The 72,089-nt window shown below is 39.8% G+C and overlaps 1 protein-coding gene across 1 annotated transcript; it reads left to right on the forward strand.

Annotated features, from left to right (window-relative positions):
• The first annotated feature begins 12,934 nt into the window (after nt 1-12,934).
• LOC147891839 (homeobox protein knotted-1-like 7) lies at nt 12,935-37,010 on the forward strand. The gene is made up of 5 exons (XM_087388454.1): nt 12,935-13,782; nt 14,529-14,649; nt 14,864-15,057; nt 15,217-15,348; nt 35,908-37,010. Exons 1-5 carry the CDS (start codon nt 12,982-12,984, stop codon nt 36,046-36,048), a joined length of 1,389 nt encoding a protein of 462 aa, XP_087244580.1. The 5' UTR covers nt 12,935-12,981; the 3' UTR covers nt 36,049-37,010.
• The last annotated feature ends 35,079 nt before the right edge of the window (nt 37,011-72,089 follow it).

Raw genomic sequence — 72,089 nt, forward strand, 5'->3', positions numbered from 1 at the left:
CTGGGGGAAGGGGCATAAGACGACATGGCAGAAGGGGCATAAGACGGCATGGGGGAAGGGGCATAAGATGGCATGGGAGATGGGCCCGCGCTGTGTAGTCGACTAGGCTGTGCTGGCTCCGCTGGGGTGATCTCAACTGGTGTGGGGTGGTTTGGAGTCTGTAGCACCGACTCCTGGGGGGTGTTTAGAGTACTCGTCATATACTCGTATAACTCCGCAGGACTAGGAGGGTGCCCTAAAAGGTTATATAAGTCCCTAAAAGTAGACTGCCGGAGATCAGGTGAGCCCGAAGCGCTTCCTGGCCACATGATGAATTGGAAAAAAGAAAAAAAAACGATTACTAATGAGCTGAGAAGAAAGGGGAAGGGAAGAGAGGATTATTGTCGGAGCGCGTCTATAGACGCATCTGACTAGCGCGTCTATTTTGGCGTATAACAGCGCGTCTATAGACGTGGCTATCTGTGTCTGCAAATAGGCTAGACGCGTGTCTAAACGCACCTGTAGATGCAGTTTTAGACGCGCTCTGAGATGCGCCTATAGACGCGCTCCAACAGACGAACTTTTCTAAAAAGTAGAAAAGGACATGCGCCTGACACAAAAACGTAACACTGATACCCAAATCATGCATTTTTTGGATACGAGAAAGTACAAATCCAAAGAGAGCAAACTTCCCAAAAAGATCAACTGCAAAAAGACTTACCTTGGATAGAGGTATGGAAGGTTCTTCTCCTTTTTCAAAGTTGCTTCTTTTCCTTGTTCGCCCTCTTCTCCTTTAAGCTTGGAAGTAAGTGTGGGTGCCTTCCTCTTAAGTGTAAGCTTGAAAGTAAGTGTGGGTGCCTTCCTCTTAAGCGTCGAAACTGTGGATCTGCTAATAGCGAAGCAAGCAAGCCACGCGAAGTATAAGTAATGTGAAGAAAAGCAAAGTGAGCGTGCTAAAAGCAGATTTAAAAGCCGCATCGATAGATGCATCTAATAGCGCATCTATATACGCGTCTAAATACATAGATTAGACGCAGTTTTAGATGCGCTGGTAGACGCGCACCATAGAACAGACAGACGCGGTTTTAGATGCACTTATAGACACGCACCACAAAACAGATAGATGTGGTTTTAGATGCGCCTTTAGACGTGCCACACAAAGTTAAAAATTAAATATTGCAAATTTTTTTGGGTTGCTTGTTTGTAGGATGTCTTCATTTTCAACAAGTAGCTCCAGTGAGGATGAATCCCTCCGTATCCACCATCGTGAAATGTGGTTGGAGCAAAAAATCAAATGTATGTGTGATTGATGTCGAGGAAACATGTATCGTGCACGCAGGATTACACTCAATCACATCTCAAAGTATGGAGAATGGGATGCGACCGTAAACATGGTAAGGGTTTGTAAGTTAAGGTTGATTGAGATACCTATGGGTGTTCATATGTTTGAGTTATGATCCCGTTTTAATTTGATACAAGATGCAGTGCCACACCTGCATATGTTGCCCTATGCTCGCCGTGAGGAGGCGAAGTGTCAGCGATATGAGGTGGGATCTTCAGGAGGGACCGTTACGGATGCATGGAGTGATGGTGATAGTAGCCCTCCGCCAATATTACCTCATGAAGCCATGGAGGAGGAGGTGTTTGATGATATGGTGCGGGATTTATATGTCCATCAAGGGAGGGATGATAGCATGGAGCAGGATGATCTTTTTACTGTAGCATCGACTCCACTGTTTGAGGGGTGCACATTCTCTGTTTTATGTGCCTCCCTTGAGTTACTAAACTTGCAAACCATCTATGGATGGAGCAATGCAAGTTTGAATGCATTACTCAAGTAAGCTTTAAAGTCTATTTTGCAAACATGGTGAATTATGCTAGTGGGTCAATTACTCGAATGCTTTTCCTCATTTATGGTCTTCACGTGCAGGCTATTGTGTAAAATGCTTCCAAGGGAGAATAAATTACCGACCTCAAGAGATATGGCAAGGCAACATGTGACCTCTCTTGGAGGATTAGATTACAAGCACATCCATGCATGTCAATGATTGTGTTTTGTTTCGTGGACTACATAAGGATGCAAGAGAGTGTCCTACTTGTGGAGAGGCAAGATATAGAGCAGATCTCAAAACTTTGGACGTGCCTCGTAAGGTTCTGCGACATTTTTCCATAATCCCTCGCATCCAACATATGTTCAAGTGCAAATCTATTGTAGAGCTCATGTCATGGCATTCCTCCCATCGATCAACCAATGGTAAGTGGAGAACTCCCCTGGACTCTCCTGCGTGGAAGCATATTAAAGACACATGGCCAAGCTTCAAGGAAGAACCTAGGAGCTTGAGACTTGGATTGGGTATGGACGGTGTGAACCCATTTGGTCTCAAAAGCACCTCTTACAGTGTATGGCCAGTGATATTGGTGAATTATAATCTTCCACCCTCTCCCTTGGAATGAAGTCCTCCCACAATCACTCACTGCGGGAGATTGGATGAGAATTTGGGACGTTCCACGACTCCTCCACCACTTGGCATGAGCCGGTATGGGTTTGTAACTATTGTGTGCTATATTGGCTGGAAATAAAGATTGCCCGCTAACACTTTATTTTGTTTAGATACTCCATCTTTTATCATTTACCATATTGCTCCCACCTCAAGATCAATCACCTGCTTGATCCCATGCATATCTTCAAGAATGTGGCATCTACCATTTGGGAGCATTTGAATGGGACACGAGATTCCGTAGGCATAAGGGAGGATCTACGTACCACAGGGAGGATGCGTGAAGCTTGGCCACAAGAGAGACCAAATGGGTGTGTTTTTTTACCTCGTACACCATGGAGGTTATCAAAGCTAGAGATGGCAACGGTGAAGCGCGCTATTACTACAATTCGTACTCCCACTGGAAGCATGAGGTGTTTGAAGGGAGCCTTTACAAAGAGCAAGAAAAGAGGTGTAGAGCAATTATATGGCTTGAAATCTCATGATTGGCACAAGATGCTCCAAGTAAGTATTTTATGTGCATAATATCTTTTTCCTTTCAAATTTGTGAGTGAATAATTATAAGCAACTAATCAACCACCTCCTCATGGGTTCAGTTCATACTACCTACTAGCATTTCACGTAGTGCATCGACGAAGGACATGAAAGATTGTATTTACAAGATGGGCGAGCTTGTGAGGTACTTTACATGATACAAAATATGATGCATATCAATGCTCCATGCAAGTTTGAATGCATATTGCTAATATGCTATACTTTTTCATTTCTAGGTATGTGAGCTCAAAGGAAATAGATCCCACCACGCTTGAGAATGCTCGAGTTATGTTAGTGGAGGTGGTTTGTTTAGTGGAGGAGACATTTCCACATTCTATTCTCACAAGCCAACTACATCTTATAGTGCATTTGGTGGATGAGATTGCTATATGCGGTACTATACATGCACGATGGTTGTTCTTCCTCGAGTGCTTCATGAAGACCTTGAAGGGCTTCGTGAGACAAAATGCAAGACCCAAAGGTAGCATGGCCAAGGGTTGGTTGGTACAAGAGTCACTTGTATATATTTCTGAGTTTCTTGTTGATGTGGATAGCTCTCTCCCATGACTGTTCCTCACTCACTTAATTCTTGTATATGCAGGCTTGCAAAAAAGCATTGATGTTTCTGTTAAAATTATGTGCTTTGGTAATCATGGGCAATGTTTGGAAAGCAATGATGTACACCAAAATCTCACTTTCTATATTCTCTAGTTTGCGTCTAAATACGCGTCTAATTTCCAGTGTAAACACGTAAATAAACGCCCTAATACACGCGCAAATAGATGCGCTAATAAATCCAATGTTAGATGGGCATGTATTTTCTCAGTTTAGATGCACAAATAGATGTGTTAATACATGCGCAAATAGACGCGCTGATAAACGCAATGTTAGACGGGCTCGTATTTTCTCAGTTTAAACACGTAAATAGACGTGTTAATACATGCACAAATAGACGAGCTGTTAGACGCGCTATTAGACGCGCCCGTAATTCCTCTACTCAAGCAATGCCTATAGACACGCCCGCTATTTTGCGCGTCTACCAAGCGCATCTATACTTGCTTTGTGTTGTTGTGTAGTGATTGCATATAAGCTTGCACATATTCGTGACATAAATTTTAATGTTCTTTTTTGAATAAATTTAATTGCCTATACAATCCATGATAAATAGCATTTGCAATGGTTTAATGATCTCATTAAGAAGACAATTTTAGAATGTTTTTGTCTCATATTCAAGTATGGGATGTGTAGATTACTTTAGACTCCAATACCATTGAGAGATGTATAAGTTAAGGATAGAAAAAACGACCCATAAGCTCCCCCCAATGCAATGCATTCCTCACAATTCACAAGAAATGGATGGATCAAATCATGCTTTGTCCCTTTACTAGGAGTGAGTTTGAATATAAGCATGATGCCATTATGTGTCCTAAAATTAGTATATTAACAAGTGGGTATCTTTATTGACTTTGATCTTGCTCTATGATAATAGGAAAAAAGGGAGGTCCAAGTTAAGGTAATAGGATGGATTTGGGTGTTGATCAAGAGGCAAGTTTGAAGTGGTACTAGGTAAAGAGAATCCAAGAATCATTAATTATGGTAGTATTGACAATATATTATAGCCAATGATGGCATAAACTTTTGAAAAAATGTACTTAAAGATCTCATACAATAAATTTTAACACTATGATCAAAATTATAGTAGCCATATTTATTAACAACTTATTGATTTTAATAAATAATTAGTGGGACATATGCCATTACTTTCTAGGATTTATTCCCAAAATGGGGCTAGCTAGGCTAATCATTAATTACATAGTGGCCACGTGACTGCTATGGCTTTTCCTCTTACAAAGATAATGCAACTTTTTCTATGACTATTCCTTTCTATCTTATATGAAATAAAAGTAGTATTTCAAAAAACATTTTATCACAAAGATAGTATGGCAAATCTTGGAATTGAACATCGCCTTTAATAACTATGTTGTGGATTGTGATTATGCCAAAACACAACATTGATGGCCTTTATACAAAAAGAGAGGAATCAATCAGTAGAGAAAGTAGTGCAACGTCACATGAGGAAATTTTATATGGAAACGCAAATTACATGATCAAGATACTAAATATTGTACTAACTATTCAATATGTTTCTATTCTTATTTTTGAATGTTCAAAGAGATCTGAGAACTTAGAAGATAAGAAGTGCTACGATGTCATAACACAATGGCTAGACTCTAGTGTGATCTTTAGTCATCCACACAATATGTGAGGAAGATGACCAAATAATATAACAATTGTATAAAATCAGTCCTCCTTGGTCAAGTGTCATGGAACTTTTACAAGTAGATGTACAATTACGTAAAGGAAAAAACCTTGCAACTACTATTTTCATTTAGTAATCAACTTTTAAGAATACAATTACCACAAAAGAAATGTAATTTTGGGTTAGTCACAAGATCCACATTCAATATTTCATGAGAATCATTCATTGGGAAACAACATATGTGAGTAATGCAAAGGTGCACATAATATTCATATGTAAATTAACTCATTGGAAGAAATATAAAATAACTCTTATAGGAGGAAATTACAGGAGATCAATCAAAAGCCATAAAGATATTTGAGTAAATCCAATTGTGGGAACATGTACATGTGGTCATTATTTTTTGAGTTGTCATGAGACCCAAGTCAAAATGCATGTATAACTTTCCAAAATATATAATGTTTGATACATCAAACACAAGTACGTGATTTGCCATATCAAACACCCATAAAAAGTCATTATGCCATGGTATTGTCAATTATGTCTACCTAGATCACTTGACATGTGGCATTTGATGGCACATGCCATGTGGGATTTTCTCAAGATGTGTACAATATTGGTACAATCATAGTACTCTCATTTTATGCATCATCATAGTTTTAATTTTAACCCCAAGAGAGCAGAAAGATGTCATTCAGTTTCTAATAAAAAGGACATTTTCCTATTGATCGCATCTATTTCCTTTCTTTTATGGTGAATTTTGCACTCCTTTAGTAAATTCTCATAGATGGACACCCATGGGAAGAAGCTTTGAGTGTGAGTATTTTCAATGAGCACTTTTACATGTACCATTATTGCAACTTTTAATTGTGGCCTTTCCTAGACCATGAAAGACAATATCTAGACAATAATGAGATTGGAAAAGTCATATATTGATTAACACTATTGTTTTAAGGTATAATTTTGTTCTTATTATGAAAGCTAGAGTCTCACTGCTTTTTTAAAAATCAAAATCAAAATTGCCGAATGTATTAAGGGGCGAGTCAAGCCCTAAAAAGATCAAGTACAAAAACTGGCAAACAAAATGAGCCACACACTCTCTGCCTTCACTGCACGCAGCAAGAGATATCACGGTTTAATGTGCACACCAATCAAAGGAAGGTTTCTGCCCACAACTGGGACCTTGTGAGATAAGATCCATCGAAATCTCTAAGGAACCCCTTGGTCTGAATCTCACGGCTTTTGTATGGACATTAAAAATTTGAGTTCTAATTCCACAAGTATTGATTTGTAAGGTGGACCATTAATGAAATGAGCTCATATGGATAGTTGAAATTAGAAATGTGAATGGATAAGTAAACATAATCACTATGTAAAAAGCTAAGTTGAGAAAGTAACTATACTAAGGGGGTACTAAGAAAGGGATGGTATGGTGGAGCTTTGTTACTTTTTTAGTCAATTACTTTTTATATCATCAATTAAGGTATGGTGAACCACATTTAACTACTTATACTTTTTGAATTTATAGCACAACATAAGTCAACATAAATAGGGCCTAGAATTCAAAAATGCGTGTATTTCTCCCTCACAAAGAGCACAACATTACTTGTCACCCTTTTTAAAATTTAATGCTTTGCTAATTATCACATTTTACATGTACAAAATTAAAATGCTTTGTTGGGTAGCAACGTAAAGTAAAATATTTATTATATATAAACCCTCAATTATTAATATCCTTTTTTTACATGAGAATTTGGACTCACATTGGATTAGTTGAATCAGCGTTTGAAAGTTCTAGTACTTATTATTGGTAAAAGTGTTTATGTAGATCATACGCAAAGAAGCATCCAACCATTTAACCTCTCTCTCTCTCTCTCTCTCTCTCTCTCAAGGAGGAGAAATTTAGGAGAAACTTGCACTTAATGTACATATTGGGGGGTAGCCAAAGCATTCACAAAGTGAGTATTTAAAAGTTCCTTTAATACCATTTGAGTAATCCCTTGACAGAATAGTACAAACCATGCCCATGATCGATAGGTATATTGTAATAGTGAAGGCATTCGAATGCACAACACAAAAGCATGTAATCATCACATTCAAGACATGAGAGGAAAGGTTGGCAACCAAACCAAAGCCTTGAAAGGCACCAAGATATGGATACAATAAGATCTCACCCTCAAGAGCTTAAGATGAAGGCTATTCATCTTGAGAAACTATGAGAAGCTCCAGAAAATGGCAAGTCGGCAATATAGCAGGAAGGCATTACTGCCATTAAAAATTTCAAGCCAGCTAAGACACCAACATAGATGTGGAGAGAATTAGACCATCCCTGATGTAATACATAACGCTAGGGTGGACTCTCAGTCCTTAATAGAATTTTTGTGGTTTGATGGACTCTCAGTCCTTAACTGATTTTGATTTTTTTAGTTCCATAGACCTTTTGCTATTCTATAGAGTATATTAGTAATACTCTCTCTCTCTCTCTCTCTCTCTCTCTCTCTCCACTATCTATTAATTAAGAAAACCACTATCTCGTGTGAAACCACTATCTATTAATTAAGAAAACATTAATGTGCATGGAGGATGGACTCCATTAAGAAGCCTTTCACAAAGAAATGTCAGAATCAACCATGCCACCCTCATGACAACTCTCAAATATAGAATGTCGTATCGAGGCAATGAAAAAAACATAGGGTTGAAAAGATCGATGACCCAAGAAAGCATGGTTCTATTGTGTCCAAAGTGTCCACAATGCCCAAAGTCTAAGAGAGTTTTTCTCTCACACACACATACACATGCGTAACATACACACATGTGTGTGTGTTCGTGTCCGCACACACACACATATGCAAACACACACCCATGAACGCAAGCACAAACAAGTGCATGCACACACACACGTGTGCACAAACACTCTCTCACATGCATGCACACATAAAGGTTCACATGCACATCCTTGTGAATATGCGTGCACATGCGCACACACACATGTGCATATTACACACCTACAAGTGCCCACATGTGTGCATGCACATACATGGATGCACTTGTGAGTGCAAGCATGCGTGAGTGTGCACACACACATAGATGTTTATGTGTACTGGTAAATTCTTGCATGCATGCATGCATGCGTACACACACAAAGGCTTTTTGTAAGCATGTACATACATGCAATGCACACGCATGCACACAAGCACGTGTGCATGCACACACACACACACACACACACACACACGCACATGCCTACATATGTGCATGTATATACATCAATGTAGGCATGCATGCGCACGTGGCCATGCACGCACGTGCACACACACAAAGCCTCACTTGTGCACATGTACGTATAGTAATATATGGGTGTGCACACGTGTGTGCACACACACCACACACACATGCTTGGATGTGCATATGCACTTACATTCATGCATGCATTTGCACATACATAGATGAAGTCATGTGGACATGCACATATATGCATATGAATGTACATGCCTGGTAACAGTCACATGGGCATTTAAATATGTGCACATGCACTTACATGTATGCAAGGATGTGCACATACATTCATGCATGGGTGTGAGAAGGCATGTGCACATGCATGCACGTACGTGGAAATGCATGCACATACATGCACGAAGACATGTGTACATGCACATACATGCATGGAGTCATGTGGGCATGCCCATACATGCATGAAGAAATTGGACATACACATGCATGCATGCATGCATGTGTACATGCATGTACATGTATGCAAGCATGTGCACATTCAAATGCATGCATGTAGGCATGAGGACTTGTAATTACATATGCATGGCACATGAACATGTAGTTACATACATGTAGGCATGTGGACATGAATATACATGCACATAAATGCATGTGAGCATGCGAAGATACAGGAACATGTGTAAGTGACATGCATGCGAGAGAGAGAGAGAGAGAGAGATAGAGAGAGACAACAAGACCTTCAAATCTCGTAAGCTGTAAGAAGAGTTCCTTAACATCCCACATAATATGTTGGGTGGCTATAGGTTGAATATAAACCCAAGATAATTGGCAATCCACACCAAAACCAAGCACTTGGATTGTGCTACATGTAAGTGTGCATTCTCTATAGTTTAGGTAATTAATCACCCAACAAGCCCCTTTTAATAAGATGAATGTTCTTGAAAGATTAAAATAGATCTCACTATACTTGAAGTCTCAACCATCTTTGCTCTACTTGTTATTTTCAACTCTATTTCGTGATGAGACATTGCATGGAGTTTGTAGTCTTCAATAAGATCCTCTCTTTCTCTCAATAAAATATATAATATTCAATGAGATATCTATTATCCAACTTACATTCTATCATCAATGAGAGAAAGGTAGCTAAGATCCTAGGTACGATGTCTCGTCTCCTAGGAATGAGTAAAAAAGATTCACAATATCTATAAAATGAGTACATTCTATTTTATAATAGATTATACAAAGTTCCAATTCAGCCTAACAACCTTCATCACTGTATTTTGTTCTATTATTGCATTGGTTGAAAATTAGTGTTATCCTAGTATCCGTTTGCCACTCAAATTCAAAATGTGTGAACATGGGCTTTGTTACAACTATGAAGCTATTCTTGTTTATGTTAAAAGTAGCTATGCATAGTCACTTGAAGTTATTCCTCAACTTAATAACTAAACAAAGAGTTAGTAGAAATTAGCAAAGTTGTAATATTTTATAATTTTATTACTATGTATGGTTGTTTAGTGTCCACCTCTCACTCATTCAATAGCACTTCTAATTAGCTAGTACTTGGAATGAGCATTGATGGTTTCACTCAAGGATTCTCATAATTACAATTGATAATGCAAACACTAATTTAAGAATCTCTTAAATCAACACAAACGTTTGCCAATGCCACATGATACACGTGTGTGTGTGTGTGTGCGTGCGCATCATCTTTTGACATTTTTGAGTATTGGACACATGATAAAAGAAAGAGCGCCCAATGCATCACAAGAAGTTCTGTTGTATAATGAAATTTGTCTATTCTATCGCTCACCACGATGTTAATAAAGTTTTCTAAGCATTACTCAAATCACAGTAGACACTTTGTTTCTATCAATCATTTCAAGAAAAAAAACCTTTTGAAAACGAAGAGTTAAATACATATCTATGCATTTAAAATGTGGGAAAGTGAGGTGGAGTAGACAATGATAAGTTAGAGTACTTGGGTCAATTGAAATCAAAACCATAATGTGTTGCTTTATGGGCATACTAAAATATAAAAAATAAATCGCCAAATTGGAAAGGGGTTTATTTATTGTGATTTGGGTTGAAACATGACAGACTACCAAATTCATCAATGTGCAAGTGGAAGGAATCACATGCACACTTGCAAAAAAGTGCCATGTTGTGTCCTATAACATTAGAAATGAGAAGTCATGCTTCCTTCCACTTGCACATTAAATTTTGCTCCTATTAAAAGTGGGACAACTATCCCACATGGGCTAGAATGTAAAAAATTCAAGTAGCAATATAGTAAGCTATCGATTTGTCATCGCTCATGGGAGGGTGGAGTTGGTCAATGTGATCGGAGTGATTAACCAAAAAACATGTTTTTGTAAGAAGGGAGTTGGAGCATCTCAGAAAGCTCATGCTTGTTTGTGAATCATTTAAATACTTACGATAAATTAAAAGATATCCCTTTTCAATATGTCATGTATTACATTATATTTAATACCGAGAAGGGAATTTCATGGTGAAGCACTCTTTGTATGATGTGGACAAAAGCAAATTACTATGGCATATAGATTGAAGGGAATTGTTTTGTGGCCAAATGACTTATTCTGTCCATGACTAACTCAAATGATTTTGTTCCAATCATGTTTAACTATTTGATCAAGACCTTTTGTTTTATGAAAGCAAGTAGACATAGTCGAGAAAAGTTAATAATCTTGGAAAGCATTGAGAATTTTATGCACACATGGGTGAGACTACATGCCCGCACATGCACACACGCACACATGCATGCACACACACACACACGCACACGCACACACACACACACGAACAAAAAGAAAGAGACAAAGAGGTGCGGGGGAGGGGGGATGCATAGCATCAAGAAGGTGTCTCACAACAAGAGTGGACTTTCATTGCCAAGTCATTGTTACAAATTTTTTGGTTGAGGATCACATCTAGAGAAACTTCTATATCATTAGTCATGTACATCTACTATAGCTATTTAAAAAAAGCTAGGTGTTGGTATAACCACTTGATAATGCACCTCGAGCGGCTTCATGTTAGGTAGTGATTAATTCTAGGTATATTGTCTTATGGTCCAAAATAGGAGAGGAAAACTTTATTGAGGTGGTTGTGCATTTTATTATTTGTAGCATACCAATTGTTTGTCATAGACACTATACATTTGCATCACGTTTGTATATCAAATGTTAAGGATGATAAACAATAAGGGGATTTGGGGACTTGTAAAGCACAAAACACAATGACTAAGGTCTAAAATGTATTCTTAAGATATGATAATAGTGATAAAACTTCTATAGTTTTATGCTCCTACTTTGTAGTAGTGATTGCAAAGGCACCTTTACTAAGCTTCTACTTTTGCACTTGGGCCCACCTTACTTTGACATGTGTGAACGTTGTCCCTTCATGATATGTACCATTGTGTGATTAGCTGAGTCGATACGTCAAAGGAGGGTGAGGTTGAGCTCGGTGTAGGGGCTAGCTGTGATGGATGCAAGACAAGGACAAGAGGTGAGTCGTGAGGAAGGTGGGCATGGGGGGGAAAAGTAGGCATTGGGGGTTGTCAAGGGAGGAGGAAAAGGGGGTGGGGGGGCAAGTGTGGACAGAGGGAGATAGAGGCAGAGGGAGCAAGCGAGTAGGGAAGGGAGAGAGAGGGAAGGGGGGGTGTTAGGAAGGTGGGCGGCAATGCACAAGGAGGGGGGGAGTTGTTAGGAGGGAGGGGGAAGAGGGCGGGGCGGTGTTGTCAAGAAGGCGGCAATGCACAAGCAACGGAGGAGGGGGGGGAGGAACAAACAACGAAGGAGATGAGAATGGGGGGTGGGGGGAGCTAGATCTGGTTTGGATGGGATGCCGATGTGAAAAGGGAGGAATGGATGGTTGATTCGGCGCTTGAATTGAGAGGAGGGGGGGTAAGGATGAGAAGGCGTGGAGAGAGGACTGATGTGAAAGTACTTAGGAGTAAGTTATTGGCTACGGGAGTCTGGGGGGGCGGGGGGGGGACCGCAGAGGTGTCCTGGGGAAAGAGGAAACGGGGTTGGTTGAGACCGCGCAGGGGGTCGGGAGGGTGGCGAAAGCGACCGCCCGCTGCCAACGATTTATTCAAGGGCGGGATCTTTTCGTGTGAAAGCGAACCCTGCCACGTGGCGCCTCGGCGCCGGCTCGGGTGTGGGCGCACAGGCTCGGAAAAACGGGGAAGCACCGGATAGCCGCCACGTGGAAAGAGCCGCCCGGCGTGGTCCCCCGGAAGGGTAAGGGATGGAGCGACAGGTGGCGGGGGTAAGTTTGAGATTTTACTTGCAACACAAAAGGGCGGGGCGAGCTTAGGACAGGCTGGGGGGCGAAGGACATATGTAAATGAGACCCACATACTAAGGTATTTGTGTAAATGGGCCTTTTAGCTCATTGTCTCTCACGTCAAGCAAAAGCTCTACGCCACCTCTTTTCTTTTCTTTCGTCGTCGGCTTCATGATCTTCTTCTTCTTCTTCTTCTTCATTTTTTTTTGGGTTCATCTTCTTCGTTTTTGGCTTCCTGTCCTGCAGAAAAAAGCTTCGAGCTCCCTGGCTATGGAGGACAAAGCTTACGACTCCAGCTCCATCAAGCTCTCCGCCCCTACTTGGCTCACCAATTCCTCCTCCCTCCGCCCCCCTCCCCCTCCCTCCTCCTCCCCCTCCTTCCTCCCCGACGACAGAAAATGGTGTGGCTGCGAGCCTGGCTCCCAGTGCGTCCAGTGTAGCTTCCTCCATCTCCAATCTTCTGCTCCTCCGTCTTCTGCTCCCCTTCCGTCTTCCTCCTCAGTAGCAGCAGGAAATCAAGGTGCGAATCCCTCTTCCCATTCCCAACAGTGGCTCTCCTCCTCCTCCCTCCCCTTGGCCCCCAAACTCCCCCCTCCCGACGACGCCCCCATTTCGCAGCCCTCCCATGGATCCGCCGACATCACCCACTCCCCCGTCCATGGCCGTGGCCTCCTCGATCTGCATTCCGACACCGCCAACAGTAGCGATTTGCTCGACGGCGATGCGGCCGAGCAGGATACCCATACCATCTACCAGAATGCCAGGCTCAAGGCCGACATATCGATGCACCCCCTCTACGACCAGCTGCTCGCAGCGCACGTGGCATGCCTTCGTATAGCCACTCCTGTCGATCAACTTCCCCGGATCGATGCACAGGTTGCCCAGGCCTCGCAAGTCCTTACCAAATATTCTGTCCTTGGCCACAACCATCTACTTGTTGGTGAAGAGAAGGACGAGCTGGACCAATTCATGGTAAGACCCGTGCTGCAAGTCTGCTTCTTGGTTGAGCTTCATGGAGAATTTGGCAGGCCGACAGCTCAGAGTTTGATTAAACGCCGCATGTAATAGTGTAAAATCCTACACAGATTTTGCCTCTCACGCATAACACACTTGTTTTTTCTCCTCTTGTCTCTAAGGGAAGCGCTTCTCATTTTGCTACTCAACCTTCCAGATCAGGTTGCCTTGTAGGCTCTTGATGTAGCGCGCCAGAAAATGATCCTCCTACATGATTCTTGGCCTCCTTGCTACCAAAGATTATTTTGCAGAATTTCCACAGAACCTCGAGACAGTTTTCACGTTTGATTAAGAAAAAAGACTTATTTTCGAACGTAACGCTAACGCTGCGCTCATACTGCTTCCCGATGCTATTATTTGCACATTGGTTCTAAGAACTACGTCTGAGAGAAATAAAATAAGCTCTTTTGCGCTCCGGAGATCGGACGCAAAATAACTAGTAAGGCCGTAAATCGGCTGATTAAACCGCGGACCTGTAGACAAACCTAAAACGCATGAGTTTACTAAACCTGTAGTTTAAAAGGTCTCGATAAAAGTGTTAGCTACAATCAAGGCAACTGTTGATAATACTTATGGGAATGCGCAAATGTCACCTCAGTCCTTTCATATTAATGGGGAGCTCAACGGAAATTTTTAATCAAAGTTTCCATATTCGCTGCAACTTTTGCAATTTGAGAATGCTTAACCTGCGTGTTTGCATGCAGACGCATTATGTGCTTCTCTTATGTACATTCAAAGAGCAACTGCAGCAGCATGTGCGAGTTCATGCTATGGAGGCCGTGATGGCTTGCTGGGAGCTAGAACAATCGCTTCTAAGCCTCACAGGTATGTGTATATCCGAAGTTAAGCAGTATTTGCTATCTCCAGAAAGTCGTATTCGTTGCATATAATATATTGATTTCTGCTCGAGTGTCAAGTCAGTCGTATGCCTCCTTTAGAGAATATGAACGGATACATAAACTCTCCTGTTTGTTCACGGGACCATCAAGACTTTTGAGCTTAACTCTCAATGAAAAATCTTTTGCCTACGGTGGAACAGGTGTGTCGCCCGGAGAAGGAACGGGTGCAACGATGTCGGACGATGAGGATGACCTGGGCGATAGCGACCCTGGTATATATGACACAGGCTTGGACGGGCACGATAATGGCGCGTTCGGTCCTCTAATACCCTCAGAGACAGAACGTTCTCTTATGGAGCGCGTCAGGCAAGAGCTGAAGAGTGAGCTGAAAACGGTACATATATATTAAACCAAGTGACTAGCTAACGAGAAGCACGTTGGCTCGGCAAGGGAATTCGTTCTAATTTCTGAATGTTTCAACCGGATCGTGCATTGCTAGAAGTTCTCCATGGGCTGCGTCACCTCATAACATTAAGTTTTCCATGTTCCGCAGGGATATAGAGATAAGATAGTTGACGTGAGGGAAGAGATCCTTCGAAAGCGCAGAGCCGGTAAGCTTCCCGGTGATACTACGTCCGTGTTGAAGGCTTGGTGGCATAATCACGCAAAATGGCCCTATCCAACTGTGAGTTATTGTTTTTGGGCAAACTTTGACGATTCATCAATCTGTGTGGGACAAGCGTATCTCAAATTTTGGAGTCTAGCTGTCTTTGGATTGTAGCTGTCTGACCCTTAGTAAATATACCGTCCACGCTATCTTGTGATGAGGTCAGCTGTCCAGTTCTTTGGATTCTGGAATCTAGATTGTAGACTGTCCCTGGAGTCTGGAGTCTGGAGCTTTGAAGTTTGGTGACTGGTCCGCAATTCTGGTCCGCAATCCACAGACTCCAGGCTCCAGGGATAGTCTACAGTTACTGTTGGATTGGATTCTTGGAAGTCCACAGACTTCCTGGATCTTCCTGTGTATACCATTGTGCCATGTGGCAAGTAGCGTGGTAGCTCAGTTGGCACACTACAATCTTGCGTATCATACATCGACCGTAAAGGGTTCCCTAACTTGTATCATACATAGACCGTCAAGATTTCCAAATTCCGTCACGTGTATCTTCAAGTTTAACTCCATTCGGCTGGATTAGCCTAAGGTAAGTGTCTCCTTAAATTAAAGGATCCAATGTTCCAAAATAACATATCCTCATTTTAAAGCTTATAGACATAGGTGTTTCCATGCTAGTTCACTAAGGTCCAACCACTAAAACCAAGTGATCATGTACATACTTACATCATCCATGATACCCTTAGAGTGATGCTGTCTTAAGTAAATTGCATATGCATGCTTTAATCTAGATTGAAGATTTTAGTTGTATTGTATCCCCTATTGGTGAATCTTAGGATGACACCTTCTTTGCTTGCATATCTTCTCTCTGCTAATACGAGGTCAGTTTTTCTTCCAATGCAATGGTTCATGAGGGAACAAGAGTGAGAGAGCTGGCATCTACATGATACAAATATTTGCCAATTAAACAAGCTACATATTAGAACTCTCGAACAATGGCTCACACACTACTTGCCAACATCTCTTCTCTCTCTTAAGGAGAGGTTTGGGGGAGGACGATTGGAGAATTCTCCATCGTTAGATTAGAATGGATAATTTTGACCATTGGATGAATTTAGGACACGTGGATTCAAGCTTTTGTAGTTATATGAGTCTCCTTCTCGTTGAAGCTTTGGTAGTTACGTGAGTCTCCTTCATGCCTTTCGCTTTCGTATGCTCAAGGAGAACGGAGAACTCGTGAATCTGTGACAGAGCTATGTACGTGTAATCAAGGAGGACTAGGCTTTTGTATGATCAAGGAGAACCCGTCAATCTGTGACAGACCAGGAGGAATACCAAGGAGAAGTCGTGAATCTAGCACAAACCAGGAGGAATACCAAGGAGAAGCCGTGAATTTGTGATGGAATAGGAGTTAAGTAAGTTAGAAAATTTATTGAATCATGTGGATGATTGGAAAGAGATTCTTCATATTATGAAATTTATTGCGAAATGATGATTGGAGGCATATTTCTTCCGTCTTGCGCAGGCTAAATTTCTGTGGAGGCTAGATTGTGTAAGAGAGAGGGGAGTAGGGGAAGCGATGAGGAGAGATTGTAGATTAGGGAAGGGCAACAATAGCTCATGTTGTGAAATGATGATAGGAGGCAATTTAGCCCACAAACTATATGTAGTCCACGACCATAGAATGTACCAACAACTCCTGTATGTAGCAGGAGGTCGCGCTGCTTCATGCGGAGCACGAGTTTCCCACTAGTGTTAGTTATGGACCAATTGGTCATAGTTTTATTGTCAAAGTAGAATTCCCTTGGTGCCTTAACGGCTATGGTTGAAAGCCACATGGACCGTGGAAGTCATTTGGAAATTGTTGAAACTTAGGTAAGACGAAGCATCATGCAATTGCTGATGAAAATCCACGGATCCAAGACCTACCAAAGAAAGGCAAGGATTTTTAACACTTAGGCTACAAGCTTGAGGACAGTTGCTTGTGTCACTTATGAAAACTAGTCCTAAAAGTATGTCGGAGTGACAATTGAAGTATTAATTCATGAAGTACATTCGAGTAGGGCAGAAGAAAACTTATGATTACCACTTTAGATAATGTATTCCATAGAATATTTAAGCATTATACAATTATTAAAGGTTGAAAATCAATTCATAGTGGTGTAAATCTTTCAAAATTTTTATAAATCTTGCTTAGGCCGGTAGTAAGCTTCAATGCTTCAAAAGAAAAACAGTCTGCTTCAAGGTCGGCCTTAAAAAGCTCCTAAAATTGAAGACTTAAGGATGAGAGGATAGCCCTTTCAATTACAAGGAAAGCTTGGTGACAAAGGTTTTGAGAAAGCTTTAAATTTGTTAATGTAGTCTAGCTTCAAATGACTCGTGGAGCACTGGAGCTAATTAGTATGTAGATAAGTTAACAAAGTAGCAAAGCTGATTGGAATTAAGTCCCAAACTTACTTTTTTGGAAAAAGATTCATACTATTATGAAAGATTGAGGTTTTCAGTTGGATATCCAATACATGTGTTCTTAGCTAACATGCCATAGATCTTGTCTTTAAGATAGTTAACGGAAGTTTAGTTATGAATAAAGAAAAGTTGAGACAAAATTAAACAAATTAATTTCTTATCATGAATCATATTTGAATGGAAGAGTAAGTAAACATATTATAGCTTTACATAGAAATCAACAATGATGGACAAAGGTTGATGTTTATCTCATCAAGAAATATCTTGGAGTTGATTGCATAAATAAATATCATCTACTTCTACAGAGGAATTAATACACAAGCATATAACATAGATAGAGGCCTAATTACACATTATTTAGTTATATAGATTTTGTGTTATCGATAGCTCATGGTGAGTTCTCCTCACAGATACTCTTATACATTCACACACCGCTCAAATCCCCTATTTAATACTCATAGACAATTTCAACCAATCATGAAGGTGTGCAACTCAAGAATTTTCTTTCAACTTGACAAAATGAATTGAGCACTTAGTCCAAGATCACTCGTAGAAGGATTCGTAAAGTGTATTCAAGGGCTAATCATTACTTGGTCACTCTTACTTTGAATGGATAGCTATGGTACTTATTGGTTGATATGATGTCTCTCTATGAGATATATGTTACCACTACTAGTTGAGTTCTTTCAAGATCATATGAGTACTTGGTTGTCTTTACATAGCCACAAGTAAGATAGGATCTGCTTTACCCAAACTGCCACCACATCAAGGACACAAGATTGCATTAGTATCAACTTAAAAAAAAGGTAGCAAAAGTACGAGTAGACCATTTAGTCAAAAGTCAATGAGTTGAATTTGATTGACCTAATCAACTATTGGCTTTGACCAAAATAAATTGGCTGACTTGTGCATGGCTATAGCCTAGATAAGGCCCTCAAAGTCACCTCATTCAAGCATTGACTCTCCAAGCAGTAGCAAGCCAAAAGCCTTCCTGATTATAGCTTCTATTAGGATTGGGGAGGAAAAGCAGCTTGCCTCTCCACTCCACTCTCATAAGCAAGCCCTGCCTTTACCTCAAAGCAAGTGGCATGCCTTTGTCTATGCCATTATGATCATCATCATTTCAAAAATAGTTTTCTTGCACCCGCACTCACATGTATGTATTCGTGTGCACTCGGGGGGGTCACTATGTATAAACCCTCTATATCACGTGCGTTCAAGGTATATTTAAAAACTCCCTTATCTATAAAATTTTCATTAATAAAATGTACCCTTTTTCTATTTAAATCTGTAATTTTTTAATGAAATTATTTTAAATACTCCCTTATGTAAATTAATTTTTATAAATTTTAGAAATGAAAAATATCCTTCTGTTGAACTCACGTGATAGGGTTACATATGATGAGTGACCCCCCCTGAGCATGTGCATGTGTGTCCTCTCTCTATTTTAAGGTGATTTAGTATGCTTTTTTGCATTCAGTTAAAAGCATAAATATGAGGAAAGTCCATTTTAAGTGCATAGGTGGTTTCAATCATTTTTCAATTTCTCAATGTGTTTTTTGCTTTACATAATGGGAGAAAGGAAGCTATTTTCCTCTCCACTCCACTCTCATAAGAAAGCCTTGCCTTTACCCCTAAAATGACTAGCATGCCTTCTATCTATTTCATTATGCCACATCATCATTTCAAAAGTTATCATATAGAGGGGCACCTAGTTTGCTTGTAACATTAGTCATATGCATTCATGTATATGTATGTCCTCTCTATTTTATTTACCACAAAACAGTAGTGTCTCCATTCCAAAACCTTAAACAAGTGATTGCAACAAAGGTGGGAGAGTAATCTTCATCCCACAGTCTCCACATAAAATCCCAAAAACCTGAGGAGAGACACTCCACCCTCACTGGTAAAAAATATCTTTAAGAAGCCCTGCCTTAAGTTGAGACAATAACTCAACCCTAGCCCTCATGATAAAATATTGAAAGACAAAGCATTTAAAATAATAAAATCCGCTCTTGGAAGTTATTTGTCAAAGATTTAGATAAGGAGTTGCAGCTTGCCTTGCTAGATTCCATTGGAAGCCATCAATGATGGCACCTGCTCTCTCCAATCTAAGAGCCAAGAAAACCACATTTTGAGGGAGCCCAATCGACTCTGTAACATGCACTAAAATAGTTGAGGGAGCAAGCTTCAATACCCCACACCGTTCTTAAACCACGAAATGTGACACAAACCAGAGATGGTGGAAGAAGAGAACTTCGAGAGGCCTGCCCAACTTGCAAAAGAAATGGTACTATCAAAAGAAGATTAATGAGGTAAAGTTACTGGTGGTAAGCAGTGACTAGGTTTGACAATGTCTCAAGGATGGATCCCAAGCTCCCCAAATCTCCACTACCATAGTCAATGTGAGATAAGAGGAGCTCCATTTTCTATAGGTGAACCTAGGTTGGAAAGAAAGAGGGAACTAAGGGATATCCTTCCTCGCCGTGGCATTAGGTCGATCTAGTGTTATTTTTACGTCTCATTTTGTCCTCATATTAGAAAAATAGTGATTATTTACAAAAACAAAACCAAAAACTCTCTTAAGTTCTCTATTACTACTTCCTAGCTCCTATGCTTAGAGATAACCTACACCTAGATAACCCAAGAATCACCTATACTTCCACACTAGCCTAGATTATTCTTAGTAGTACTAATGGCACCTAACTATTGGTGCTTATATGTGTGACAATACAGCACATACAGACATATACAAGATTGCTTTTAGAACTCCATAAAAGCATCATTATTTCTTAGTTATTCCTTTGCGAATAACTAATTTCCAAGATACTTTGAGCAAAATGATAAATTGAATACTTCTTAAACGTCAAGATTGTATACTAGTGTTTTTTGACATTATAATATTCTTTAGTAAAGACAGAAAAACACAACATTTAATTCTTCTCTATACTCTTAAGGGGCCAGCAACTATATCTCTTCTATACTCTTTTAAGATCACATTGAATACTTGAGCCATATTGCATGATCTTAAAGATTAAAATATTGCCTATATCCCTAGCTTAAGTTAGGGATTCCATGCATGATCTTAAAGATTAAAATATTGCATGGACTATTTTAACTTACCAAATTGTATGTCACTCCCTTGGTTCTAAAGTGTGCTCTTAAAAATGGTTGCACTCATACTGGTTATAGTCAATTATGCCTCAGCTCATCAAGGGGATCCATACTTTGTTTGTATGTGGAGTTTAGAAATAAATAATAATTGGAATCACACGTAAAGATATTTGTATAACCATTGTTATCTTTTTTATGAACAAAGAATATGCATCACTCAATCCTTTAGACAACAAGTAATGGAACATAGGGGAGTGACTGCTGCTTTGCAAGTAGCTTGCAAAATAATTCTATTAGCCAATTGTAAAGAAACATGTCACAAAAGTTATTGCAGAACGCATCACTTATCAAAAAGCCAAAAGTTGTAAGGGTAGGAGGACTCCTGCATCATTCACTTATTCCTAATCAACATGAGGAGAAAATGTACATGGACTTCATTATAAGAATTCCTACTATTACATGTCAAAATGATATGATATGGGGGATCATTTCAGTAAGTAGGCATACTCAATTGCTTGTAAGAGAACTCTATTACCTCAACATGCTACATATATGCTCATCAAGCAGATTTTTGGCACGACTTGTTAAAAATAGTAGTATTTGATTGAGATTTTAAGTTTTGTACTAGCCTTTAGACATCATTCCTTGAGATTCTTGGGAATAAAATAGACTCTTCCTCAACTTTTCATCCATTATCTATAGATAAGCTGAACTAACGAATAATACTATTTTGGAATACACTTAAAGATTATGAGAAGATGTCTAAATAGGATCTCTTTAGTTTCATAATTTAAGATAGAACTAAGACCAATTACAAAGTAAACGGAGAATGTTACAAAATTATATTTCTTGCATTACTTTCTTAGCATATTATAGTCTTAGACATTATGGCAAAGTTTTCCATGAAATGTGGCGAAGTTCTGAAGGATACTTTATGTGATTTGGTTGGGGAAGCCTAAGTATATGTTTTGGATGGTCAATATTATGGATAATATTGATGTGTTCTGTTGGTGCTATGTTGGCTTATTGCATGTTAAGTTGGGGTTTATTGATTTAATGATTCATTGAATTGTCTTGAGTATATGTGAGACATCATATATTGAGGATTAGAGATAATGCAAGATAGCTCCATAGTTATAATTGGTGCATATGGTTGATTACTCACTTGCCTTATTAATCCATAACATCCTAATATGCCTGGCAAATGCTCATGAACATTCTTACTCCCTATGCATTGATTGGCTCTTTGCGCTGTATAATGACCTTGAACAGAACAAGGTCCATACCAAAGGCATTGATTATGACATACTCAAAGTATTAAGCATGATATTTTCAGGCTTGCTTTGTTAATCTTATCCTGTGCTTTGGCTACACCTAGCAAAAGTCTTAATGTGGGGATTGGTGGCTAAGAGGAGACAAATGCTTAAATGAATTCATCCCATTTATAAGAGACAAGAATTAATATTCAAGATTTCCACATTTAGAAATTTGGTCATTCTTAGAGACAATGAGTAAATATTAATAATTAATCTAGCATGTAGCGAAGCTTTTCTTTATATCTGTTATATGTAGAAACAAGTAACTAGCCTTACAGATGGTTCAAATGAAAACTTACATGGGTATATCATCGTAAGTAAAAGCTGAGACAAGCACAAGCTGTATATTGGAAAAGCATGAAAGCTATACACATAAAATAGACATTTTATGATGAGAAGTATCAACTTGCTTGCATTTGTGATCCCTTGGAAGGAGACTAATCAAAGCAGAGAAAAATCGTCAAACGCCTAGGAGCAGCTTATTTCTTGAGTTTTTTGCATCTATAAAAGCCACTTTTTTCTTGAGAACAAAGAGACAACTCTTTTACTTGAAAGGATAAACGTTTTAGGGGACTTAAGGTGGATCCATGTTCGTGTTCTTTCTGTTATAAATATCAAGCTCCATATTAAGTTTCCAAGGAATTCCTTGGGTGCAAATGCTATCCTTGGTGGTGACTTATTAAGCACAGCAACATAGCAAGGTTGTTAGTAGCTATTCTAGATTTATTGGTACGTTGATCACTATCTTCATCATATTACTGATGCTGCTGTGGGAGAGGGGTAGCAGGGAAAAGCAATCTGATTTTAAATCATAAAAGGCCTAACAAATAAGTGGAAATGAGGAGCAGTTATTTGTGCTACATTCAGAGGAAACAGATATTTTTTTTTGATAATATGTAGATGATAGTCACATGCCATACGGCTCACTAGTAGTACATATCAAATGCACCCTGTACAGAAAATAAAGCGGAGGGGAAACCAACGGCTGTTGAAAGTGTTTGGTGTATGCTTGAGTGCAGTAATTTTTAATCTGTACGGGATTGACAACAAGAACAAATGCTAGAGAAGTGGGGAAGAATGAAATCTAAAGGAGTGGTGAGGTTCTTGTTAGAGGAGTGGTGAAATCTACAGGGATACAACACAGCCGCTGAAGATACAATCGTTTGGCATGAGAGAGATCGGCATTTGGTTTACACTTCTTTTCTGGATGCGGATTAAGGATCGCTGGATGGATGCCATTCATCTAGGAGAGCAGAAACTTATACGTGCTTGGCAGTAGCCTAGGAACTCACTTTCCCTCGCGTGAATTAATGTATTCTATCAAACCGAGTTCAAACAATTCAAGCCTAATTCAAAGAATAAGAGTCTTGGGAAAAAGTACGCCTACGAGCCCATAAGAAAATAGTCTTCCAAGTGCTGGGACCAAGTAATACACGAAGACGGTCCACAAGAATGAAACTTTGTAAGTTAATTTAAAACTATGGCATTTCATGTCATAAGGAACAAAAAATTGGAGAGCAAATTGATGGCTAGAACTTGTTCAAATGCATTAAGAATTCCATCTCTATTTGGATTAGCATATTGTTTTCCATACATAATTTGAATACCCTTAAAAGCGGTTTAAGGGTAACAAATGGAAACTTGATCTGGGCAGCTAGCTGTATTGATAAAAGAATATGTTTTATTTGAATTTTGTAACTTCAGCATATATTGTTCCACAAGAATGAATTTAGCACTTTGGCACATAGCACTTCACATTCAGCACATAACACTTTGCATTCTGCACATAGTACTTTGCATTAACCACATAACCACACATTTGTGTGGGGGGAGTGTGCCAGCACACTCTCTCTCCAAAGATATAAGACCAAGGAACATGCCCTTCCTTGGGTTCACTTCAATTTTCACTTAGCATAAAGCAATTTGAATTTAGTACATAGCAATTTGAATTTGACACATAATACTTTGAATTGCACACATAGCACTTGGCATTTAGCACATACCTAGACGTTTCTGTGGGAGGAGAGTTGGCACACTTCATCTCCAAAAATTATAAGGCAAGGAATGTGCCCTTCCATGGGTTCATATCACTTTTCATTAAGCACATAGTAATTTGAAATTGGCATAGAACTTTGCATTTGGCACATAGCACTTCGCATGTAGCACATAGCGATTTAAATTTATCATATAACAAATTTGAATTTGGCACATAGCACTTTGCATTCTGCACATTGCATGTAGCACATAACAATAAGTTTGTAGAGGGGAGAGTTGGCATGCTTCCTCTCTAAAAATTATAAGACCAAGGAACGTGTCCTTCATTGGATTCATATCATTTTACATTAAGCACATAGCAATTTGAAATTTGCATAGAACTTTGCATTTAGCACATAACTACATGTTCGCTCGAGCCAACAATCGGTTGGCAGCGAGCTGCACACCCATCCACCAACCATTGCCTTGCTATTTTCAAGGAGTTCTAAAAATCTGATTTGCAAATAGTGCAACAATAGGGATAGAGTACGAAGTTGTTGGTCGATTATGTTTAGCACTTCGATCCAATAGAACGTACTATAATTGAGCAATTGATCCAGTAGTACACACCACAACAAAGCACTGAGGCTTCCAAGGAAATATTGGTCTTGCCTGACTCTTTCACCATACAAACCAACAACTAGCATTATCTCTAGAAACCTCATTATTTTGTTAGCTTGGTCTACAACAAAACAAAAGCCCATCTCAGGCAAAGTCTTTGAACATTCTAGGGATCTTTTGATGAATAGCGAGGACGACATCGTTGCTGAGGCATGAGAGGTCTTTCGCTTCGGTTAGGAGAGAAGCGACAAAAGCAGCGTGGCATGAAGAACTACTTGCAAATCACATTATCCGAAATGCTCTTCTGTGCCGTCTCCAAGATAACCCCCACTTTGATCCATTGCAAATCTCTAAGGATTCAATACCAGATTCCCATTGGATGATCTCGATTGAGATTTGTCAAGCACATGTAACACGTCAAAGAAGTTGGCTCATGGAAGCTAAAGGGAAGAGGCACAGAATGCAAGGCAGACATACATGCAAAGAAGTTGCATAGGACGATATTGCAAGGAAGGCAAAATACGAGAGACAAAATAGGTGACAAAATAGCTGAATAGCCTCTCCTTTGAATTTTGTTTCGACCCATCGCTCTTTGGTTTATCTCTCTACTTTCCTCTAGTTTGGGTTCCTCGGATGTGATGCGGGGAGCTTGAATCAACACCTCGGGGGGGTCACTATATATAAACCCTCTATATCACGTCTGTTCAAAACATATTTGTAAAATCCCATATCTGTAAATTTTTCCTTAATAAAATATATCCTTATTCTATACAACTCTGTAATTGTTTTTTCAAATTATTTTAAATAGACCCTTATGTAAATTAATTTTTGTTAATTTTACAATTTAAAAATATCCTTCTATTGAACTCACGTGATAGGGTTACATATGATGAGTGACCCCCTCCCGAGATCAACACAAGATGGAGAATCTGTGGAGTGAGGATGTCGCTATTGTGAAAAAAATCTCTTCGAGAGGTAGGTAGGGTAATGCAAGGAGCATGAATCAACACCTATAGAGTGAGGATGTCGCTATTGTCAAAAAAATCTCTTTAGGAGGGAGGCAGAAAAACTCAAGTAGTGGGCGATGTAGGAAGGAAGAGGGGTAGAAAAAAGTAGGGCAGGAGGGAGCAGCTTTCAATCCGCAACAACGAAGAGAACGCTTGTCTTTTTTATTTCCAAGCGATGCTTGCTGAATGACACGGTAAGTTTTGAATGAGCGATGGAGGAGAAAGAGAGCGTGAGGAGGCCATGAAAGCTTCAGAAGTGGTATAGATGGAGATCATTGGAAGCTTGAAAGCTTTGAAAGTTGGAAGGATATGAAGATCGACAAAACGACAGAAGAAGAAGAAGAACTTGTATCTTTGTTTCTTCTTTTTTTCTCCCCTTGGTGATTGGACACGGGATCATAGTCCCCTGTAAAGCGCAATAGATTTTACTTTTGATTGGTGGGCAAAAGGTTGGTCTTTTAAACCTTTATGCACCCAATTATAGAGGGTATCATTTCATTCTATGGAAGGAACTGTTCTCTTGGTCACATATTATAGAGGCTTAGATTATAGGGGACGATTTCAACATGGTTGAGATGCCCTCAGACAAAAGGAGTGGTAGGGAAGGTGGTATCCACTTTTTAGAGAGAGCAGCTTGGGATGCCTTTCTTTTTCAGTATAGTGGTAGGGATGCTTGGCACAATGATGCTTTTCACACTCAGCCACATTCTCTCTTGTTTTCTTGATCGAACAAGAGAAAAAGAAAGACATGTGCATGGTGTGTTTCATACGGTTTGAAGATCTTCATTTCAAAAAAATTAGAATATTTAGGATTAAAACATGATGACAAGTGGCTTAAGGAGGGCTCACCTTTTCATTTGACTCCACAATGCTACTTGCCTAATAAGAGAAGAAGTCTCATTACTGAGATCTGAGAGGCATCACAATAATAGAGTTTATGTCATTCATATATATAGCCCATGCTGCTCTTGATTATAATCACAAAAAAGGAGGGCAAGAATATGTCAATTCGTAGATAGACAAGAATTTGCCCTTGGCAGCAAAAGTAATATCTTATTTTGTTGATAATGGCTCTACAAATCTAGCTAAAGACATGGATCCATTAGTTGAAGACTTGAGTGTTCTTTGTTTTGCATGATATATTATATGAACATGGAATTAAATGAACATGAAAGACACTAGAGATCTACCTAACTACAATTCATTGCCTTATTTGCACTGATGGCATAAATGCCCTGACTACTTTTGTACATTCTACTTTAGCCGTCTCCTCATCATTCACATATACTACCACTGGCCAGTAATCTCCATGAACCAGGGAAAGCATAATCTCAACATGAAAACCCTCAAAGAAGATGCCAAGTTCTAAAGATAAAATCATCATTCACTTTAACTGCTCTTGTAGAAACAAATTGAAGCCAGGATTCCAGTGGGATCAGCAAGGTGTGGGCAGCTCGTATAGATAGAGCATAAGCACTAGTACGAAGACTTTGTATAAATGGATGCTCAAGTATGTGTGGATGTGGATTTGTTTGTGTGGAGCATATTTTTATACTATGGTCTACACCCAGTGTTGGGCACTGATGATGTCAGTGGGGATGTCATAGTAACTAGTCCTTGCTATGCATGATGGAGTTTATGGTTTTCAACCTTATGAGTGACTATTATGAAATTGAAACTGCACTATGTTGTGTTTTTAGAGGATGAGTTTGGGAATGTTCCTAGATTCATCTAGGTATATGCTTCTGCCGTATTAGCAGACATGCAAATTTCACCTTGTGAAGTTTTCATCCAAGTTACGGCCTACTGGTATTGTGATAATTCTTTTTATCTTAAATGGTGCGTTGCCCTATTAGCTAGATTTAGATTTAGATGCTCGTTGGGGAGAGACTAAAATGAAAATGTTGAGACTTCACAAGTAGTTGTAGCTTGAATGAAGAGATTTTGGACTACCTTTTGATTAGCCTTCTCCTTTAGTGCTAGCCTTCATCATGGCCGAGTCTGCCCTTCACCTCCGGAGTGTCGACAGACACTCAGTATGAAGACTTTGTATAAATGGATGCTCAAGTATGTGTGGGTGTGTGGATTTATATGTGTGAGAGCATATTTTTATACTATGGTCTACACCCACTATTGGGCGCTGATGATGTCAGTGGGGATGTCATAGTAGCTAGTCCCTGCTATGCATGATGGAGTTTATGGTTTCCAACCTTGTGAGTGACTATCATGAGATTGAAACTGCACTATGTTGCATTTTTAGAGGATGAGTTTGGGAATGTTCCTGGATTCATCTAGGTATATGCTTCTGCTGTATTAGCAGGCATGCAAATTTCACCTTGTGAAGTTTTCGTCCAAGTTGCGGCTTACTGGTATTGTGATAATTCTTTCTATCTTAAATGGTGCGTTGCCTTATCAACTAGATTTAGATTTAGATGCTCGTTGGAGAGAGACTAAAATGAAAATGTTTAGACTTCACAAGCAGTTGTAGCTCGAATGAAGAGATTTTGGACTACCTTTTGATCATTAGCCTTCTCCTTTAGTATTAGCCTTCATCATGGCTTTGTCTACCTTTCACCTCCGGAGTGTTAACAGAAACTCAGTACGAAGACTTTGTATAAAAGGATGCTCAAGTATGTGTGGGTGTGTGGATTTATATGTGAGAGCATATTTTTATACTATGATCTACACCCACTGTAGGGCACTGATGATGTCAGTGGGGATATCATAGTAGCTAGTCCTTGCTATGCATGATGGAGTTTATGGTTTTCAACCTTGTGACTATTATGAGATTGAAACTGCACTATGTTGTGTTTTTAGAGGATAAGTTTGGGAATGTTCCTGGATTCATCTAGGTATATGCTTCTGTCGTATTAGCGGACATGCAAATTTCACCTTGTGAAGTTTTCGTCCAACTTGCGGCCTGCTGGTATTGTGATAATTCTTTCTATCTTAAATGGTGCGTTGCCCTATCAGCTAGATTTAGATTTAGATGCTCGTTGGGGAGAGACTAAAATGAAAATGTTTAGACTTCACAAGCAGTTGTAGCTTGAATGAAGAGATTTTGGACTACCTTTTGATTAGCCTTCTCCTTTAGTGCTAGCCTTTATCATGGCTGAGTCTACCCTTCACCTCTGGAGTGCAGACAGAAACTCAATACGAAGACTTTGTATAAATAGATGCTCAAGTATGTGTGGGTGTATGGATTTGTATATGTGAGAGCATATTTTTATACTATGGTCTACACCCATTGTTGGGCATTGATGACGTTAGTGGGGATGTCATAGTAGCTAGTCCCTGCTATGCATGATGGAGTTTATGGTTTTCAACCTTGTGAGTGACTATCATGAGATTGAAACTGCACTATGTTGTGTTTTTAGAGGATGAGTTTGGGAATGTTCTTGGATTCATCTAGGTATATGCTTCTGGCGTATTAGCGGACATACAAATTTCACCTTGTGAAGTTTTCGTCCAAGTTGTGGCCTATTGGTATTGTGATAATTCTTTCTATCTTAAATGGTGCATTGCCTTATTAGCTAGATTTAGATTTAGATGCTCGTTGGGGAGAGACTAAAATGAAAATGTTTAGACTTCACAAGCAGTTGTAGCTTGAATGAAGAGATTTTGGACTACCTTTTGATTAGCCTTCTCTTTTAGTGCTAGCTTTCATCATGGCTGAGTTTGCTCTTCACCTCCGGAGTGTTGACAGAAACTTAGTACGAAGACTTTGTATAAATGGATGCTCAAGTATGTGTGGGTGTGTGGATTTGTATGTGTAAGAGCATATTTTTATACTATGGTCTACACTCACTGTTGGGCACTGATGGCGTCAGTGGGGATGTCATAGTAGCTAGTCCCTGCCATGCATGATGGAGTTTATGGTTTTCAACCTTGTGAGTGACTATCATGAGATTGAATGGATATTTCCTGTGGTTGTCACACCAAAGAAAGGAAATAAGTGGCGGGTTTGTGTGGACTTGCATCCTTTGAATGCATGCACTAAGAGGGATCATTTTCCTTTACCATTCCAAGGTGAAATATTAACGTGATTTTAATGAATACAAAGAAATCTACATATGTATATATATGTACACACACACACACACACACACACATCGGAGAGGGTATAGTTAGCACCCAAAATTAAGGTGCTTTCTTCCCCTAGAGGACATTGTTGGGATGAGATTTGGTCACGTAAAGCAATAGAAAATTTGCCATGGATCCTACAATGTGATGTTTGAGATATATATACCATAAGAAGCTAATTGATTACTTTCAAAAACTTGGTTTATAAAAAAAGAAAGAACCTTTAATAGGAAATCATGAGAATCAACATTATAAAAGAAGGCATTAGTCATCATTCCCTAGAAAATAAACTGTAATAGTTTAGAAAAGGAAGCAACTGCACTATGTTGTGTTTTTAGAGGATGAGTTTGGGAATATTCCTGGATTCATCTAGGTATAAGAGCATAAGCACCAGTGTCTAGAGCATGTATCCACGACACAACTACTCCAAAAAAACTTTCACAAACTAATTGAGAGAAGACACTGAAATTCGTAAGAACTACAACTCAAAAAGCACAACACATTGATGTTTCAAATCTGCATAACTGACATTGACTCTATGAATCCCATGCTTATATCTCCCATGACAAGATCAAACATGAACAACCCCTGATCTCTTAGTCATCAAGTAACCAACTACCTTGTATGCTCAAGACCTGCCACCTTATGGATTGTCATCCATCAAACATCCTCGAATCAAACGGCCTGTCTACTCACAGCCCTCATGGCTCTTGTGTACATGCATGCACTATCCTTCTTCAAAAAGCTTTTGCCAGGAGCTTGGCCTTGAAGCTCAACACAAACCTTCGAGACCACACGATCGCTACTAAGCTTTCTCAAGCCACTAAGGTACCCTAAGATCACATGCAAAGATCTCTGTGGAATCATCAACAGTGGCGCTCTTCCTTTTGCCGAATAACGTAGAGCTTCCACGCTCTCTTTAGATCAGCTTAGTATAATCACCACGATTCTCCTTGAATCCACTTTGGAGCAAGCAAACAAGCTTAACCAAAACCCGTACTTCAGATCTCCCACTCACTTCATCGGATTGAAGAGCCTCCACAACTCCTAGGAACCAGATCGCTCTTGCTCTTTAGAGCTGCTGTGGTTATTCTATATATGGCAAGTCAGTCTTCATCTTTTGTTTATCATCTCATCGATCTCCATCCTGGCCCGTTATCTCTCTTGAAGCGAGTTCACTTATCACCTTGCCTCTTCCTTATTTTGTTCTGTGAAAGCTGGAGTCCACTCCGTCCAGCCACCCTCCAAAGCAACAATCCCTCCTTAAGCTGTACATCTTGTCCGAAGGACCTAGAGCCAGCGACGTATTGCATGCACACATTTTTCTAGAGAATCCAGCCACCTCATGCATGTTCTTTTAGATTCTAGCCACATCATCAATTGCCTTTTTATCACTCTTCCATCCTTCCTTCAAACTTTATACCAAGGCAATTAAATGCTCACATTCCAACCTTAGGCTCACAACTTCAAGCAATCATTTAGTGCTTATTTACCCAGAAACTATCACACATGATGAACCCAATCCCGACTCACGGAAGATGTACAAGACACCCAAAATAAAAAATACTCATGCCATCATACACAAAGAACTTGGGACAACCATGAAAGCACATGTCATCCCTCAACAAAAAACCGTGACACTGGATACCAAATTCTATGGAGTGTCTGGTGCACCACACCTTGGGCTCATCATTTGCCATTGAAACCCTGCAAAAAAAAAACACTCATAAACTCAAAGGGTTTTTTTACATCAGAGCAGATCCTACTGATAAAAGGGTGCTCACAAATCCCAAGATTAAAACTATTTGACTATGTGCAAGGCTAAGTGCCTAGCCGCAAGCATGCAACAAGTGGAAAAACTATTTACATTTTTATCCACACAATGGCATACAAAACTGCACTAAGTCCACTCCCCTAACTGCAACTTGTGGGAGATGAAGCTAAGCCGTGGAAATAGGACACCCTACCTCTACCATACACTAGATGATGCACTGTTGGAGGTTGGGAGCTGAGTGCTGGAATGAGGGACAAAGCCCTCCTTATTTAGGGTCCAAAAGGGACTTTTTTGGCTGACCCTAATTGGCTGACCAGCTAGTGAGCTGGTTGGCTGGGCTATTTACTTTGCCCCTGTCCTAGGGCCCGACCTGGAGGGGGTTGAGGCTGCCTATGAAAGCTGCCTCCCCCAGCCCTCTTTTGATGCTTGTTGCTGCGCTTTGAGGTCCCAACACCTGCCATATATGCTGCGCAGGGAGCTGTAATTGGCTGACAAGGGAGCCAATTATTAGTGCAACATGGGTTTGACCTTAGTGCATGTGACAATAGAAGTTTCCTCTCTACCAAACATAATAGTTGTTGGTAGATGATTTAAAAAATCATCCTACTTTCAAGGTGTTAATGCCTACTAAGTAGGCTTGGGGAGTCAAATGTCTAATGGCCCTAGTAGACATTCTTTATAAGCCTTCTCAAAACTCTTGCAAATAACATGTTTTGAAATAGACTGCTCTATAGGCAAAATAAAACATAGGGAAGGAAAGTGAATGAAATAGAAAGGAGAAGGCCAAGGATAAAAAATGAAAGACAAAGGCTTGTTAGTAAGAAACAGTTCCATAGGGTTAAACAAGCTCTTGAAAACATTTTATTACCTTATGTCCTAAGGAATGCTTTGGCCATTTGAGAATTGCTACAAATATGCATTTTACTACATTTTGCCCAAGGAAATATGAAATGTCCATTATAGAATGGTTACAAAACGTTTCTTGTTTCAAGGCTGATTTGTGTGAATATATGGACACTCACTTCCATGTGTGGGTTCATATATTCATGGATATGTGCATGGCCCTATTAGCTAGACATCAGATGCTCGTTTGGGAGATACTAAAATGAAATTCTAGTCTTTGCAAGCAGTCATGGCTTGAATGAAGAGAATGTGGACTTCTTTTTTATAAGCCTTCTCCTTTAGTGCTAGCCTTTGTCACGGCTGACTATGGTCAAAGGCTTACTCTATGGTGCATGTGTGCATCTAGGGGAGTCACGTGTGTGTGTGTGTGTGTGTGTGTGTTGTAGAGGCACATCTAGTGATATGATGTGTCTAGTGTGTGACCAACGTAAGTCAAAGGCCCTCACATGGGAGGTTCCTTTGATTTAGGCCAGTCCCATTGATGTAGGGGCTGATTGCCATTGATGTAGGGAAGGTGCCTTTGATCTAGGCTACCCTCTCCCCATTTCTATATGAGAGTCACTTCTCTCACAATCAATAGAGAACAACATTTTTTGGTTACATCTTGTGCTCTCACTCCTCTTCCAAGATGCATCTATTCTATCCCACATGTTTCTACATTTGATATCGGAGCATTAGGTTCTAGATCTAGCCTAGCCTAGCATTAGATGCTCTCTCTAGCATGAACTACTAGTCTTTTCAAGTTTTTTCATCATCTCCATTTCCTCCCCTTTTCTTCCCTAAATTTATGAGAGCTTGTTCTCTGTACTCAGCGCGCCATTTGCAAAACCCTTTGAACTGGAGCTTCTAACCCATGAGGTGCACCTCTAGCTGATAGCATTCTCCAAGATTATATGCAAGTCGCCCGTGCTGATCCAAATAGTGTGCGTTGACTGATCATCCAATTCTTCGCTTGCAAAGCAAATGGCAACTTGCCCCCTGAGCATGAGTTGAGCAATACTACAAGCAAGCTGCCGATGAAGCTTGAGCCAGTTTGGTCAAGTATTGGAGGAGAAACAGATGAAAAACCAGTCAAACTTACTAAGCTTGGCTATGGTGACCTATCGCAACATTGCGTGTTTTCTTGGTTGAGGATCTTCTCTGGTATAAAGTCTTTATTTCTGCATAAAAATCCCCTTGAATAGAGCTATGAGCTGTGCGAATTGTGGCCTCCAACTTCCATGTTTACTGTTTGAAGATTTTTGACAGTTTTGGTTGAAGAATCCATTGCATTGACTTTGAGCAAGTGGAGTAAGTTCAAGACTTTTATTCATCTACATGACTAGTTTGAATTGATAGTTGAAGGGAATATGCCCAATTCTTGTTATTATTGAATGAAACACTAACTACTTCAAGAAGTAGAAAACAGTTTTTGAGAGGCTTCTTGCTTGAAAATAAGTACAAATGTGTGTTGAGGTTGATGCATTAATAGAAGATTTCAATTCTAAAAGCATTGAAGCATAACATGGTAGAGCCATGTCAACATGGAGATAAGCAATTATGATATGCATATGGTGAGACAAACTCTATTGAATTCTTCTCTACAATCATGAAGTCTATGATCACTCATAGTGGTGAACAAATGGATGCAAATATTGATGACTATGTTTCAAACTATGTTTCCTTTTAAAAATACTTTGTACTGCTCAAGTAGAACATTCTTGATTAAGAGATATTCTTGGTGCTATCATTGAAAAAGGGAGATCTACTCTCTTCACATTTGAATTTCATGCCAATCCCTTTTGTAAATGACAAAATATATATGGATGTCAAGATCAACATAGAAGGCTTCCTCAAAGTTTTCAAGATGAAGGATGATACTCATATTACTTGTGAGTCTTTTAAACAAAAGGCATCACTTTTGGACACTGGAAAGCTTGAAGATGATCAAGCATTCACAAAGAATGCCAAGGCAAATCTGATTGAGAAAACTCCATCAACAAATGACTTTGTGACAGAAGATAAGGACTTTGCCTTTTAAGCAACTTGTCTTTGAATTTTTGTTTATCATCACTTGGTCAAATTTTGAGGTTCTCTGTCTGGAGTAGTACTCCAAAAAGAATGTCATGTGTTTTGTCTTTTGTAAATCACCTCTAGTCACCATATGATGTAGGCCATGTGACATGTGTTTGGTCTATCCAAGTTTTGTAAACCTTGAAACTTGGGCACCTTTGTTAGCATGAGATCCTAGACATAGATTTATCCTTGATCACCATGAGATGGCTATCTGTGACCACCATGAGATGGCATGAGAAACTATGAGTCTAGATGTATCCTTGACATTGCAAGAGGCAAACCCTTGAGGGGGGGTATGTTGGGATAACTATGGTCAAGGGCTTACTCTATGGTGCATGTGTGTATCTAAGGGAGTCACGTGTGTGTGTGTGTGTTGTAGAGGCACATCTTGTGCTATGATGTGTCTAGTGTGTGACCTAAGTGATGATGTAAGCCAAAGGTCCCAACATGGGAGGTTTCTTTGATTTAGGCTAGTCCCATTGATGTAGGGACTGATTGTCACTGGTGTAAGGAAGGTGCCTTTGATCTAGGCTACCCTCTACTCATTTCTATAAGAGAGAGTCACCTCGCTCACAATCAATAGAGAACAACATTTTTTGGTTACATCTTTTGCTCTCACTCCTCTTTCAAGATGCATCTATTCTATCCCACATGTTTCTATAGAGTCTATCCTTCATCTCCGTAGTGCCTATAGAAAGCTAGTACGAAGACCTTTGCATAAATGGATGTTGTGTGTTTATGTATGTGAGAGCATATGTTTATACTATTGTCTACACCCACTCTTGGGATGTCATCTAGCTAGTCCGTGATATGAGTGATGGAGTTTCTGGTTTTAACCTTATGAATGGCACACTGTGTGTGATTTTGAAAGATGAGTTTGGGCATGGTCCTCGATTCATCTAGATATATACACATGGACATATATTTATGTGGGTATATATGTTCATATCGTGACCGACACGGCCGTAATCAAGGTCGTGAGCAACACGGCCGTAATCAAGTGAAGCACTGCACGTTTGTTGATGAAGGCCCATGTATAGAAATGTCGACCTACAAGTGTTTTGTAGTACACATGAGGTGTCCTCAAGAATTGACTCCACGTTGTTGCGAAGAGATGCAAGGGTATCCTGTTTTGCCATGAAAATAAGAGCGACTTATATTTATTATTGATTCCATTGTCTGTTTCATCAGTTAATATAACTCTGTTGCGAAAACTCTGTTGTGTGCAGGCTGTTAAGGCAACCATTCGTACATTTCATGCAACGCGAAGCAATTACTAGGAAACTTATAAGTGTTCTTCATTTCTTGTTCTGATCAGGAGGATGAGAAGGCCAGACTCGTCCAGGAAACGGGACTGCAATTGAAGCAAATAAACAATTGGTTCATCAACCAGAGAAAAAGGAACTGGCACAGCAACCCATCGTCCTCAGCGGCCTTGAAGACTAAGCGCAAAAGATAAGCATTAGTGGACATGCTACCACCAGCCGTTAAAAGCTTGCTTATTCAGCACGGGTATGAATGTAACGAGGCTTGTCTTTCTTTATCCTAAGTTTCTCTGTCCTCCTCGTCTGGAGTTTCGCTGGGCTCCTGGTATCTGACACCCTTTGCGAAAGCGAACGGAATATAAAAAAGCACGAGGAGATTCTTCTTGAAGTCAGAGGAATGTTAAGGTGAAATATTTAATATTAAGTAGAAAGAGGTATCCAAACGGAGACAACGGGAAGTCAGAAAAAGTAGTATAGTCTGGTAACCTAATATCCTGAGAAGGTTTTAAGAATGGCATTCTTTGTATAAAGTGGAGGAAGACCATAAAAATGATCGAATGAAGCGGCTGCTGCATGGGATAGGCTCGCAAGAATTCTCTATATCCCACGACGATTGAGCCGGCGGAAAGTCAAAGAGGCATTGTATACCAATCATTCCTTGCAGGATTTGGGCAGTTCATACCCTACTGCCAGTGCCGCCAGCTATGTCGGCAGTTCTGGCTCCTAAATATCTTCAAAAACAGGTCTTCGGCTCGCAGCATTCCTGTATCATTGTCATTTCTGCATTTCCTTTTCGCTTTCACTTTACTTTGGGTGTGCGTGCACACCTTTACAACGTAGAATTTGCGTCCCTGTACCTTTCTTTGGTGTGAGGGTGACGTGCTCTAAAAGAAGAACGAGAGCTTACTCTCCATATCTAACTGTGGTGCCTGGATCTATGGTAAATGCCTAGATAATTGAATAATCCTGAGGGGGCTGTTTAGGTGTCATGGATGAGAAGAATTTCTTCTGATCTGCTGTACAGCTAGCCATTCGTCTTGAATAGGCTCCCCTCATCTAAGTGTACTCTTATGCCAGTTGCTGTCTCCCTAGCTCCTTTCCGTAATTCGTTAGCTCGTTTCCTCTCTTTCACTTCATAATTCGTTAGCTCATTAGCAGACTATTTTCTAAGCTGGTTAGTTTATTATATAAACAGGGTTGTTTTGACTATTTTCTACGCTGGTTAGATTATGTCAACCATTTCGATATAATGGACTGATTAATCAAGAAAAATCAATTAAGCAATAGAGACTCGAGCATGAGTGCATGTCATGGATGTTAAGGATGTTTGGATATGTTCAAAAATATTGAAGAATTGCCATAATTAAGATTTAGCAAAAACATTTTGATTATTTTATTGTTTATGACAACATACCCATTGTAATACTATGGAATGAACATGTAAAGAGTGAATATAGATGTATCTTAAAAAGGCTTCTCTTAATGGATACCTAGATGAAGAAATATACTCCACTTATTATTTCTTTACATCATAATACGAAGCATGTGTAAGTGGCCACGTTAGAAAAAGAAGTATGTATGTGCACATGCGCACCTCCCTTCCCCTTTTAAAGTCATATATGGTAAGAATTAGGGAGAGGAGATCAATGATCATTGGAACATTATATTATAATTTTCATACTCTTCAATAATTTGAAAGTGTGTATCTTAATCATATTCTAGATTTAGTAAAAGCTATAACATGAACGAATAGTTTCACTTCCTTGAGTACTAGACATTATATTGCTAAGAGCTATATTCAAGAGGAAAAGTAATAAGTACATTCACTCATTCAAAAAATTTGTCGACTTTATTAGGGAGGGTGGTCAAAGGTAGACATTATATTGCTAAGAGCTATATTCAAGAGGAAAAGTAATAAGTACATTCACTCATTCAAAAAATTTATCGACTTTATTAGGGAAGGTGGTCAAAAGGGGAACTTCGTTGGTGACCTATGTTGCAAAATAGCTAGAGGTTAACTTTTCAAAGATTGGAGTTTAGATACCATAAACAAGAGCCTATAAGAATGCATTTTTTCTTAAGTATTGCACTCAACCTTAGTAGAAATGCTGAGGTTATTGAGAATGGCATGATCAAGGTGCCCATATTCTCAAACACTACATGTTACTAACTTCCTAAATAACTAGTATAATAGTTACCCATCACCCCTAGAGGGCAGCTAGCATTGAAGTGGGCCCCTTTGTGTCCTCCATTTTGGACTGTTTGGAAAGCTTCCCATAATATTGACTTATCCACACAATAGCCTCTAGTGATCAATCATGTCCACATTAGGTGGTGGACGTCTTCGCCAATAGAACCATATAGTGGGAACAATGGACTAATTACCATCCACCTCACCATTATACTTTGGACTCGAAGCCAATGGTGCAATTTCTTCCATAGCATAAAGCCAACTTTTCCCAATTGATTAACCTTTTAGGTAGCTCTCAACCAAGCTCACACAGTAGTGTACGTGTGGGATGTGGAATCATAAACTTCTTAACTTACTGTGCAAAGATGTGCAAGCCAGTAAATAGACAATGCTCAGAGACAAATAGAGAAGCAACACTTTATATTTTTGTCAGTTCAAAAACTAGGACAGGATACAATACCAAAAGGTCCTTCTACTACAAGCTTAGCACTTCTAGATCTTTAAGCCTGCTTGCTCCACCTTGAGCATATGTAGACTCTCTGTCTAGATCCCTTCCACCTTAGTGTTTAGAAGCTAGCCTAGGTGGGCTGCCACTCTAGCTCAGTCTGTAGCTTCTCCTAGGTCACCTTGTCCTCCTGAATGTAGGCCTAAGGCTCCCCCTTTGATGTTCATCTGTTGTCCTAAGCGTTGTTGCAAGTGATGATTGAATGAGGCCCAATGGCCTCTTTATATAGGCCTAAGGCTTGCTCCACAAACACCATCGTTTTGGCTGACCCAAACAAGCTATTAGTTTGTAGGAAACCACCCTTAAAGGGCTCTCATTACAAGGGCCCTTGGCCCACAATACTAGGGCTTTGTCCCTCCTTTCAAGGACAGATGACCTCCTATATATTTAGGGTCAAGCCGTCTTTTGCCCTGCCATTTTTTAGCCATGGTAGGTTGGTTGGAACCAAGCCAACCCTACTAGTCCTATGCCTAGCCAACTAGGCTGTTGGTAACCCCCTTGCCTTGTTCCTTTGCTCGGCCCTTCTCCAGCATTGTACAGATATGATAAGCTTTCGTACAATCGCGTACAGTGGGGCCACGCCCTGTTGATATCAGCACGTCCTTCACAGGGTCTTGTTGCAGGTCATACGCCTGTCCTTTGCTTTGATAGCTTCCCACATGGGAGCTCATGTGTTGCCCATGTGACAGCCCCAATATCACCAAGTCTACCTTTCCCATGCTCTCCTCATATGGGAGCTTACACATGGGGAGGAGACACCCCCTCTCATCGACACATGCAGGCTTCCAAACTCCTTGGTCATAGTCCTTTGGAACATTTTGATGTCGAAATCTTTTCCTCGCTTTTCATCTAGTGGCTTCTGCTCCACCAGGTCTGGTTTCACTTTCGCACACCATCCTGGTACACAGGTCCATCTTTGGTAGCACCTCTTAGCACTACCTCCTTTAATCATGCTTCCGCCTTCAAACTCGAGCAATCCAACCGTCACACAATCTTCCAGTTGCCCCTTTCATAATCAGTGAACAACTTGGAGTCTTCCAGGCACCATGCTTTGAGGGTCTGTTTCAACCCATCATTCCTTTGGCAAGGTTTGCAACCAATGAATATTTCTAGATAACTTGGACCATGAACTCTTGCTGAGTTCTCAAAAAGGTACTCTTATGCTTCAGTACTCTTTGTCCATCAACTTCTAGCAATCTGTGTCTGAGATTTGAAGAAGCACCGATACTTTCCCTTCTGCCTTCAAGGAAGGCCAATTCCTTGCAATCTCGTCTCTCCTAACAAAAGTGAAGAGCAAAGTCTCTCCACAGCATGCTATAAAGGCTCAAATGCATAATATCCAGTACATACCAAACTCTTGTACTGCCTGTGTGTTTGCTTTAAAAGCAAACCATGTACCTTATCGAGGCACCCACCAAAAGCCTATGTAATTTTGTACTGTCCCCTTGTCAAGTACAGTATCCATATGGCCATGAGACCCTAGGGATCTCCATGGAATCCACCCTCGTGGTAGTGTCAACAGCCACGCAGCTAGAAGGTACCAAGCGCTCACAAAGGCTTCTGACTCCTCGTCGACCCACATCTCTATGTCAGACATCCTCACTGTGATTTCTTGGTTAGCATATTTGACTTCGGTAACACTTGGTGATGTCGCTAGGAACAACTCTTTGATTACCACATTTGCTTTGGCCTCTCTCTGAATCTAAGTCGGACTTCTTCCTTTTGTTTTTCCAATCCGCCTTTTTCTTTCTGTAGTCCTTTGCAAAATGCCTTGGCATATCATAGTAGAAGCACTTCTTTTGCTTTCTCTTGGAGGTCTCGTCTTCAGAGTCATCTTTCTTTGACTTGTTACTGTTAGGCTTGTCCTTACCTTTGCCAGCATTGCCTTGTCGTCTTCGTCGTTATTGTAGAGCTTCTCTTGAGCTTCCTCTTGTAAAAGTAATGGACCCAACTCCTCAAACGTTAAAGGTTTGGTCCTCTGTCTTGTTGTCATGGTTGTAACAAAGCTCTTGAAACTCTGAGGTAGCCTCCTCAGTATCATCAAGGTCAAATGGCATGACTCTGTCTTCTGACCAACTACTGCTAGTTGATCCCTTACATGTATATTCCCCCATTGTCTATGTGAAAAAGCTGCAAGTGAGACTCCTTCCTTCTCTCCCACTCTCTTCACATGGTATCAGAGCTCAGTTCGTAGTAAGGAGCTCAAGAAAGCAAACCAAGTTTGCGGTATCCTAGTAAGAGGATCAGTCTTACTTTCCTTTTTTTTTTTCGAGTTTGGGAACAAATCTCTGTAGATAGAACAGCCGAAAAGTGCAAGAGTGCACTGTCTCAGATTGGGACACCCTTCCCAATGTGACGAGAGGGCAGTATATGCTACGAATAACCCTTGGTGAAATTATTTTTTTGATTCGAGGTCATTTCGGGGCCTGTTTTGTTGGTGAAAGTTTTACGCAGGCACTCAGGAAAGTGTCCTGTTTTTGTTGTGCGACCATTGTTCTGCAGGTCGATGAAAAGTTATCGCAGAAATTACATCGTATGTTTGTGCACAGAGATATTGAGAGTGACATAATCATTCTTTTTTGATTCGAGGTCATTTCGGGGCTCGTTTTGGTGGCGGAAGTTTTTTATAGGCACTCATGAAAGTGCCTTGTTTTTGTTGTGCGACCACTGTTCTACAGGTCGGTGAGAAGTTATTGTAGAAATTACATCATATATCTGTGTGCAGAGATATTGGGAGTGACAGAATCATTCTTATTGCCTGTTGATACATAATCGTCACTAAGAAGTGACTGTGTGGTCAAATACTCCTCTCGTCAGTTTTGTAGATTTGCCCTTGTGAGGCAGAAGTTGTGGTTTTTTGCAGTGACAGAACATTTTGCAGTGTTCTGTAATGGCGTCTGATGCTCTTTCACAGATTGTCAGTTTTGCAGATTTGCCCTTGTGAGGCAGAAGTTGTGTTTTTTTGCAGTGATAGAATATTTTGCAGTGTTTTGTAGTGGCGTCTGATGCTCTTTCACAGATTGTCACTAAAAAGCTTGACAAGAACAACTTCTAAGTATGGAAGTTTAAAATGACGAATTTTCTTAAGGGAAAAGGCTATTGGGAGTTCATTACTAGAGCTAAACAAGAACCAGTTATTCTTAATGTTCCCAATCAGCATGAGAGAGTCAGAAAAGTTATGTACTAGTTGTCTATCAGTACTTTAGATTCTATGATTGTGCATATTCATGATGCAAGCTGTCGAAGGAGACATGCGATACTTTGACAAAAATGTATAGCACAAATACACAAGCCAAGAAAATATAGCTCAAGCAAGAGTTGCATAATTTACAGAGAGAAAATATAAGCATCAATGACTACCACATGAAGGTGAAGAATATTGTAGATGCACTTGCTTCTATTGGGTCGCCAATGAAAGATGATGATTTAGTTTTTGTGACCTTGAATGGTCTAGGAAAGGATTATGCACAATTCTGGACATCCATTGCCGTCCGTGAGAATTTTTTTGATTTTGAGGAGTTGATTACTCTTCTAATTTCTGAAGAGCAGAGAAATGGTGGTGCATCTTCTTTAGGAGGAACTCAAAAGAAGCTGGCTTCTACTCAAATGTTGGAAGAGATAGAGGATGATTTAGTTTCTGTGACCTTGAATGGTCTAGGAAAGGATTATGCACAATTCTGGACATCCATTGCCGTCCGTGAGAATTTTCCTAATTTTGAGGAGTTGATTGCTCTTCTAATTAGCAGAGAAATGGTGGTGCATCTTCTTCAGGAGAAACTCAAAAGAAGCTGTTTTCTACTCAAATACTGGAAGAGGTAGAGGTAGAGGTAGAGGTAGTTGATTGCTCTTCTAATTTCTAAATTTTCCTAATTTTGAGGAGTTGATCGCTCTTCTAATTTTTGAAGAGCAGAGAAATGGTGGTGCATCTTCTTCAGGAGGAACTCAAAAGAAGCTGTCTTCTACTCAAATACTGGAAGAGGTAGAGGTAGAGGTAGAGGTAGAGGTAGAGCAAGCTGACTTGGAGGCCATGACAGAAATTAGATTATGCAGCAAATTCAAGAAAACCAGTCCTTTGGAGGAGGACGTGGTAACTTTAGAGGCAGGGGGAGCTAAAGAGGTTGTGGTGGATGGCAGAGAGGTCAAAATACAAACAACAATATTGAATGCTACTACTGTGGTAAAATGGGTCATATGGTTAAAGACTGCTATAAAAAGCAGAACGACATCATGATTGAAAAATTGCAGCAAGGCAATTATGCATCCTCTAGTAGACAGGGTGATGACAGAAATGAGCATCTATTTATGGTACATCACATGACCAATTCTGTGACAAGTGCAGAGGAAAGCAATGATGTGTGATATGTAGAATGGATGCAGGATGCAAGGAAAATGGAAAGACCAGGATTTGTGGAGATTGGTGATGATACTGCATATCCTATTATGCAGATTGGTAAAATTCCTTTGTCTATGCAGGATGGAAAAAAGAAATACATGTATGATGTATTTCATGTCCAAAATATCACCAAGAACCTGGTTTCTATTGGTCAAATGGTTGAGCAAGGCTTGCAGGTCAGATTTAATCCTCATGGATGTTTTGTTGAGGATATGAAAAATAAAGGTCGCTTGATAGCAAAAGGGAAGAAGAAGGGAAGGATGTTTACGTTGGATGTGAACATGCTTGAATTGAGTATAGCAATGTTTACACATGGGACTGGTGTAGTTGCAGATATTGATATCTAGCATAAACGCATTGGTCATGTTAATGTACAACGACTTAAATTAATGCAAGCCCAAAATATTATTGCAAGATTGCCTAAGATCAAGATTGCAAAAATGCATAAGATATGTGAAGTCTGTCAATTTGGAAAACAGAAGGAAACCATTGCAAAAATGCATAAGATATGTGAAGTCTGTCAATTTGGAAAACAGAAGGAAACCATTTTCTAGACATGTTCAAGATAGTAAGAGGCCATTGGAATTAATCCACTCTGATGTGTGGACTACTAAAGCTGCATTTATTGGAGGCTGTCATTATTTTGTCACTTTTATTGATGACTACAGTAGAAAAGTTTGGGTGTATTTTATGAAAAAGAAAAGTGAAGTGTTTGGGAATTTCAAAGCTTTTAAAGCTATGGTTGAAAAAGAAACAGGCCTGCAAATAAAATGCCTAAGGTCAGATGGAGGGAGAGAGTACCTCTCAAATGAGTTTACAAGTTTCCTACAGGAGCATGGCATAAGGCAGCAATATTTATGCAGTCATGCCTCACAGCAAAATGGACTTGCAGAAAGGAAAAACATGCATATTGGAGAGGTATCTCATGCCATGCTTAACGAAAAAGACCTGCTTAATTATTATTGGGCTGAAGTAGTTGGTACAACAGTCTACATAATGAATAATGATCACGGCATTTGCTTGAGGGGTGGGTTGCTCCTGATTTGGCAATCTTTGTCTGTGAGCATTGTTGCCATACCAAATTATTGGAATTCCTCTCCCCTGTATTTGCTTGACCCATAGAGGGCTATCTGGTCCGATGCTATTTCCATTTATTGAGCAATAACTAATTTACTGTCTTGAATTCATCCTTACATTGGGATTGTACAAACATACCTCCATGGGATGATTCTTGTGACAAATTTGGCCTTCGAATTTCAGGTAGCCTAAGGTGGCCTTGAAATTCTTCAACTTCTCTTCACATGACGGTAGAGGAGAGGTATACTAGTAGGAAACCAGATATTTCTCATTTGAAAGTTTTTGGTTGCATTGCCTATGTTCATGTGCCAAATGAGTTGAGATCCAAGTTGGATCCAAAAGTTGAGAAGTGCATCTTTATTAGTTACTCTTTGTAGCAAAAAGGGTATAGATGCTATAACCCTTCTACTCATAAGTTTATAGTGAGCAAAGATGTTGCTTTTTTTCTCATATCGACCTTCAAAGTTAGTTTTCTCCAATGGCAATTTTTTTTAAATTTGCATACATGTTTGATCTTTTGAGAGGATAAAAGTATGAGAGCATATACATCAAGCCTTTGAAGCTCATATATTCATGTCCAAGTTTGAGATGAAAAAAATCAATGAAGAGCATTTACATCAATGGTTTCATCTTGAGACAAGTCTAATGCGCCAAACAAGTCTATCTTTAACTCTATACTGAGTTGATCTCCTATATCATCATCGTACTCTAGCATCGTATGTTCACCTAAAAGTACTTGATCATCTTCTTTAATAAAGTGTGGTGATTCTTGATGATCGTTGTCTTCTTTCTCATAACTCTATATTGAGTTGATCTCCTATATCATCATCGTACTCTAGCATCGTACGTTCACCTAAAAGTACTTGATCATCTTCTTCAATAAAGTGTGGTGATTCTTGATGATCGTTGTCTTCTTCCTCAATATCGTAATCTCCATCTTCCTCCCGTGCGATGTTATTACGCGCATCTTTCTCTTGGCTCATCTTGTGATCTTCATCTTCTTCACTAGATTCATCTAGATTAATTAGATCCGGCATTGATAGTGGCATCTCCATATCCACATCTCTATCTTCAAAAATTTGCTTACTTCATGGTGCAACTTGGATCGCATATCACCATCTTGGATTAAAATGATCTGGATGAAAAACCACCTATATTGAAGATGGGTGCAAAATCTCGTCAATTATATATATGAAATTATGCTTAAGTACATGTATCAATGGATCTTTAAAAATGAAAGCTTCGATTAATTAAATCATTAGTATGCACGTGCTCACAGTGCTCAAGAAGAACAAAAGTATCACTTTCATCGGTCCAATGTCTGGTGGAGTCTATTGCAAAGAAACCGCTACTATCTTTTCTCACTGTCGCATGGGGACCGTTGTAAATAGTTCTAAACCATTTTACATCAAGAATGAAAATACTAAATCGTCTGATCTTTTCTCACTGTCGCATGGGGACCGTTGTAAATAGTTCTAAACCATTTTACATCAAGAATGAAAATACTAAATCGTCTGAAATCAACTTCATAGATTTTGCGTATGGTTCCACAATAATCCAACTGTGAGGAGAGAAGATTGGTATTTGAAGAACTTGCTCGGCCATCGTGTGTGAATGGTTCCACAATAATCCAACTGTGAGGAGAGAAGATTGGTATTTGAAGCACTTGCTCGGCCATCTTGTGGGAAGTTAGCCATGACTCCATAATCATACGTGACTCTCTTTGAATCGATGCGTTCCATGCGAAAATGTCGTCCATATGACCATAATGCATTGTACTTTTTGTACTGTAAAAGAGCATCATTAAAACAATGAAGATGCATCTATTTTATAGCGTATATTGCCACAAATATTTACTTAATTACATCAAGAGGTACAAAACTTACATGCATCATACATCCAGATAATAACTCGTGCTCGCGCTCGTTTATTATCTCTCCATCACGTGCGGCTTTACGTAGAGCCAGTTGTAGCCAATCAAGTGACGTGAGAGTGGAGAGAAGAGCCAGATCCTATGGATACAGTTGCAATCGCATGTACATTACTCTGAATCTCATCCTTGCATTTATTCTTTCTGCTTTGGCCGCTTCATATCCCTCAATCCACTTCTGCATCTCCTTGCTATTGAGGATATAAAACTTATTGAATTTCTCCATTTGCTCTTTGCTCATCTTTCTTTCAATCCCTTTTCCTTGGAGAACCTCGCCAACGATGCGATCATCATCCTTGTTACGCCAAGCTTGCAGCATATCGGGATTCGTGGATGCAAGAAACTCCATGATATATACTAATGACTCTTGCACAAGCCATCCCTCTGCCATGCTTGCTTTTGGTCTTGCTCTGTCTTACAAATTCCTTTAAAGTTTTCATAAACCGCTCAAGAAAAAACATCCACCGACTATGAACGGTACTTGCAATAGCCACCTCATCAACTATGTGCATAAGCAAGTGGACTTGAGTTGTCATAATGCTTGAGGGAAAGTGCTTCTCAAGCAAGCATACGGCTTCGATGGATTCCACCCTAGTCTTCTCGATGCTCGATATGGAGATCTCTTTTTGAGATATCCACCTATTTCACATGCCCATGTAAGATATTTTCATAATCAGTCTACAGATTATTCAGCTTAAATTGAAGAAAATGCAATCAATGCGATTTGATAGTAAGCATACCTCACAATACCACTGATCTTGAATATAGCATTTCTAACATCTTCTTGTAAGCACCCTTTTATTGTAATTGGGAGGATGAACTATTAAAGCAACAAAGAAGTCATGCCAACAATATAACATAATCATAATTATGCTAACGCATCACGATTATCGGTACACTAATTCTATAGCTTAGAATATCTGTAAGACCTTTTGCCAATAATGGGACTTGAGCCCACTAAGCTTATTGTCCTTGGAAAATGCTCCTTTTAAGCAACGCATGTACCCTATCGGTGTTTGAAAAGAGGCAATGTTCGCCTTGACCGCTGCCTCCTCCGTCGTAGAGAGGATCCATGTTGCTTTCAGGAGGACAACTTTTCCCAAAGCATACACTTGGGGCCACAAACAAGTCATCCTATTCATAGCACGCAAGTCTTCTCGCACTCCTCTTGAGTCTTTGGAACCAACCAAGTGTGCCCAAATAGTAGCCCCCACATTCTTGCTCGGGGGGGTCACTATGTATAAACCCTCTATATCACGTGCGTTCAAGGCCTATATTTAAAATCCCTTATCTGTAAATTTTTTCATTAATAAAATGTACCCCTTTTCTATACAAATCTGTAAATTTTTTCCAAAATTATTTTAAATAGTCCCTTATGTATATTTATTTCTGTAAATTTTAGGAATAAAAAATATCCTTCTGTTGAACTCACGTGATAGGGTTACATATGATGAGTGACCCCCCCGAGCATTCTTGAAGATATGCATGGGATCCAAGAGATGATTGATTTGTAAATGACCCCAATAAGGAAGCTCGTGAAAGATCGATACCCTCTTCATACTAGGAGCAGGTTCCTCTCCATTTGCCCTCCAAGCCTAAATCCAGTCACTTGCCTTCAAATATGATGGTGGTGGATCAAGCTGACCTCCATGTGCGAGATGGTCCAGCGGAAGGTATCGAGCATGACCTTCATAAACATTTTTCCTCATATGTTTGGAGTATCATGCAAGCGATTTCAAACCCGGTCTACAAACAGGACAAGCATGGTATCCACATGTAACAAGTCCTGCACGCGTGCATGAATGTGTTAGTATAAGACATGCGTGCAAAAGAGAGTCATAAAAGCATAATCCTATATTATACATGTAGAGACACAACCACGTACCTGCGCACTCTCCATATCCTGGGTAGTCATGCATGGTCCACATCAAGATACCCCTGACCAAAATATCATTGGTATGTCTAGGAGCTTTGGAAATATCAAGGACCCGCACTCCTCTCCATAATATCTGTAACTCCTTTATGAAAGGTGCCATATACACGTCCATATTTTTTGCCTTGTACTTCCGTGGTACTTCCGTGGCACAAGTAGTGCAAGCATGAGGTGTCCCTTTTTTATTGTTAGCCATGGTGCGATATTGTAATTTACCACGACTATGGGCCATGTCGACCAAGATGTCGAGCGTAAGTTCCCGAAAGGATTCACGATGTCAATGGTTAGCCCAAGATGTAAGTTGTGTGGCTCCCTCGCAAAGTCCGACCACTGATTGTCTATGTGCTTCCAAGCTACACAATCTGCAGGAATCCTCAATGTGTCATCAGTGGACCAATGAGATGCATGCCATGTCATCAACTCCGCTATGGATTTGCATCAGAACATGTGCTGTATTCTTGCAATGATGGGAAAGTGTCTCAAGACCTTTACCAGTATCTGCTCACTCTGCAAGTCATCTCTATATCATTGTTCTCCACATTTCAGACAACTAGCCAAATCTCCATGCTCACGATGAAAGAGAATACAGTCATTACGGCAAGCATGGATGGTATCATAATCCATGCCCACCATTGTTAGCATCTTCTTCGCTTCATCTCTTGATACAGGTCTTATGCGGGTATGGTATTTGCTCGGGGGGTTCAGTATGTATAAACCCTCTATATCACGTGCGTTCAAGGCCTATTTATAAAATCCCTTATTTGTAAATTTTTCATTAATAAAATGTACCCTTTTTCTATACAAATCTGTAAATTTTTTCCAAAATTGTTTAAAATACTCCCTTATGTAAATTAATTTTTGTAACATTTAAATATTAAAAATGTCCTTCTGTTGAACTCACGTGATAGGGTTACATATGATGAGTGACCCCCCCGAGGGTATTTGGTGCAGGCAACATCTTCTGGAGCAACCTATCATAATTCAAACATACATAGGCTTCAAATAATGATGATTTGGTACACTAATCCATACATGATGATTCTCAAAACAAACAATATCTAAATAATGAGTCAAATTAATGCAAGAGCTAACCTCACTAAGGTCAAGCAATTGTATCCGACTACCCATACTTGCAGATTCAAGATTGAGAGACAAGCACATTCCTAGCACCCTCGTACAACTGTGTTGATTGCAACTCTCACATTTTGATCTCAGACTCTGACATCACGTATATATAGGATGTCATGCCCCTAAAAATAGAATCCATCATGTTGACCATACCCTCGTCATCATCCAAGAGACTATAGTCTTGCTCAAACTATGAAGGTATATGCGTACCCTCGTTAGCCTCCTCATCTTGTTTAGATTTCGTGTAAATATAAGATCTTGTCTCAAGGTTTCGTCTTATAATGGTATCCAATATTAACCACGAACTTAAATAGCTTTGACTTACCGATAATACATCAACACGTGCAACACCAACGGTGGGTACTAGTTCGGGCTCCTCCCCATACAGCTATAAGTGGCACATGATAATACAACGTTAATGTCGTACTTCTCGCTTGCAATAAGTGTAATGACAATACAACCTCTCCGTAAGCCACTTTGTTCTCCCGGGCATTGGCACATCATCTGACAAGCTTCCACTCATTCCTTCCATCTGCACACTTATAAAATCACAACATAAGTTGCAAGGAAATATATTAATAGTAATAAAATAGCATCTATGAGCTTCTTTTTTAACTCGCTATATTGCTCTGTTCCATCGCTATATAGCAACAATTTGCTCTATTCTGTCTCTATATAGCAATGCTTTTAAATATAAGCATCATTATATAGCGACTGACCAGCGTTGCTATATAGCGACTGACCAGCGTCGCTATATAGCGACACTGTGGGTTAAAACTTGAAACCCCATGACGCGATGCTTTCTTTAGCAATCTCTATTGTGAGAAAAGCAATCTCTTCTCCTACCTATATTCGACGACCTCGCTTTCCTCCTCTCTATTCTCCACTCCTCACCACTACTCACCCCTCTCCTAACACTTGTGCTCCCTCTCCACCCTTCTCCCTCTTTGCTTGTGTGAAAAGAAGTTTTTCAAGAAGATGAGTCTCTTTGAGTAATGTAGGTTAGTCTTTTGTGAGATTTCATTTTGTGACTGTTGAAGCATATTTCTCCTTGTATTGCTAAGTCTATGTGCTAGTTTTCAAGGGTTAAAGACAAAAAACGAGATTTTGTGAAATAAAAAAGACTCACCTCTTCTAATCTTTTTTGTATTTCTCTTCCTCCTCTTTCTCCTTGTCTCTTCAGTCCAATCCTTTTGAGAAGTTGCTTCTTTAAACTCCTCCTTCCTCTAACTAGTTATTTGAAAAATGGTATGTTTCCTTTCTTTTGTAGGGCCAGTCCACAAAACACCGAGCTGGACTATTCCAGGTAAGAAAGTACTTCCTCTTTTTTCCTTTTGTTATTTTTGTTATTTGCATTGGCCTGCAGCTAGCTGCAGTGATGGGCGTAGGAACCCTCTCTTCCCTCTTCTTTCCCTCTTTTCTCCTCTTCCTTCTCTTCTTTTTCCCTCTTCTTTTTCCCCTCTTTCAATCTCTTTTCCCCCTCTTTCAATCTATTTTTCCCTCCTTTCCTTCTCTTCTTTTTTCCCTCTTTCAATCTCTTTTCCCCTCTTTCAATCTCTTTTGCCCTCTTTTCCTTCTCTTCTTTTTTCCCTCTTTCAATCTCTTTTCCCCTGTTCCTTCTCTTATGTTTATGCTCTTTTCCCCTCTTCTTTTTTCCCTCTTTCAATCTCTTTTTCTCTGTTTTTCTTTTATGCTTAAGCTTTCTCTCTTTTTCTTGTATGCTTATATGCCTTTTATGCTTATATGCACATGCATAAGCATAAGCATATGCTTTGTTTTTTTTCCCTCTTCTTCCTCTTATGCATAAGCATAAGCATATGTCTCCTTCTCTTATGCTCATGCATAAGCATAAGCATAAGCATGAGCATATGTCTCCTTCTCTTATGCTTATGCTTATGCATGAGCATATGTCTCCCTCTTTCAATCTCTTTTCCTCTTTTCCTCTCTCTTTCCCCCCCTCTTTCCTCTCTTTTAATCTCTTTTTCTCTCTTTTTCTTTTGTGCTTAAGCTTTCTTTATTTTTCTTTTATGCTTATATGCTCATGCATATGTCTCCTTCTCCTTCTTCTCTTTTCCTCCTTTCCTCTCTCTTTCCCGCCCTCTTTTCCCTTTTTCAATATCTTTTCATAAGCATATGTATTTGATTATGCATAAGCATAAGCATATGTCTCCTTCTCTTATGCTCATGCATGAGCATAAGCATAAGCATGAGCATATGTCTCCTTCTCTTATGCGTATGCTTATGCATGAGCATATGTCTCCCTCTTTCAATCTCTTTTTCTCTTTTCCTCTCTCTTTCCCCCCCTCTTTCCTCTCTTTCAATCTCTTTTTCTCTCTTTTTCTTTTATGCTTAAGCTTTCTCTCTTTTTCTTTTATGCTTATATGCTCATGCATAAGCATATGTCTCCCTCTTTCAATCTCTTTTCCTCTTTTCCTCTCTCTTTCCCCCCCTCTTTCCTCTCTTTCAATCTCTTTTTCTCTCTTTTTTTTTCTGCTTAAGCTTTCTCTCTTTTTCTTTTATGGTTATATGTCTCCTTCTCCTTCTCCTTCTCCTTCTCCTTCTCCTTCTCCTTCTCCTTCTCCTCTTTTCCTCCTTTCCTCTATCTTTCCCCCCTCTTTTCCCTCTTTCAATCTCTTTTCATAAGCATATGTATTTGCCTATGCATAAGCATAAGCATATGTCTCCTTCTCTTATGCTCATGCATAAGCATAAGCATAAACATAAGCATGAGCATATGTCTCCTTCTCTTATGCTTATGCTTATGCATGAGAATATGTCTCCTTCTCCTTCTCCTTCTCATTCTTATGTTTATGCTCTTTTCCCCTCTTCTTTTTCCCCTCTTTCAATCTCTTTTCCTCTTTTCCTCTCTCTTTCCCCTTCTCTTCCCCCTCTTTCAATCTCTTTTTCTCTCTTTTTCTCTTATGCTTATATGTTTCCTTCTTCTTCTTCTTCTGCTTCTCCTCTTTTTCTTCTTTCCTCTCTCTTTCCCCCCCTCTTTTTCCTCTTTCAATCTCTTTTCATAAGCATATTTATTTGCCTATGCATAAGCATAAGCATATGTCTCCTTCTCTTATGCTCATGCATAAGCATAAGCATGAGCATACGTCTCCTTCTCTTATGCTTATGCTTATGCATGAGCCTATGTCTCCTTCTCCTTCTCCTCTTTTCCTCCTTTCCTCTCTCTTTCCCCCCCTCTTTTCCCTCTTTCAATCTCTTTTCATAAACATATGTATCTTCCTATGCATAAGCATAAGCATATGTCTCCTGCTCTTATGCTCATGCATAAGCATAAGCATAAGCATAAGCATGAGCATATGTCCCCTTCTCCTTTCCTTCTTTCAATCTCTTGTTCCCCTCTTCCTCCTTTCCTTCTCTCATGAGCATGTCTCATTTTCCTCTTTTCCTCTCTCTTTCTCCCCCTCTTCCCCCCCTTTTGATCTCTTTTCATAAGCATATGTATTTGCCTATGCTTAAGCTTTCTCTCTTTTTCTTTTATGCTCATATGCTCATGCATAAGCATAAGCATAAGCATGAGCATGAGCATGCGCATAAGCTTTCTCCCCCTCTTCCCTCTTTTTCGATCATAAGCATATGTATTTGCCTATGCCTATGCCTATGCCTATGCCTATGCCTATGCTTATGTTTGTTTTTGTTTTTTGTTTTCGTGTTTGTGTCTACGTTAGACATGGGATCACATCACACGTTCGACGAGTACGGACAACCTCGCAGGAGGAGACATCATGATCTCTATGCTCCAAAGGACTTTGATTCCTCTCAGGAGACACCTCAGGAGCCTACCCATGCAACTACCCCTCTCGGACATAGCACTGTGACTACCCCTCAAGAAACTCCTTTGCTAGTAGCCCATGGCTTTGTCAGGAGTCCCAATGAGTTTGTAGCAGAGATGACCGATGAGGAGGTAGCAAGATTCTTCTCTTTGCTATCTCAGAGGACCTCAGCAGTTCCCTCTCCTACATCGACGGTTGGACCTACTGCCCAACCGTCCCTTGTGCCCCTTGGACCAAGGGGTCATCACATGCCCGTGCCTATCATAAGGGAAGGAAGAGTAGGAGGGGCTGCTTATGTTGTGTTGACTCGGGAGATATAGACAAGTCAACACACTCACATCCCTACAGGTCTCCACTTCCGAGACACGATATCAATCAGGTCCCTTACCCTCTCCTACTCCCACTACTACTCCTCGCTCCGAAAGCGCTTGCATAGCTTCCACTCACTCTGACTCTGCCACTACCATGAGTCCTCCTTACCCAGTCGAGAACCTCTCCTATGAAATCACAGATCCCGGAGAGATAATAGAAGATAGAAAGGACAAAGCAGTGATGGTCACCATGAGGCGGTTGATGAGCCACCACTTCAAGAGCGGCATTGCTACTAATTGGCGATATCAAGATGACCAAAAGAAGCAGGCGGTATCGAGATAGTGGAGGATCTCTCCTATCAAATCACGGACCCCGGAGAGATAATAGAAGATAGAAAGGGCAAAGCAGTGATGGCTACCATGAGGCTGTTGATGAGCCACCACTTTGAATTGTTTCTCTTTGTCTCCCAATCCTTAAAAAAATCTATTTCATGAGAAAATCAAGGTGAATAATAAGTTAAAATTGCTAACATAGCAAAGAGGAAGCAAAATCTTGTAGAAGTTTTCTTTGATTGGCTTTTATGTTTTAGCTATCATGTAGGAGATTGGAGTGACCGATAGTCAAGGATGTTTTTATCGAAGCTACGCTTATTTATATATTAATATAAAACCTTGGCAAAAGTTTATCGAGCTAATTTTTTTAGTTTCACAATATTTATAGTATATATTATAATTTTTGATATTTTCTTTTGAATTTTAAAGAAAAAGCTATAAATCATGGCGAAACTTAAAAAGTTTTCTCTTAAAAGTTTCAAACCTTGGCGAATTTTTCAAACCTTTATTTTTATTAGGGCATAGAAACTTTTGGCACCAATATAAAGTTTCGCTTCTTAATGAAACTAGTAGTAAAAAATCATCCATGCCGATAGTGAGTGTAATGTACATGAGAGAATTTTCAAAACAATATATGATTCCAATTTCCCATGATGTTTTGTTGGTGTAAATGTGGTCCAGAGTCGACCCATGGATTACTGGTGGCATTTTTATTAATTGTTTCTTGTTGTGTGTTGACATGAATTACTTCAGTAGTGTGGTGCTTGTGCAAATTGTGCTGTAGTCAATGTTGATGTCTCTCAAGATGTATCTTGGAGTCACTGGGGTTATTCTCATGAGCATTCCATGGGCTTATGCAAGGTCATTGGTAGTCTTCTAATGAGCATTTCATGGAGGCTTCAAAGCAGAATGTGTGTTTTGGACATATTTGTCTTGTAGACATTTGGAATTGCTAGGGCTTGGTGTCATTGGGATTTAAATAAGGTGAGCAAACATTCAATCCCTTCATTGAACTGGTAGTCTTCTATGAGCAATTTAAGGTTAACGTATTGCAATTCCTAGAGCTACGAATCTGTTGAAAGGCCTTATGCATGATGTATTATTCCAGCCGAGGCTAGCTAGTGAGAGTATCTAGATGGTTTCTTTCAAGACTTTCTCCAGATGCAGGTTTCTTCTAGTTTGAAACTCTTGATATATTTGATGGATTGGGGTCCACATACGTGGGATGCTTGATGAGTAGGGAAATTTTTGTTTGAATGTGCATGTATTCTGATGTTTGTGTCATGGAAATTCAAGCTAGATGATGGAGGTCTCCAAAGTGTTTGCAACTGTCTAAAAATCCCAGTAGGCCATCATTTATGTTCCCCGATTATATTTTAACAATCATGTTGGGTTTGACGCTAAGTTTATAGGTGCAATCCATCCGTGGATTTTGAATCATCGTGTACTTGAACTTTTATGCTACAAATTCTATGGTGCACATCGATAGCTTATAAGATGTGAGCATGAGTATTCAGCTAATTAAAAATATTGTGGTTTTGTTTGTCCTTGGCAACATTTGTGTAGAAAAGGTGTACTAGACTTTGCCTGATCATGGGTCAAGCATGGAGGTACAATTTGTTCAAATACTTGAGGTCATTCCTTGTGGGCCCACAAAAGTGAATTATATTGAGCATATATTTCATTAATTTTGGATTGACCAGTGCTTTCTCCAAATTTATTTTTATAAGTGTCAGATTTGTAAAAAATCAGCCTAAAAACAAATTAAAACAAAAACGTAAGATAATTTTGTAAGTTTATATATATATATATATATATATATATAAACTAAGAAAAGTGCAATGCTATAATGGATTTCCTCTTACCATCTTCTCTCATGCCATAGAATTTGACCATTGCTTGTTATAGTTTCTCAACATCCAAGTAGACATTGTTGAAGCATTCATCTCAAAGGTTTGCAAGCCATTTTCTTTTTACTCTTCCAAGTCATTGTGCCCCTTACACAATGGTAGCCTCCAAGCATTTCTCTTGCATGGTGGTTTATTTCTTGCCATACACGTCTCACAGACCAAGGTGTGGGTAGGGCCACTGTAGACTTCTTATAATTTCCCAAAATAGTAGACTTGAAAATTTTGAAAACAGATGTGTAAGCTTCACGACTTACACCGACAGTATCACAAGCTGCAAGCATCTCTCCTCCTTTGCATCCACAATATCCTTGAAGTCCTTCATCACCTCTTCAACAACTTGCAGATGTAGGCACTTGTGTCTTGGGAACCTTAGTATCCCAATGATAGCCCTTGAGTTCAATAAACGAGCTAGAGCATATGAACAGTCAAAATCATCCCCGTCCACTCTTCCCATCACATCTTCCATGAAGTTCTTAAAGAAGAACACAAGAAAAACTTAGTCACAAACAATGTAGCACAAAAGAGTGTAATTTCATTGGAACATTTGATAACCAACCTTGTAGCCCAGACTCTCCTCTTTCTAGTACCACCAGTGGGTGCCAATGCATCCATGTTATGTAAGTACCTTCTTTTCCTATCCTTAAATTCCAAAGGTGTTTCTTTCATCTTTTGCAATCGTTCTTCTGCCTTCTCTCATTCCTTCTCTATAGCTCATTGAACTTGATTGTATATAGATCTCTCCAAGCCTTTTTTGGTTTCAGCTAGCTTACAGAATGACTCTTCTAATTTATGTCGCTCCAAGTCCAATGCATTTCGCTCCAAGTCGAATGCTTTGGCCTTATCATGAAGATCCTCATTCTTCCTAAATGTGCTAGCATCTCTGCTTGGGCTCTATGCATCTCGCTTGCTTGCATAGCCGTTGACTGAGCATTGTTTAACCAACTGCAATAACCAAGCAACCCCACATGTCTATTTCCAACAAACCAAACTAGCTCATGCATTGTATAGAGAGGAGGGCTCATTTGGTTAGTAGGATTTAAAGGATACAAGGATCCTTCTACCCAAAGGTCAAGATGCTTCTTTCCTTGTGAACAAAGACTGTGGATTTTGGAAGCTCCCCTCAATCCCAGACTACTTGTGCTTGCATATTCAGACTCCAACTCTAAGTGAACCCGGTACTTATTGGAGACGTCCTCGAATGGTGCCATGAGTAAAGGAGTGTAGAGAAGGAGAAGGTGTGGAGAAGCAGTCTTGAAGCAACATCATGTGGGAATGGGGAGGGCGAGGAAGAGGAGGGATAGGGGAGGGAGGACTAGTAGTTGAAGAGGAGGGAAGGGGGGTGGACCAACAGGTGTGGAGGGTGAGGAGGAGTAGGCATGGAGGAGGAGGGAGGAGCAGAGGGAAGGGGGAGGAGGAGCAGGCATGGAGGAGGAGGGAGGGGGAGGGGAGGAGGAGCAAGCATGGAGGAGGGAGGGAGGGAGAGGAGGAGGAAGGGGGAGGAGGGAGTGGGGAGAGCAAGGGGGGGAGGAGGGAGGGGGAGGGGGACGGAGGGAGGGAGGAGAGAGAAGGAGGGAGGGAATTCAAAATTCAAATTTTGAATTTTGAATTTGTTGGTTCCCACCTAGGAGTGAAAGTTGTGTAAGAGGTGGGCCATATATTTCTAGTGGCATGTTGATATGCCACTTGCCTCTAAAGGAAACCCTCGAGGGTCATATCAACAATTGCATTTATACAAGCTATTTTAGGATCGAAACTAGAACAGTGGTGGTACATGATAATTGGTCAACAGTGTGGTGTTTGGTTGCACACTATAAGTCATGTAGGATTAACTAGCATCAACTGTCACTAGTGTGGTGGTTTCCTTCAATTATTACAAGATGATTGGCATATAATTCATTTTTAAAGGATTTGTGGTCACCATTTGGATGGTTGTACAAGATAGGTGGCATCGATTTTCCCTTGTTTGGGATTATTATAACAAGCACGGGGTTGTTTGGGATTACTAAAACAAGCACAAGGTCGTTTAGGTTTTACAAAACCAAGCACAGTGGTTATTTGGAATTCACTAAAAACAAGCACAACGGTTATACAAGTTGACTGTAAGTGTATATTTTCAGTCAAACTACATTGTAAGTGTATATTTGCATATGATTGTAAAGTGTAGTTTGCACAACATATGGCGCTTTTCATTTTCTAGGATAAGTGGAATACATTTTTGTTGGTTTAGAATTAACTCCATCCATGCAATGAGAATACCTTTGTTGTACTATCTTATTCATCCACCACTCTACGACATCCCATGATGTGCTCATGCATGTATAAATCCATTTTGAAGACACTCTTGCCCTTCTTTCATCTAGGTAGAGCTTGCAACAACTAGAACTTTGTAGCTCTTACTAGATGAGAATACACAATTAGTTGTGTGCTCTTACTTAATAGATGTAATTATGGCCTCTCTTGGGTGTTTTGCTATACCAAATATCTCTAACTAATACATCCCCAATGATCCTTAAATCTTCCTCAACCTTGTGCTTGGGTTTGGTACACTACAACACAAAGTATGGGTCATCTTTCTTGTTCTCCCCAAGGTCACAACGACAACTGCAAAGTTACCCCCCTCTTCTAGACAGTTAGTGAGGTCATTAAATCAATCCCCAAATTGTGGTGTCATTTTTTGTCACTCCAACTTCATGTAGAGGGAAAACTTGAACTAGCTCCGATCTCTTTAGAGTTGCAATGTTCTCACAATTGTAATGAACCCCTATGATGCATGAACTACTGAAATGAGAAAGTTTTATTGTTTTGAGCAAGTGGTTGTTTGAAAATCCCCATAAACTATGAGTTCCTCAAATGTCCTTACAATCGTGTCCACTTCTCTTGGTGTAATGTCGTTTTATTCCTAGAGTATATATATATATATATATATATGTATGTATGTATGTATGTATGTATGTATGTATGTATGTATATGTATATGTAAATACATATGCATATGCATTTGCATATGTATGTATATATATATATATATATATATATATATATATATCATGTTTATCCTAATGATTTCTCTCTTTTGTTGTACATATTGCAAAGGAAAGCTCATATTTGTCATCAAAATGGATGAAGCTCAATTGGTGAAAGAACACAAGTTAGAGATAGTGAGCATTTGCATTATGAATATTGCCTTAGCCTTTGTTTGAAAGGGAACGAGAAAGTAGAGCAATATTTCTCAGTGTAATCAGAGAAAGATGTATGGTGGCTTGTAGCATTTGAGACTCTAAAAGAGTGCTATGAGACATTGAAGTGGGTTCTAGATAGAATAGGAATCCCATCGATGATTCGAAGACAAGAGGAAGGGCAAACATTGACAGTCGATGGCTATGGAACATTTTGAGTTGAATGGCATCTTGCTGGTGATTTGAAAACCCTGAAGTGCTTGCATGGTTATGATACAGGGGCAGATGCAATGAACACATGCCTTTATTGTATAAGTTCACAATGTAAGCAAAAGGCTGGCTTACAATGGGAGAATGGCATTCTATCTTGTAGCCAAACATAAGCTCCCAATCGCGACAAGAAGGATCCAAAGTGGGATCCCATCTTGCCCATCCCACTAGAGAGAGTACACGTATGTACTTTACACTCAAAACTATGCGTACTTGATAAGTTGTTGTATTTGCATCTTGTTTATGCTTGGAATTTAATTCCGCAAGAAGTATCCACATGGTGCATGGTAGAAGCTACGAAGTTGCTATCAGAGATGGGATTCCATGGAGGACATGTCAAAATTAAGGAGGATAAGAAAATGTATGGGCAACACATTCTGCCTGCAAAAGTGTCCATCGTTGGAGGGAAGGCAAGGAGATTCCTACCACAATCTCGACAAAGACAAACATACATTGTCTCAAAGTAGTTTGGTTTGGGAATACTGGAATGCATTGTGTGAATGCATGACCAATAAGGCTTCTCATCCTCAAGTAGCAACTTTGAGAGCTAAAGTATAGACAAGGGTAGATGCATTGATAAAATTGCTTCACCAGGTTCAAATCGATGATATGTATTATGAAAGGTTCAGGATGGCAGTGAAAGAATTTATGCAATTAATGGTGAAAGCATGGGGGGAGTCGCACATTACACATTACATGGTAATCTTGGTGCCATCATTATATTTAGCACTTGCTTTATAAATAGTTTTTGTTGCTGAAATGATGCTCATCATGTTTGCAACATATTCTCTATGCACACGGACAAAATTGGGGCCCTTTGTCCATTTGGAATACGCAAGGGATGGAGAAATCGCACTATAGAGCCAAGGTAGCCTACTTCAAGAACTCAAGGCATGGTGGTGGTGTCACTTGTAGCAATGCATTGCATGAGATGTTCACGGACTAGTTTTTTAGATGTTTACTAGGTGGACTTTGAAGTCTAAAAAGGCAAAGGCATCAGAACTTACAAAAGCAATTCAAATCGTATCAAAGAATAGAAGGCATAGACAAAGAGCAAGACCAGAAGCAAGCATGGCAGAGGGATGGCTTGTGCAAGAGTCATTAGTATACATCATAGAGTTTCTTGCATCCACGGATCCCGATATGCCGCAAGCTTGGCATAACAAGGATGATGATCGCATCGTTGGTAAGGTTCCCTAAGGAAAAGGGATTGAAAGAAACATGAGCGAAGAGCAAATGGAGAAATTCAATAAGTTTTGTATCCTCAATAGCAAGGAGATGCAGAAGTGGATTGAGAGATATGAAGCGGCCAAAGCAGAAAGAATAAATGCAAGGACGAGATTCAGAGTAATGTATAGGCGATTGCAACCGGATCTAGCTCTTCTTCCCACTCACATGTTACTTGATTGGCTACAATTGGCTCTACGTAAAACCGAACGCGATGGAGAGACAATAAATGAGCACAAGCGAGAGTTATCATTTGGATGTATGATGCATGTAAGTTTCGTACCTCTTGACATAATTAAGTAATTATTTGTGGCAATATACGCTATAAAATAGATGCATCTTCATTGTTTTAATGATGCTCTTTTACAGTACAAAAAGTACAATGCATTATGGTCATATGGACGACATTTTCGCGTAGAACGCATCAATTCAAAGAGAGTCACGTATGATTGTGGAGTCATGGCTAACTTCACACAAGATAGCCGAGCAAGTGCTTCAGATACTAATCTTCTCTCCTCACAGTTCGATTATTGTGGAACCATACGCGAAATCTATGAAGTTGATTTCAGACGATTTAGTATTTTCATTCTTGATGTAAAATGGTTTAGAACTATTTACAACGGTCCCCATGTGATAGTGAGAAAAGATAGTAGTGGTTTCTTTGCAATAGACTCCACCAAACATTGGACCGATGAAAGTGATACTTTTGTTCTTCCTGAGCACTGTGAGCATGTGCATACTAATGATTTAATTAATCGAAGCTTTTGTTTTTAAAGATCCATTGATACATGTACTTAATCATAATTTCATATATATAATTGACAACATTTGGCATCCATCTTTAATATAGGTGGTTTTTCATTCGGATCATTTTGATCCAAGATGGTGGTACGTGATCCAAGTTGCACCACGAAGTAAGCAAATTTTTGAAGATAGAGATGTGGATATGGAGATGCCACTACCAATGCCGGATGCAATTGATCCAGATGAATCTAGAGAAGAAGATGAAGATCAGAATATGAGCCAAGAGGAAGATGCGCATAATGACATCGCACGGGAGGAAGATGGAGATCACGATATTGAGGAAGAAGACAACGATCATCAAGAATCACCACACTTTATTGAAGAAGATGATCAAGTACTTTTAGGTGAACATATGATGCTAGAGTACGATGATGATATAGGAGATCAACTCGGTATAGAGTTAGAGATAGACTTGTTTGGCACGTTAGACTTGGCTCAAGATGAAACCGTTGATGTAAATGCTCTTCATTGATTTTTTTCATCTCAAAATTGGACATGAATATATGAGCTTCAAAGGCTTGATGTACATGCTCTCATATTTTTATTCTCTCAAAAGATCAAACATGTATGAAAATTTAAAAAAATTTGTCATTGGAGAAAACTAAATTTTAAGGTCGATATGAGAAAAAAAGCTCTTTGTAAAACATCGCTATAAAAAAGTATCTCAGTGTCGCTATATAGCAACACTTACAATTCTGATAAAAGTTGCTATATAGCGACTTTAGAAATTGTCGCTATATAGCGAAGTTTGTCTAAAGTCGCTATATAGAGACCCTTGATGAGGAGCGCTTCCAATACCAACGATTAGCGCCCTGCATGCGCTAAACATCGGTACTTAAATGTCAGAATAGGATCCGTGCGTAGTAGTGGCATGCATTGAATGATGATTGGGGAGGTTGTTCCATGGTGCCATGGGCTGATCCATGGATGTGACGCGTACTTTTCCCCATCCATCCTTGGGAGGTGGTACACGATGATCAGAATATGCAGGGTTCAATTCTAGTAGAGATTATGACCAATTGACATATCTCTTACATATTGATGACATATTCGCGGTTATTGCTCTAGAGGGAAATCTTGAGCATGTAAATTACTATCTGTTGAGACTCTCTATGGTGAAGAGCATGCTCAACCAGGATGCAGTGGATGGACATGGGATCCATTTTGATGCTCACAACATGATTGTAGGATTGGTGACATGGAGACATGTGAAAATTATCATTCTAATGAAAGAATTTCACATTAAAACAAGCAACCCTAAATCATGTTTTTTTACTATTGTGCATGATGCGTGGTGAAAAACATGGTATATAATACATCTTGAGCTATGTAAACCATATTTAATGAGCATGATACTATTCATGGGCCTTGACATGGAGGCACGTGTGAAGTATCATACTTATCAGATATTTTCACGTTCGAATAAGGCACTCCGAAGCATGTTTTTTAACTCTTGTGAATGACGAATGGAAAAAACATAGTTTAATGCATCCTTGATCATGCAAATGGTATGAATCAATGGGCACAATATTTTGCACTAGAGTTAAAGTGCATGCAATTTTGTGGCATGTGAAAAGTATCATGTCCTTCAAAGACTTACATGTTTGAATATTTCACCCCGAAGCATCTTCTTTTATTCCTATTGATGGGTGGTGGAAAACATGGTATAATGTGTGATCATGCAAACCATATTTGATAGGCATGAACTTTTGTACAGGCCTTAAATTTAGTGAAATGGAGGTGCGTGCAAAGTATTGTGCCCACCACATCATATTTAAAGTCACACGTACAAGTTTAAAAGTCCAACCACATCATATTTAAAGTCACACGTACAAGTTTAGAAGTCCAAGTCCACTTTGGGAGAGAATCAATATCCCACATGCAATATTTGAATTTCCAAACAGGATCTTTCAAGTCCTGTATAAGCGTTTGGAGGTTCCTAAGCCCTACATAGGAGTTTTAGGGTCCCTTATGGGATTTGAAGTCCCACATAAGAGTTTTCATATGAGATGTGATCCATGTCCTACAAGGGATTTAATGTTGCACATAGGAGTTTGAGATCCCTCATGGGATTTCACATCCCACATAGGAGTTTTGGGTCCCTTATGAGATTTGATCCATGTTCCACAAAGTATTTGAAGTCCCATAGAGAAGTTCACATGTCCCTTACAAGATTTGGTCATTTTTACATAAGGGATTTGTGAAGTCCCTTATCAAAGGTAGCAGGTTTCAATTTTCTTTGACCCGATAAAAAATTATATTTTTAAAGAAATAATTTGGGATTTATGGAATTAAATAAGATTTAAAACACTTTTTTGAAAAAATAATATTTTAAAAAAACCTTGCTTTTCTTGATTTGTTGAAAAGGTGACAAATAGGACTTGCTAATGTCAAAAGATTGCGTTTGTGCTAGGATCTTTTGGTGCTCACATAATGGCAACAACCATTTTGATGGGTAGGTAGAAATGATTGTAAACACCTATTTGATTAATTAATTTTGAAGTGTTCCCTCATTTTGTAAAAGAGCCCAAAACATTCTTCCAAATAGGAAGCATAATTTTTACCATAGTCTATATCTCATACATATTAGAATAAATAAAAAATCTTTTTTTCTTTGGGGTGTTTATGCAAGCAAGATCGCTATGTAGAGAATGTCGTTTGCCATTGCCTAGGTCATGGATAGATCAAATGTGCCTACCTGCTACAACTATCTACAATGAGAAAGTAGATGCTATAACTCAATTTTCCATTTGGGCAAAAAATGCAAAAGACAAGGAGCTTGAATTGAAGAAGGCCCACTGACTGCGAGGAAAAGGATCCTGAAGGGAGGAGCTAGCCCCCTTTAGGAAAGTAGCAAGAAGGGCCAAGCCTGCAACCAAGAAGCTCAAAGCAAGGAAAGAGAAAGTGACATGAAGGGAGGGGCCGAGCCCCTGAAGGAAGGAACCATCCACCTTCAGGAAAGGAGCAAAGAGGGCCGAGCCTGCAATCATGGAGCTCAAAAAGGCGACCTACTCAAACCAATGTGGAACCAGGCCCTTAAAGGAAAGGAGTATTTGAGATGTAATCTATGTAGTTTGTATGTAATCTATTGAATTATTAATTTTCTCCAGAGTTTACTTGGGTAATGTATCTATTTTAGGATAACACTTTGTAGCAATGCGATTCATTCTAGTATAATAGCACTGGTTGGTTGCAGCTCAGAGGTTGGTTGTGCACTAGGATATTAACTACCACCAGTGTAGTGGTTTTCTTCCTTTATTATGAGGATATTAACTTAGTCTACCACCAGCACCTTGGTCGATCTCCAACATGGTGGTTAGTTGCATACTATAAATATAACTGCCACTAGCACGATGGTTTGCTTCTATTATTACTATTACAAGACAAGATGAATGGCATACAATTAATTCATTTAGGAATTGTGGATAAGTTGTGAGATTTAATATTTCTCAATGTAAGTCCAGTTGTGAAGAAATATATATATATACATATAATAATATTTGTATATGCATATATGTATATGTAATATATGTATGTTGCATACATCTATGTATATATGTATGCAATATTATAATATTTCCAAAGTGACTGAAGTGCATATATATATATATATACATATATTATAATATATGTATATGTATACATATAATAATATATGTATACATATATGTGTATATATGCAATATTATCATATTTTCAAAGTGACTAAAGTGATGTTTTTTCAACTTTGTGACTAGATAGTGATCTTTGTTTCGATTAAATGGAGTTGAAGATTTGAAATAAAGTGGTTGGATAATGCTAATGAGAGAGGAAGAGATGTTTCTATGATGATGGTAGCACTTAGTACAGTAGGAGAATGCTCTGAGTCTGCTCTGAGTCTAGAAAGTGTCAAGATAGCAAGGACCATAATGTCAAACCAAATATCTACATATATCTATATGTCTGCATATATCTAATTTTATAGACGAAGTGATCGAAGTGATGTTGTACAAATCTCTAAAGTGATTGAAGTGATCCTTTGCTAGGAAAAGGAGCATAGTGTGAGACGAAAGATTTTGAATATCTATATACATCTATATGTCTATATATTGTAGAAAGATCGATCAAATTTGCATGCTCTTTGATACAAACCAGTGAAGGAACATAGATGGAAAGCCACTGTAGCAAGGACGTTTCTTTAGCTTATTTTCCTGCACTCTACTGAGCATGCAAGCTTGAGGAGTGGTAATTAACTACAGTCTACTGAGCATGCAAGCTCGGTGATTGGTAATTAATTACACTCTATTCATTATGCAAGCTTGGAGGTGGTAACTGGTAGGTGAGTAATTACAGGTCCTCATTTAGATTCTTGTGACATCACCCGATGTATTTTTTGATTCCTTTTGTAACTTCCACGTACGAAAGCCATTGCTTGCACTTTAGTTTGCATATCTTTGCTAGAGTTCCGACACACTGACATAGAAGACTACCCACCTCATCCGAATGATGAGAGGTGGACATGTCCGGTTGTATGAAAGAAGAATGAGAAGGCCAGGCTCAAAGAACTCTCTCCCTATTTAAGTGTAGTGCAGACACTCCTAAGAGTCCATTATGAAATCTAGTCCTGAAACTCTGTACACCGATCCACCTACTGCAAATCTATGGCATACCCAAAAGAATTAAGAATGCTCATGTTTTATCTAAAAACAATGTTGGATGACCTTAGAGAACCATAGCCGCAGGAGGAAGGATAATAGCTACAAGGAGCACATGCATCATAATTGGCTGTATGACTTGGAGTCGCCAAAGATGATGAATATTAATTTCCCTGGCTATCATTTTTCATGCTCCTTTAAGGTACTTGTCAAGCTCATGATGTAGGTTTATTTTGGTAGGACATGATGGTGGCACGAGGTTGTATAGGGTGCCAATACTAGGATGAAGAGGACCTTGATCAAAAGGAGGAGTTACTATGGGCATACAAGTTGGCAGATGCAAGCAAGATGTTGGTGCTCCGATTGTGTAATGAGGTTTGCAATAGCTCATCAGACTGGCCTCCTAAAGATCTAGGAGATGCTTGCTATAGAGAGCTTGATAAAATAGTTGGGAGTTGAAAAGTAAAAATCTTGCAGGCATTTCTTGGACTTGTGGACTTTCTCAGACTGCCATCATCCTTGATCTATAGTTGTCGTAATACTTGATTCTGTGTCGACCTTCTTCCATGTTAATAATTAAATGTCTTTGGAAAGATAGTTGGTTTATTCTTAGTGTCAATAATATGTCAGCGTAATACTTTTTGAGCATATATGAATTATCTCAAGTCTACCCAAGTAAAATGTTAACCAATCCCATTAGTAGGTGTAATAACATGCATTACATGCTAACTAGCATGTAGCACTAGTAGATGAGAGTGTTAATAAGCATTGCACTTGAGCTAGCAAGGATTGGAGGTGATAACAAGCATTGCAGGTCATTCTAAGGGGAGATTTGGGGTCTCAAAAGGGCCTCATAAGGAATGGATTAAGAAATGGATTAAGTTAATTAGAAATGAACCTAGTATGGTAACCCATGGGCTAAGGGACCTGTAGCATTGACTCAACTGACATGGGTACCTTTATTTTGAGATTGGGCAACCTTAGCCTTTGGATGGAGGTGATGGTGCATAGATCAAAGGTCTAGGATGCCTTTAGTGGATCGTGAATGCACTTTGGTGGGCTCCCAAAAGCAAATTTTGACATTGAGGAGGCTCATTAAGAGGGAAAAGGTGGGTTTCAATATGGGCCCTTGATTCAAGTCCAAGATCAATGGATGAGATGGACGCATCGAGGGTGGAGATTGGAGGGCTAGTACTGAAGTGCATTTTGGATGGCTTGGATTGAAGCGCCTTTGCCCACTTGCAAGTTAAGGGCCCAGATTTAAGCGTTGTTTTTTCTCAGCTCATCCCTTGATCTTCTTCCAAATCTAGGGCCCCGATTGAAGCACCATTTGCACTCATCTCCTGCCTTGGATCTACTAGCAAATCTATGGCCCATATTAAAGTGCATTTTCCTCTCATCTTGTCCATTAGATCTTTGTGTTGATCAAGAGTGGAGATTTGATCCTTCTATCCTTTGATGGTGACCCTTAGATCTACCCCTAGATCTAATGGCTGCAAATTCTTTACCTCCAATTTGAATGTATCCCTTGGATTGAAGATTAGATCAAGGGCTGGGAGTGAAGATCATGTGAAGAGAGTGGAAGAGAGGTAAGGAGTCTCACTTGCAGCTTTCTCACATACACAATGGGGGAATACGCACAAAAGTGGAGGCTGAAAACAGTTTTCCTCTTCTTAGTTGTGTAAGGCAAAAGAACTCTCTCTTAGTACAAAAGAAATAGGTGAACCCTATATGTGGGTCTCAAACCAAACTCAGCTAACCTAGGTGGCATACTAATTGAGCCACTAACCAGAGTACATAAAGATAGTTGTCATCCAGCTATTATTCATGGGCAGTGTACCAACAGCATCTGTAGCTAACAAGTCAGTGACATAAATGCACAACGGTCACCTTGACATATCACGAGTGGAGCTCGATATGTCAACACTCCCCCTCGAGCTCAATCCCAATTCGTGCACACCAAGTAGGTCTCTAAACTTGCGCAGCTTCTCTGCACCCAATGCCTTTGTGAATATGTCAGCTACCTGATCCTCTATGCTGACATAAACTAGATTAATAAAACCTACTAGAACCTTCTCCTGCACATAGTGATAATACACCTCAATGTGCTCTGACAAGATAGGATAGTATCTTGTCACTATTCGCTTTCAGATTTCCAAGGCAGATTTCTCACTTTATGTGAGAAAAACAGAGAAAGGCATTATGCTGCTTGTCATTTATGTTGATGATTTGATCATCACAGGTGATAGTGATGAAGATATCCTTCATGTGAAAATGCTATTGAAGCAGAAGCTTGAGATGAAAGATTTGGGAGAGCTACGTTACTTCTTGGGCATTGAGGTGATTAGATCCACAAGTGGGATATGGCTCTTGTAGAGGCAGTATGGATTGGACATGCTGTCCAAATATGGGATGATCGGTTGTAAGCCTATTTCAGTTCCTTTAGAGCAGAATGTGAAGCTGAGGGTAGATGCAGGTGAGCTTCTAGAAGACCCTACTATGTACAGATGCATAGTAGGAAGTTTGATTTATATGACTATTACCAGGCCAGATTTGAGCTATGTTGTTGGGTTGGTAAGTCAGTTTATGCAGGCTCCAAGGAAACCACATTTGGATGCGGCTAGATGCATACTAAGGTATGTGAAGTCCACATTGCAGTATGGACTATTTCATGAGACTGGGGTTCAGATACAATTGCATGGATACACTAATACTGATTGGGCTGGTAGTATTTCTGATAGACGATCTACCAATGGATATGTGTTTTCTTTTGGGAGTGCTGCAGTCACTTGGAGCAGCAAGAAATAGCCTACAGTTGCCTTATCGAGCACAGAGGCTAAATACAGGGGTGCAACAATGGCTGCATGTGAGGCAACTTGGTTGCATAAGCTACTTTATGATATGCATCAGTCTATAGATGGGTCAGTTGTCATTTATTGTGACAACATGAGCAGTATACACTTGGCAAATAACCCAGTCTATCATGCTAGCTCTGGGTGCTTACTTCAAGCCATACAAGGCTTTCTTCAACCTGCAAGCAAACTCAAGATGAACAGCATGCACATAACCTGGTGGCTGCTCCATATAGACCTCTTCTTGCAAATCACCCTACAAGAATGCATTCTTTACATCCATCTGATGTAGAGACCATCCCTTTGATGCAGCCATAGCAATGAATGCTATTATAGTTGCCATCCTTGCAACTGGACTAAATGTTTCTTCATAATCAATGCCATATGTCTGTGCATACCCCTTGACAACTAATCTTGCCTTGTATCTGCTCACAGAACCATCTGCATTGTGCTTCACCTTATAAACCCACTTGTAGCCAATTGCATTCTTGTCTTTAGGCAAAGGCACCAATTCCCATGTAGCATTTTCTTCTAAGGCATCCATTTCTTCATCCATGGCTTTCTCCCATTTTTCTTTTCCCATGGCTTGCTCAAAAGAAGTGGGTTCTGGTTCTTGTATCACTTTGACCATATAGGCATAGTGAATGGCTATATATCCATCATATTTCAGCCTATCCATAGGATACTTAACCCTGGTAGACCTGCACAAAATAGGCTCACTACCAGGTGCTCTCAAAACATCCCTTGTCTTCCTTACTCCAGGTGTAACAACAAAAGGAATACCCAACTCATCATCAAGGCTCTATTCTGAGCCATTGGATTCACCATCCACATAAGAGTGACCTGCATCCACATCAACCATGGGCTGATCTACTTTCTCTTTTCCCTTTCGTGATACTTGCATACCACTATCTACATTGCTTTAAGGAGATTCTCCTTATCTCAATCTGCATGTCCATGGCAAAGTATGTGAACCACTGCTAGAGGGCACTACAAGTCCACTAATATTTTGTGATTGTTGCTATGAATTCTATGCAGCATTACCATTTTGTGCATGTACATCATCAATCACATTTATTGGTTTATACCAGCTGCTCATCTCATGAAAGACATCTCTGCTCACTGTAAACTTATGAGTAGAAGGGTTATAGCATCTATACCCTTTCGACTACAGAGAATAATTAATAAAGATGCACTTCTCAGCTTTTGGATCCAACTTGGATCTCAACTCATCTGGCACATGAACATAGGCAATGCAACCAAAAACTTTCAAATGAGAAATATCTGGTTTCCTGCTAGTATACCTCTCCTCTACCATCATGCCATGTATTGCTGTAGTGGGAGTCCTGTTCAATATGTAGACTGCTGTAGCAACTGCTTCAACCCAATAATAATCTGGCAGGTCTTTTTCGTTGAGCATGGCATGAGATACCTCTCCAATATGCCTGTTTTTCCATTCTGCAAGTCCATTTTGCTGTGGGGTATGACTGTATGAATATTGCTTCTTTATGCCATGCTCCTGCAGGAACCTTGCAAACTCATTTGAGAGGTACTCTCCCCCTCCATTTGACCTTAGGCATTTTATTTGCAAGCCTATTTCTTTTTCAACCATAGCTTTAAAAGATTTGAAATTCCCAAACACTTCACTTTTCTTCTTCATGAAATACACCCAAACTTTTCTACTGTAGTCATCAATAAAAGTGACAAAATAATGACAGCCTCCAATAGATGCAGCTTTAGTAGTCCACACATCATAGTGGATTAATTCCAATGGCCTCTTACTCTCTTGAACATGCCTAGGAAATGGTCTCCTTGCCTGTTTTCCAAATTGACAAGCTGCTGGGAAGTTGTTCTTGTTAAGCTTTTTTATGACTATCTGTGAAAGAGCATCAGACGCCATTACAGGACACTGCAAAAATATTCTGTCACTACAAAAAACACAACTTCTGCCTCACAAGGGAAAATCTGCAAACCTGATGAAAGTGGTATTTGACCACACAGTCACTTCCTAGTGATGATTTTGCATCAAGAGGCAATAAGAATGATTCTGTCACTCCCAGTATCTCTACGCATAGGCATACGATGCAATTTCTGTAGCAACTTTTCACCGGCTTGCAGAACAGTGGTTGCACAGCAAAAAAGGGAACTTTCTTGAGTGCCTGTGGAAAACTTCCGCCACCAAAACAGGCCCCCGAAATGGCAGCATATACTAACCTCTCGCCACACCATGAAGGGTGTCCCAATCTGAGACAGCAGTGCACTCTTGCAGTTTTTGGTTGTTCTACCTGCAGAGATTTGCTCCCAAACTCGAAAAAGGAAAGCAACACTGATCCTCTTACCAAGACACTACGAACTTGGTTTGCTTTCTTGAGCTCCTTACCACGAACCGAGCTCTGATACCATGTGAAGAGAGTGGGAGAGAGGTAAGGAGTCTCACTTGCAGCTTTCTCACATACACAATGGGGGAATACGCACAAAAGTGGAGGCTGAAAACAGTTTTCCTCTTCTTAGTTATGTAAGCCAAAAGAACTCTCTCTTAGTACAAAAGGAATAGGTGAACCCTATATGTGGGTCTCAAACAAACTCAGCTAACCTAGGTGGCATACTAACTGAGCCACTAACTAGAGTACATAAAGATAGCTGTCATCTAGCTATTATTCATGGGCGGTGTACCAACCGCATCTGCAGCTAACAAGTCGGTGACATAAATGCACAACGATCACCTTGGCATATCACCAATGGAGCTCGATATCTCAACAGATCATGGGTCCAAAATCTGGGTTAGAGGTCTCCACACAATTAAATGCTTTTGTCAACTTCAACATGGCATTGCCCCACACTTTAGAGCACTCATTGGTACACCTCAAATTGCTCTCAAATCCCTTGAAATCAGGAAACACTGATTGGAGGCCCTTTTGAGACTCCAAATCTCCCTTAATGGCTAGCAACCACAAGTGGTGCCGCAAGAAATATAGGTGCTAACAAGCATTGCAGGTGCTAACCAACATATGGAGGTGTGTTATTGCATAACCATGTAGGTTAGCAGCAGTGACCCAGAGGGGTGTGCGAGGGTAGGTTAGCCGCAAGGGTTGACGGTTCGAATCTCCAAGCGGTTGTAGTCTTCAATGGCTATTTCTCTAACCATCAAATGGTTTTGTACATCTGGTGAAGCAGCAAAGTCTTACGGGACGATTGACACAATGGGTGTTGCTCTTGCAGGAATATGACTTTGATGTTATTCATCGCCCGGGCTCGCAGCATGCGATTGCAGATTATCTTTCCTGACTGGAGTTCCTGACTGGAGTCTTGGGAGCTGCCAACAGGAGTGGAGGACAAGTTCCCTGATGTGAAGCTAGTAGTGATTTTTTGGGCGGATCTGATCACGACAGAGGTCGAAGTCATCTTAGAAGGACCATGGTTATGGTATGATGAGATGCTCTCATTCCTATCTACTAGCATCATGCCCAAGTACATGAATCAGGATCAGAGGAAATGCTTGGCATTGCGGAGCCGACCCTTTGAAGTAGTCTTGGGACAACTGTACCGACGACACCTGACTGAGGCACTGTTGTTGTGTGTTCCACTTCATTAGCCCATTGTGGGGTTTCAGGTGGCCATTTTGTGGGCAAAGTCATCGCAAAGAAAGTTCTATAGGTAGGGTTATGGTGGCTGATCATACAGAAGGATGCTCGATGGTTTGCAAAAAGTTGCGACCTTTGCCAACAATTGGGATAGCCCACTGATCAAGACCGCATGCCACTTAATCCCATCTT

This window comes from Dipteris shenzhenensis, chromosome 17, assembly GCF_047967505.1.
Source record: "Dipteris shenzhenensis isolate YYH24624 ecotype China chromosome 17, Dip_SZ_1.0, whole genome shotgun sequence".
NCBI classification, from domain to species: domain Eukaryota; kingdom Viridiplantae; phylum Streptophyta; class Polypodiopsida; order Gleicheniales; family Dipteridaceae; genus Dipteris; species Dipteris shenzhenensis.

Bases quoted from the DNA above. Each gene is read 5' to 3' on its own strand.
- LOC147891839 (XM_087388454.1), top strand. From the start codon at position 12,982: ATGATCTTCTTCTTCTTCTTCTTCTTCATTTTTTTTTGGGTTCATCTT. The intron at 14,650-14,863 runs GTATGTGTATAT...ACGGTGGAACAG, and splicing joins ATCGCTTCTAAGCCTCACAG to GTGTGTCGCCCGGAGAAGGA. The intron at 15,058-15,216 runs GTACATATATAT...CATGTTCCGCAG, and splicing joins TGAAGAGTGAGCTGAAAACG to GGATATAGAGATAAGATAGT.